The following is a 68,145-nucleotide window of genomic DNA, read 5'->3' as shown; positions in this document are numbered from 1 at the left end:
TCGCCAGGTCTCCACGCCCTTGTGTGTTTCTTTTGCTTAACGATTGCCACCTGAGGTGGCCTCTGTTGCCCATCCTCATCAGTTTCAGAAGGTAGATTTCTCAGTGCTGCTTTTCCCCCAGGTCTCCACGCCCTTGTGTGTTTCTTTTGCTTAAAGTTTGCCACCTGAAGCCAGCCTCTCTTGCCCATCTTCCTCAGTTTCAGAGGGTAGATATTTCAGGGTTTCTTTTTCCCCAGGTCTCCACGCCTTTGGGTTTTGTTTTTGCTTAACGATTGCCACCTGAGGTAGCCTCTGTTGCCCATCTTCCTCAGTTTCAGAGGGTGGATTTCTCCGTGTTGCTTTTTCCCCAGGTCTCCATGCACTTGTGTGTTTCTTTTGCTTAACGATTGCCACCTGAGGTAGCCTCTGTTGCCCATCCTCGTCAGTTTCAGAGGGTAGATTTCTCAGTGCTGCTTTTTCCCCAGGTCTCCACGCCCTTGTGTGTTTCTTTTGCTTAAAGTCTGCCACCTGAAGCCAGCCTCTCTTGCCCATCTTCCTCAGTTTCAGAGGGTAGATATTTCAGGGTTGCTTTTTCCCCAGGTCTCCACGCCTTTGGGTTTTGTTTTTGCTTAACGATTGCCACCTGAGCTAGCCTCTGTTGCCCATCTTCCTCAGTTTCAGAGGGTGGATTTCTCCGTGTTGCTTTTTCCCCAGGTCTCCACGCCCTTGTGTGTTTCTTTTGCTTAACGATTGCCACCTGACCTAGCCTCTGTTGCCCATCCTCGTCAGTTTCAGAGGGTAGATTTCCCCGTGTTGCTTTTTCCCCAGGTCTCCACGCCCTTGTGTGTTTCTTTTGCTTAACGTTTGCCACCTGAAGCCAGCCTCTCTTGCCCATCTTCCTCAGTTTCAGAGGGTAGATATTTCAGGGTTGCTGTTTCCCCAGGTCTCCACGCCCTTTTGTGTTTCTTTTGCTTAACGATTGCCACCTGAAGCCAGCCTCTCTTGCCCATCTTCCTCAGTTTCAGAGGGTAGATATTTCAGGGTTGCTGTTTCCCCAGGTCTCCACGCCCTTGTGTGTTTCTTTTGCTTAAAGATTGCTACCTGAGCTAGCCTCTGTTGCCCATCTTCGTCCGTTTCAGAGGGTGGATTTCTCAGTGTTGCCTTTTCGCCAGCTCCCCACGCCCTTGTGTGTTTCTTTTGCTTAAAGATTGTCACTTGAGCTAGGCACTGTTGCCCTGCTTCCTCAGTTTCAGAGGGTACCTTTTTCAGGGTAGCTTTTTGACCTGGTCTCCTCGGCATTGTATTTTTCTATTTCACTTTTTTTGCATAAAGATTGCCACCTGAGCTAGCCTCTGTTGCCCATCTTCTGCGGTTTCAGAGGGTAGATTTCTCAGTGTTTCTTTTTCGCCAGCTCTCCACGCCCTTGCGTCTTTTTTTTTTTCTGATTAAAGGTTGCAACCTGAGCTAGCTTCTTTTGCCCATGTTCGTCATTTTCAGAGGGTTGATTTCTCCGTGTTGCTTTTTCGCCAGGTCTCCACGCCCTTGTGTGTTTCTTTTGCTTAACGATTGCCACCTGAGGTGGCCTCTGTTGCCCATCCTCATCAGTTTCAGAAGGTAGATTTCTCAGTGCTGCTTTTCCCCCAGGTCTCCACGCCCTTGTGTGTTTCTTTTGCTTAAAGTTTGCCACCTGAAGCCAGCCTCTCTTGCCCATCTTCCTCAGTTTCAGAGGGTAGATATTTCAGGGTTGCTTTTTCCCCAGGTCTCCACGCCTTTGGGTTTCGTTTTTGCTTAACGATTGCCACCTGAGGTAGCCTCTGTTGCCCATCTTCCTCAGTTTCAGAGGGTGGATTTCTCCGTGTTGCTTTTTCCACAGGTCTCCAAGCCCTTGTGTGTTTCTTTTGCTTAACGATTGCCACCTGACCTAGCCTCTGTTGCCCATCCTCGTCAGTTTCAGAGGGTAGATTTCCCCGTGTTGCTTTTTCCCCAGGTCTCCACGCCCTTGTGTGTTTCTTTTGCTTAACGTTTGCCACCTGAAGCCAGCCTCTCTTGCCCATCTTCCTCAGTTTCAGAGGGTAGATATTTCAGGGTTGGTGTTTCCCCAGGTCTCCACGCCCTTTTGTGTTTCTTTTGCTTAACGATTGCCACCTGAAGCCAGCCTCTCTTGCCCATCTTCCTCAGTTTCAGAGGGTGGATTTCTCCGTGTTGCTTTTTCCCCAGGTCTCCACGCCCTTGTGTGTTTCTTTTGCTTGAAGATTGCCACCTGAGCTAGCCTCTGTTGCCCATCTTCGTCCGTTTCAGAGGGTGGATTTCTCAGTGTTGCCTTTTCGCCAGCTCCCCACGCCCTTGTGTGTTTCTTTTGCTTAAAGATTGTCACCTGAGCTAGGCACTGTTGCCCTGCTTCCTCAGTTTCAGAGGGTACCTTTTGCAGGGTAGCTTTTTGAGCGGGTCTCCTCGCCATTGTATTTTTCTATTTCACTTTTTTTGCATAAAGATTGGCACCTGAGCTAGCCTCTGTTGCCCATCTTCTTCGGTTTCAGAGGGTAGATTTCTCAGTGTTTCTTTTTCGCCAGCTCTCCACGCCCTTGCGTCTTTTTTTTTTCTGCTTAAAGGTTGCAACCTGAGCTAGCTTCTTTTGCCCATGTTCGTCAGTTTCAGAGGGTGGATTTCTCCGTGTTGCTTTTTCCCCAGGTCTCCACGCCCTTGTGTGTTTCTTTTGCTTAAAGATTGCCACCTGAGCTAGCCTCTGTTGCCCATCTTCGTCCGTTTCAGAGGGTGGATTTCTCAGTGTTGCCTTTTCGCCAGCTCCCCACGCCCTTGTGTGTTTCTTTTGCTTAAAGATTGTCACCTGAGCTAGGCACTGTTGCCCTGCTTCCTCAGTTTCAGAGGGTACCTTTTTCAGGGTAGCTTTTTGACCTGGTCTCCTCGCCATTGTATTTTTCTATTTCACTTTTTTTGCATAAAGATTGGCACCTGAGCTAGCCTCTGTTGCCCATCTTCTTCGGTTTCAGAGGGTAGATTTCTCAGTGATTCTTTTTCGCCAGCTCTCCACGCCCTTGCGTCTTTTTTTTTTTTCTGCTTAAAGGTTGCAACCTGAGCTAGCTTCTTTTGCCCATGTTCCTCATTTTCAGAGGGTTGATTTCTCCGTGTTGCTTTTTCCCCAGGTCTCCACGCCCTTGTGTGTTTCTTTTGCTTAAAGTTTGCCACCTGAAGCCAGCCTCTCTTGCCCATCTTCCTCAGTTTCAGAGGGTAGATATTTCAGGGTTGCTTTTTCCCCAGGTCTCCACGCCTTTGGGTTTTGTTTTTGCTTAACGATTGCCACCTGAGGTAGCCTCTGTTGCCCATCTTCCTTAGTTTCAGAGGGTGGATTTCTCCGTGTTGCTTTTTCCCCAGGTCTCCACGCACTTGTGTGTTTCTTTTGCTTAACGATTGCCACCTGAGGTAGCCTCTGTTGCCCATCCTCGTCAGTTTCAGAGGGTAGATTTCTCAGTGCTGCTTTTTCCCCAGGTCTCCACGCCCTTGTGTGTTTGTTTTGCTTAAAGTTTGCCACATGAGCCAGCGTCTCTTGCCCATCTTCCACAGTTTCAGACGGTAGATATTTCAGGGTTGCTTTTTCCCCAGGTCTCCACGCCTTTGGGTTTCGTTTTTGCTTAAGGATTGCCACCTGAGGTAGCCTCTGTTGCCCATCTTCCTCAGTTTCAGAGGGTGGATTTCTCCGTGTTGCTTTTTCCACAGGTCTCCACGCCCTTGTGTGTTTCTTTTGCTTAACGATTGCCACCTGACCTAGCCTCTGTTGCCCATCCTCGTCAGTTTCAGAGGGTAGATTTCCCCGTGTTGCTTTTTCCCCAGGTCTCCACGCCCTTGTGTGTTTCTTTTGCTTAACGTTTGCCACCTGAAGCCAGCCTCTCTTGCCCATCTTCCTCAGTTTCAGAGGGTAGATATTTCAGGGTTGCTGTTTCCCCAGGTCTCCACGCCCTTTTGTGTTTCTTTTGCTTAACGATTGCCACCTGAAGCCAGCCTCTCTTGCCCATCTTCCTCAGTTTCAGAGGGTAGATATTTCAGGGTTGCTGTTTCCCCAGGTCTCCACGCCCTTGTGTGTTTCTTTTGCTTAAAGATTGCCACCTGAGCTAGCCTCTGTTGCCCATCTTCCTCAATTTCAGAGGGTTGATATTTCAGGGTTGCTTTTTCCAAAGGTCTCCACGCCCTTGTGTGTTTCCTTGCTTAACGATTTCCACCTGAGGTAGCATCTGTTGCCCATCCTCATCAGTTTCAGAAGGTAGATTTCTCAGTGCTGCTTTTCCCCCAGGTCTCCACGCCCTTGTGTGTTTGTTTTGCGTAAAGTTTGCCACCTGAGCCAGCCTCTCTTGCCCATCTTCCACAGTTTCAGACGGTAGATATTTCAGGGTTGCTTTTTCCCCAGGTCTCCACGCCTTTGGGTTTTGTTTTTGCTTAACGATTGCCACCTGAGCTAGCCTCTGTTGCCCATCTTCCTCAGTTTCAGAGGGTGGATTTCTCCGTGTTGCTTTTTCCCCAGGTCTCCACGCCCTTGTGTGTTTCTTTTGCTTAACGATTGCCACCTGACCTAGCCTCTGTTGCCCATCCTCGTCAGTTTCAGAGGGTAGATTTCCCCGTGTTGCTTTTTCCCCAGGTCTCCACGCCCTTGTGTGTTTCTTTTGCTTAACGTTTGCCACCTGAAGCCAGCCTCTCTTGCCCATCTTCCTCAGTTTCAGAGGGTAGATATTTCAGGGTTGCTGTTTCCCCAGGTCTCCACGCCCTTTTGTGTTTCTTTTGCTTAACGATTGCCACCTGAAGCCAGCCTCTCTTGCCCATCTTCCTCAGTTTCAGAGGGTAGATATTTCAGGGTTGCTGTTTCCCCAGGTCTCCACGCCCTTGTGTGTTTCTTTTGCTTAAAGATTGCTACCTGAGCTAGCCTCTGTTGCCCATCTTCGTCCGTTTCAGAGGGTGGATTTCTCAGTGTTGCCTTTTCGCCAGCTCCCCACGCCCTTGTGTGTTTCTTTTGCTTAAAGATTGTCACTTGAGCTAGGCACTGTTGCCCTGCTTCCTCAGTTTCAGAGGGTACCTTTTTCAGGGTAGCTTTTTGACCTGGTCTCCTCGGCATTGTATTTTTCTATTTCACTTTTTTTGCATAAAGATTGCCACCTGAGCTAGCCTCTGTTGCCCATCTTCTGCGGTTTCAGAGGGTAGATTTCTCAGTGTTTCTTTTTCGCCAGCTCTCCACGCCCTTGCGTCTTTTTTTTTTTCTGATTAAAGGTTGCAACCTGAGCTAGCTTCTTTTGCCCATGTTCGTCATTTTCAGAGGGTTGATTTCTCCGTGTTGCTTTTTCGCCAGGTCTCCACGCCCTTGTGTGTTTCTTTTGCTTAACGATTGCCACCTGAGGTGGCCTCTGTTGCCCATCCTCATCAGTTTCAGAAGGTAGATTTCTCAGTGCTGCTTTTCCCCCAGGTCTCCACGCCCTTGTGTGTTTCTTTTGCTTAAAGTTTGCCACCTGAAGCCAGCCTCTCTTGCCCATCTTCCTCAGTTTCAGAGGGTAGATATTTCAGGGTTGCTTTTTCCCCAGGTCTCCACGCCTTTGGGTTTCGTTTTTGCTTAACGATTGCCACCTGAGGTAGCCTCTGTTGCCCATCTTCCTCAGTTTCAGAGGGTGGATTTCTCCGTGTTGCTTTTTCCACAGGTCTCCAAGCCCTTGTGTGTTTCTTTTGCTTAACGATTGCCACCTGACCTAGCCTCTGTTGCCCATCCTCGTCAGTTTCAGAGGGTAGATTTCCCCGTGTTGCTTTTTCCCCAGGTCTCCACGCCCTTGTGTGTTTCTTTTGCTTAACGTTTGCCACCTGAAGCCAGCCTCTCTTGCCCATCTTCCTCAGTTTCAGAGGGTAGATATTTCAGGGTTGGTGTTTCCCCAGGTCTCCACGCCCTTTTGTGTTTCTTTTGCTTAACGATTGCCACCTGAAGCCAGCCTCTCTTGCCCATCTTCCTCAGTTTCAGAGGGTGGATTTCTCCGTGTTGCTTTTTCCCCAGGTCTCCACGCCCTTGTGTGTTTCTTTTGCTTGAAGATTGCCACCTGAGCTAGCCTCTGTTGCCCATCTTCGTCCGTTTCAGAGGGTGGATTTCTCAGTGTTGCCTTTTCGCCAGCTCCCCACGCCCTTGTGTGTTTCTTTTGCTTAAAGATTGTCACCTGAGCTAGGCACTGTTGCCCTGCTTCCTCAGTTTCAGAGGGTACCTTTTGCAGGGTAGCTTTTTGAGCGGGTCTCCTCGCCATTGTATTTTTCTATTTCACTTTTTTTGCATAAAGATTGGCACCTGAGCTAGCCTCTGTTGCCCATCTTCTTCGGTTTCAGAGGGTAGATTTCTCAGTGTTTCTTTTTCGCCAGCTCTCCACGCCCTTGCGTCTTTTTTTTTTCTGCTTAAAGGTTGCAACCTGAGCTAGCTTCTTTTGCCCATGTTCGTCAGTTTCAGAGGGTGGATTTCTCCGTGTTGCTTTTTCCCCAGGTCTCCACGCCCTTGTGTGTTTCTTTTGCTTAAAGATTGCCACCTGAGCTAGCCTCTGTTGCCCATCTTCGTCCGTTTCAGAGGGTGGATTTCTCAGTGTTGCCTTTTCGCCAGCTCCCCACGCCCTTGTGTGTTTCTTTTGCTTAAAGATTGTCACCTGAGCTAGGCACTGTTGCCCTGCTTCCTCAGTTTCAGAGGGTACCTTTTTCAGGGTAGCTTTTTGACCTGGTCTCCTCGCCATTGTATTTTTCTATTTCACTTTTTTTGCATAAAGATTGGCACCTGAGCTAGCCTCTGTTGCCCATCTTCTTCGGTTTCAGAGGGTAGATTTCTCAGTGATTCTTTTTCGCCAGCTCTCCACGCCCTTGCGTCTTTTTTTTTTTTCTGCTTAAAGGTTGCAACCTGAGCTAGCTTCTTTTGCCCATGTTCCTCATTTTCAGAGGGTTGATTTCTCCGTGTTGCTTTTTCCCCAGGTCTCCACGCCCTTGTGTGTTTCTTTTGCTTAAAGTTTGCCACCTGAAGCCAGCCTCTCTTGCCCATCTTCCTCAGTTTCAGAGGGTAGATATTTCAGGGTTGCTTTTTCCCCAGGTCTCCACGCCTTTGGGTTTTGTTTTTGCTTAACGATTGCCACCTGAGGTAGCCTCTGTTGCCCATCTTCCTTAGTTTCAGAGGGTGGATTTCTCCGTGTTGCTTTTTCCCCAGGTCTCCACGCACTTGTGTGTTTCTTTTGCTTAACGATTGCCACCTGAGGTAGCCTCTGTTGCCCATCCTCGTCAGTTTCAGAGGGTAGATTTCTCAGTGCTGCTTTTTCCCCAGGTCTCCACGCCCTTGTGTGTTTGTTTTGCTTAAAGTTTGCCACATGAGCCAGCGTCTCTTGCCCATCTTCCACAGTTTCAGACGGTAGATATTTCAGGGTTGCTTTTTCCCCAGGTCTCCACGCCTTTGGGTTTCGTTTTTGCTTAAGGATTGCCACCTGAGGTAGCCTCTGTTGCCCATCTTCCTCAGTTTCAGAGGGTGGATTTCTCCGTGTTGCTTTTTCCACAGGTCTCCACGCCCTTGTGTGTTTCTTTTGCTTAACGATTGCCACCTGACCTAGCCTCTGTTGCCCATCCTCGTCAGTTTCAGAGGGTAGATTTCCCCGTGTTGCTTTTTCCCCAGGTCTCCACGCCCTTGTGTGTTTCTTTTGCTTAACGTTTGCCACCTGAAGCCAGCCTCTCTTGCCCATCTTCCTCAGTTTCAGAGGGTAGATATTTCAGGGTTGCTGTTTCCCCAGGTCTCCACGCCCTTTTGTGTTTCTTTTGCTTAACGATTGCCACCTGAAGCCAGCCTCTCTTGCCCATCTTCCTCAGTTTCAGAGGGTAGATATTTCAGGGTTGCTGTTTCCCCAGGTCTCCACGCCCTTGTGTGTTTCTTTTGCTTAAAGATTGCCACCTGAGCTAGCCTCTGTTGCCCATCTTCCTCAATTTCAGAGGGTTGATATTTCAGGGTTGCTTTTTCCAAAGGTCTCCACGCCCTTGTGTGTTTCCTTGCTTAACGATTTCCACCTGAGGTAGCATCTGTTGCCCATCCTCATCAGTTTCAGAAGGTAGATTTCTCAGTGCTGCTTTTCCCCCAGGTCTCCACGCCCTTGTGTGTTTGTTTTGCGTAAAGTTTGCCACCTGAGCCAGCCTCTCTTGCCCATCTTCCACAGTTTCAGACGGTAGATATTTCAGGGTTGCTTTTTCCCCAGGTCTCCACGCCTTTGGGTTTTGTTTTTGCTTAAGGATTGCCACCTGAGGTAGCCTCTGTTGCCCATCTTCCTCAGTTTCAGAGGGTGGATATCTCCGTGTTGCTTTTTCCACAGGTCTCCAAGCCCTTGTGTGTTTCTTTTGCTTAACGATTGCCACCTGACCTAGCCTCTGTTGCCCATCCTCGTCAGTTTCAGAGGGTAGATTTCCCCGTGTTGCTTTTTCCCCAGGTCTCCACGCCCTTGTGTGTTTCTTTTGCTTAACGTTTGCCACCTGAAGCCAGCCTCTCTTGCCCATCTTCCTCAGTTTCAGAGGGTAGATATTTCAGGGTTGCTGTTTCCCCAGGTCTCCACGCCCTTTTGTGTTTCTTTTGCTTAACGATTGCCACCTGAAGCCAGCCTCTCTTGCCCATCTTCCTCAGTTTCAGAGGGTGGATTTCTCCGTGTTGCTTTTTCCCCAGGTCTCCACGCCCTTGTGTGTTTCTTTTGCTTGAAGATTGCCACCTGAGCTAGCCTCTGTTGCCCATCTTCGTCCGTTTCAGAGGGTGGATTTCTCAGTGTTGCCTTTTCGCCAGCTCCCCACGCCCTTGTGTGTTTCTTTTGCTTAAAGATTGTCACCTGAGCTAGGCACTGTTGCCCTGCTTCCTCAGTTTCAGAGGGTACCTTTTGCAGGGTAGCTTTTTGAGCGGGTCTCCTCGCCATTGTATTTTTCTATTTCACTTTTTTTGCATAAAGATTGGCACCTGAGCTAGCCTCTGTTGCCCATCTTCTTCGGTTTCAGAGGGTAGATTTCTCAGTGTTTCTTTTTCGCCAGCTCTCCACGCCCTTGCGTCTTTTTTTTTTCTGCTTAAAGGTTGCAACCTGAGCTAGCTTCTTTTGCCCATGTTCGTCAGTTTCAGAGGGTGGATTTCTCCGTGTTGCTTTTTCCCCAGGTCTCCACGCCCTTGTGTGTTTCTTTTGCTTAAAGATTGCCACCTGAGCTAGCCTCTGTTGCCCATCTTCGTCCGTTTCAGAGGGTGGATTTCTCAGTGTTGCCTTTTCGCCAGCTCCCCACGCCCTTGTGTGTTTCTTTTGCTTAAAGATTGTCACCTGAGCTAGGCACTGTTGCCCTGCTTCCTCAGTTTCAGAGGGTACCTTTTTCAGGGTAGCTTTTTGACCTGGTCTCCTCGCCATTGTATTTTTCTATTTCACTTTTTTTGCATAAAGATTGGCACCTGAGCTAGCCTCTGTTGCCCATCTTCTTCGGTTTCAGAGGGTAGATTTCTCAGTGATTCTTTTTCGCCAGCTCTCCACGCCCTTGCGTCTTTTTTTTTTTTCTGCTTAAAGGTTGCAACCTGAGCTAGCTTCTTTTGCCCATGTTCCTCATTTTCAGAGGGTTGATTTCTCCGTGTTGCTTTTTCCCCAGGTCTCCACGCCCTTGTGTGTTTCTTTTGCTTAAAGTTTGCCACCTGAAGCCAGCCTCTCTTGCCCATCTTCCTCAGTTTCAGAGGGTAGATATTTCAGGGTTGCTTTTTCCCCAGGTCTCCACGCCTTTGGGTTTTGTTTTTGCTTAACGATTGCCACCTGAGGTAGCCTCTGTTGCCCATCTTCCTTAGTTTCAGAGGGTGGATTTCTCCGTGTTGCTTTTTCCCCAGGTCTCCACGCACTTGTGTGTTTCTTTTGCTTAACGATTGCCACCTGAGGTAGCCTCTGTTGCCCATCCTCGTCAGTTTCAGAGGGTAGATTTCTCAGTGCTGCTTTTTCCCCAGGTCTCCACGCCCTTGTGTGTTTGTTTTGCTTAAAGTTTGCCACATGAGCCAGCGTCTCTTGCCCATCTTCCACAGTTTCAGACGGTAGATATTTCAGGGTTGCTTTTTCCCCAGGTCTCCACGCCTTTGGGTTTCGTTTTTGCTTAAGGATTGCCACCTGAGGTAGCCTCTGTTGCCCATCTTCCTCAGTTTCAGAGGGTGGATTTCTCCGTGTTGCTTTTTCCACAGGTCTCCACGCCCTTGTGTGTTTCTTTTGCTTAACGATTGCCACCTGACCTAGCCTCTGTTGCCCATCCTCGTCAGTTTCAGAGGGTAGATTTCCCCGTGTTGCTTTTTCCCCAGGTCTCCACGCCCTTGTGTGTTTCTTTTGCTTAACGTTTGCCACCTGAAGCCAGCCTCTCTTGCCCATCTTCCTCAGTTTCAGAGGGTAGATATTTCAGGGTTGCTGTTTCCCCAGGTCTCCACGCCCTTTTGTGTTTCTTTTGCTTAACGATTGCCACCTGAAGCCAGCCTCTCTTGCCCATCTTCCTCAGTTTCAGAGGGTAGATATTTCAGGGTTGCTGTTTCCCCAGGTCTCCACGCCCTTGTGTGTTTCTTTTGCTTAAAGATTGCCACCTGAGCTAGCCTCTGTTGCCCATCTTCCTCAATTTCAGAGGGTTGATATTTCAGGGTTGCTTTTTCCAAAGGTCTCCACGCCCTTGTGTGTTTCCTTGCTTAACGATTTCCACCTGAGGTAGCATCTGTTGCCCATCCTCATCAGTTTCAGAAGGTAGATTTCTCAGTGCTGCTTTTCCCCCAGGTCTCCACGCCCTTGTGTGTTTGTTTTGCGTAAAGTTTGCCACCTGAGCCAGCCTCTCTTGCCCATCTTCCACAGTTTCAGACGGTAGATATTTCAGGGTTGCTTTTTCCCCAGGTCTCCACGCCTTTGGGTTTTGTTTTTGCTTAAGGATTGCCACCTGAGGTAGCCTCTGTTGCCCATCTTCCTCAGTTTCAGAGGGTGGATATCTCCGTGTTGCTTTTTCCACAGGTCTCCAAGCCCTTGTGTGTTTCTTTTGCTTAACGATTGCCACCTGACCTAGCCTCTGTTGCCCATCCTCGTCAGTTTCAGAGGGTAGATTTCCCCGTGTTGCTTTTTCCCCAGGTCTCCACGCCCTTGTGTGTTTCTTTTGCTTAACGTTTGCCACCTGAAGCCAGCCTCTCTTGCCCATCTTCCTCAGTTTCAGAGGGTAGATATTTCAGGGTTGCTGTTTCCCCAGGTCTCCACGCCCTTTTGTGTTTCTTTTGCTTAACGATTGCCACCTGAAGCCAGCCTCTCTTGCCCATCTTCCTCAGTTTCAGAGGGTGGATTTCTCCGTGTTGCTTTTTCCCCAGGTCTCCACGCCCTTGTGTGTTTCTTTTGCTTGAAGATTGCCACCTGAGCTAGCCTCTGTTGCCCATCTTCGTCCGTTTCAGAGGGTGGATTTCTCAGTGTTGCCTTTTCGCCAGCTCCCCACGCCCTTGTGTGTTTCTTTTGCTTAAAGATTGTCACCTGAGCTAGGCACTGTTGCCCTGCTTCCTCAGTTTCAGAGGGTACCTTTTTCAGGGTAGCTTTTTGAGCGGGTCTCCTCGCCATTGTATTTTTCTATTTCACTATTTTTGCATAAAGATTGGCACCTGAGCTAGCCTCTGTTGCCCATCTTCTTCGGTTTCAGAGGGTAGATTTCTCAGTGTTTCTTTTTCGCCAGCTCTCCACGCCCTTGCGTCTTTTTTTTTTCTGCTTAAAGGTTGCAACCTGAGCTAGCTTCTTTTGCCCATGTTCGTCAGTTTCAGAGGGTGGATTTCTCCGTGTTGCTTTTTCCCCAGGTCTCCACGCCCTTGTGTGTTTCTTTTGCTTAAAGATTGCCACCTGAGCTAGCCTCTGTTGCCCATCTTCGTCCGTTTCAGAGGGTGGATTTCTCAGTGTTGCCTTTTCGCCAGCTCCCCACGCCCTTGTGTGTTTCTTTTGCTTAAAGATTGTCACCTGAGCTAGGCACTGTTGCCCTGCTTCCTCAGTTTCAGAGGGTACCTTTTTCAGGGTAGCTTTTTGACCTGGTCTCCTCGCCATTGTATTTTTCTATTTCACTTTTTTTGCATAAAGATTGGCACCTGAGCTAGCCTCTGTTGCCCATCTTCTTCGGTTTCAGAGGGTAGATTTCTCAGTGATTCTTTTTCGCCAGCTCTCCACGCCCTTGCGTCTTTTTTTTTTTTCTGCTTAAAGGTTGCAACCTGAGCTAGCTTCTTTTGCCCATGTTCCTCATTTTCAGAGGGTTGATTTCTCCGTGTTGCTTTTTCCCCAGGTCTCCACGCCCTTGTGTGTTTCTTTTGCTTAAAGTTTGCCACCTGAAGCCAGCCTCTCTTGCCCATCTTCCTCAGTTTCAGAGGGTAGATATTTCAGGGTTGCTTTTTCCCCAGGTCTCCACGCCTTTGGGTTTTGTTTTTGCTTAACGATTGCCACCTGAGGTAGCCTCTGTTGCCCATCTTCCTTAGTTTCAGAGGGTGGATTTCTCCGTGTTGCTTTTTCCCCAGGTCTCCACGCCCTTGTGTGTTTCTTTTGCTTAACGATTGCCACCTGAGGTAGCCTCTGTTGCCCATCCTCGTCAGTTTCAGAGGGTAGATTTCTCAGTGCTGCTTTTTCCCCAGGTCTCCACGCCCTTGTGTGTTTGTTTTGCTTAAAGTTTGCCACCTGAGCCAGCGTCTCTTGCCCATCTTCCACAGTTTCAGACGGTAGATATTTCAGGGTTGCTTTTTCCCCAGGTCTCCACGCCTTTGGGTTTCGTTTTTGCTTAAGGATTGCCACCTGAGGTAGCCTCTGTTGCCCATCTTCCTCAGTTTCAGAGGTTGGATTTCTCCGTGTTGCTTTTTCCACAGGTCTCCACGCCCTTGTGTGTTTCTTTTGCTTAACGATTGCCACCTGACCTAGCCTCTGTTGCCCATCCTCGTCAGTTTCAGAGGGTAGATTTCCCCGTGTTGCTTTTTCCCCAGGTCTCCACGCCCTTGTGTGTTTCTTTTGCTTAACGTTTGCCACCTGAAGCCAGCCTCTCTTGCCCATCTTCCTCAGTTTCAGAGGGTAGATATTTCAGGGTTGCTGTTTCCCCAGGTCTCCACGCCCTTGTGTGTTTCTTTTGCTTAAAGATTGCCACCTGAGCTAGCCTCTGTTGCCCATCTTCGTCCGTTTCAGAGGGTGGATTTCTCAGTGTTGCCTTTTCGCCAGCTCCCCACGCCCTTGTGTGTTTCTTTTGCTTAAAGATTGTCACCTGAGCTAGGCACTGTTGCCCTGCTTCCTCAGTTTCAGAGGGTACCTTTTTCAGGGTAGCTTTTTGACCGGGTCTCCTCGCCATTGTATTTTTCTATTTCACTTTTTTTGCATAAAGATTGGCACCTGAGCTAGCCTCTGTTGCCCATCTTCTGCGGTTTCAGAGGGTAGATTTCTCAGTGTTTCTTTTTCGCCAGCTCTCCACGCCCTTGCGTCTTTTTTTTTTTCTGATTAAAGGTTGCAACCTGAGCTAGCTTCTTTTGCCCATGTTCGTCATTTTCAGAGGGTTGATTTCTCCGTGTTGCTTTTTCGCCAGGTCTCCACGCCCTTGTGTGTTTCTTTTGCTTAACGATTGCCACCTGATGTGGCCTCTGTTGCCCATCCTCATCAGTTTCAGAAGGTAGATTTCTCAGTGCTGCTTTTCCCCCAGGTCTCCACGCCCTTGTGTGTTTCTTTTGCTTAAAGTTTGCCACCTGAAGCCAGCCTCTCTTGCCCATCTTCCTCAGTTTCAGAAGGTAGATATTTCAGGGTTGCTGTTTCCCCAGGTCTCCACGCACTTTTGTGTTTCTTTTGCTTAACGATTGCCACCTGAAGCCAGCCTCTCTTGCCCATCTTCCTCAGTTTCAGAGGGTAGATATTTCAGGGTTGCTTTTTCCCCAGGTCTCCACGCCTTTGGGTTTTGTTTTTGCTTAACGATTGCCACCTGAGGTAGCCTCTGTTGCCCATCTTCCTTAGTTTCAGAGGGTGGATTTCTCCGTGTTGCTTTTTCCCCAGGTCTCCACGCCCTTGTGTGTTTCTTTTGCTTAACGATTTCCACCTGAGGTAGCATCTGTTGCCCATCCTCATCAGTTTCAGAAGGTAGATTTCTCAGTGCTGCTTTTCCCCCAGGTCTCCACGCCCTTGTGTGTTTGTTTTGCTTAAAGTTTGCCACCTGAGCCAGCCTCTCTTGCCCATCTTCCACAGTTTCAGACGGTAGATATTCCAGGGTTGCTTTTTCCCCAGGTCTCCACGCCTTTGGGTTTCGTTTTTGCTTAAGGATTGCCACCTGAGGTAGCCTCTGTTGCCCATCTTCCTCAGTTTCAGAGGGTGGATTTCTCCGTGTTGCTTTTTCCACAGGTCTCCACGCCCTTGTGTGTTTCTTTTGCTTAACGATTGCCACCTGACCTAGCCTCTGTTGCCCATCCTCGTCAGTTTCAGAGGGTAGATTTCCCCGTGTTGCTTTTTCCCCAGGTCTCCACGCCCTTGTGTGTTTCTTTTGCTTAACGTTTGCCACCTGAAGCCAGCCTCTCTTGCCCATCTTCCTCAGTTTCAGAGGGTAGATATTTCAGGGTTGCTGTTTCCCCAGGTCTCCACGCCCTTTTGTGTTTCTTTTGCTTAACGATTGCCACCTGAAGCCAGCCTCTCTTGCCCATCTTCCTCAGTTTCAGAGGGTGGATATTTCAGGGTTGCTGTTTCCCCAGGTCTCCACGCCCTTGTGTGTTTCTTTTGCTTAAAGATTGCCACCTGAGCTAGCCTCTGTTGCCCATCTTCGTCCGTTTCAGAGGGTGGATTTCTCAGTGTTGCCTTTTCGCCAGCTCCCCACGCCCTTGTGTGTTTCTTTTGCTTAAAGATTGTCACCTGAGCTAGGCACTGTTGCCCTGCTTCCTCAGTTTCAGAGGGTACCTTTTTCAGGGTAGCTTTTTGACCTGGTCTCCTCGGCATTGTATTTTTCTATTTCACTTTTTTTGCATAAATATTGCCACCTGAGCTAGCCTCTGTTGCCCATCTTCTGCGGTTTCAGAGGGTAGATTTCTCAGTGTTTCTTTTTCGCCAGCTCTCCACGCCCTTGCGTCTTTTTTTTTTTCTGCTTAAAGGTTGCAACCTGAGCTAGCTTCTTTTGCCCATGTTCGTCATTTTCAGAGGGTTGATTTCTCCGTGTTGCTTTTTCGCCAGGTCTCCACGCCCTTGTGTGTTTCTTTTGCTTAACGATTGCCACCTGAGGTGGCCTCTGTTGCACATCCTCATCAGTTTCAGAAGGTAGATTTCTCCGTGTTGCTTTTTCCCCAGGTCTCCACGCCCTTGTGTGTTTCTTTTGCTTAAAGTTTGCCACCTGAAGCCAGCCTCTCTTGCCCATCTTCCTCAGTTTCAGAGGGTAGATATTTCAGGGTTGCTTTTTCCCCAGGTCTCCACGCCTTTGGGTTTTGTTTTTGCTTAACGATTGCCACCTGAGGTAGCCTCTGTTGCCCATCTTCCTTAGTTTCAGAGGGTGGATTTCTCCGTGTTGCTTTTTCCCCAGGTCTCCACGCCCTTGTGTGTTTCTTTTGCTTAACGATTGCCACCTGAGGTAGCCTCTGTTGCCCATCCTCATCAGTTTCAGAGGGTAGATTTCTCAGTGCTGCTTTTTCCCCAGGTCTCCACGCCCTTGTGTGTTTCTTTTGCTTAAAGTTTGCCACCTGAAGCCAGCCTCTCTTGCCCATCTTCCTCAGTTTCAGAGGGTAGATATTTCAGGGTTGCTTTTTCCCCAGGTCTCCACGCCTTTGGGTTTTGTTTTTGCTTAACGATTGCCACCTGAGCTAGCCTCTGTTGCCCATCTTCCTCAATTTCAGAGGGTTGATATTTCAGGGTTGCTTTTTCCAAAGGTCTCCACGCCCTTGTGTGTTTCTTTTGCTTAACGATTTCCACCTGAGGTAGCATCTGTTGCCCATCCTCATCAGTTTCAGAAGGTAGATTTCTCAGTGCTGCTTTTCCCCCAGGTCTCCACGCCCTTGTGTGTTTGTTTTGCTTAAAGTTTGCCACCTGAGCCAGCCTCTCTTGCCCATCTTCCACAGTTTCAGACGGTAGATATTTCAGGGTTGCTTTTTCCCCAGGTCTCCACGCCTTTGGGTTTTGTTTTTGCTTAAGGATTGCCACCTGAGGTAGCCTCTGTTGCCCATCTTCCTCAGTTTCAGAGGGTGGATTTCTCCGTGTTGCTTTTTCCACAGGTCTCCACGCCCTTGTGTGTTTCTTTTGCTTAACGATTGCCACCTGACCTAGCCTCTGTTGCCCATCCTCGTCAGTTTCAGAGGGTAGATTTCCCCGTGTTGCTTTTTCCCCAGGTCTCCACGCCCTTGTGTGTTTCTTTTGCTTAACGTTTGCCACCTGAAGCCAGCCTCTCTTGCCCATCTTCCTCAGTTTCAGAGGGTAGATATTTCAGGGTTGCTGTTTCCCCAGGTCTCCACGCCCTTTTGTGTTTCTTTTGCTTAACGATTGCCACCTGAAGCCAGCCTCTCTTGCCCATCTTCCTCAGTTTCAGAGGGTAGATATTTCAGGGTTGCTGTTTCCCCAGGTCTCCACGCCCTTGTGTGTTTCTTTTGCTTAAAGATTGCCACCTGAGCTAGCCTCTGTTGCCCATCTTCGTCCGTTTCAGAGGGTGGATTTCTCAGTGTTGCCTTTTCGCCAGCTCCCCACGCCCTTGTGTGTTTCTTTTGCTTAAAGATTGTCACCTGAGCTAGGCACTGTTGCCCTGCTTCCTCAGTTTCAGAGGGTACCTTTTTCAGGGTAGCTTTTTGACCTGGTCTCCTCGGCATTGTATTTTTCTATTTCACTTTTTTTGCATAAAGATTGCCACCTGAGCTAGCCTCTGTTGCCCATCTTCTGCGGTTTCAGAGGGTAGATTTCTCAGTGTTTCTTTTTCGCCAGCTCTCCACGCACTTGCGTCTTTTTTTTTTTCTGATTAAAGGTTGCAACCTGAGCTAGCTTCTTTTGCCCATGTTCGTCATTTTCAGAGGGTTGATTTCTCTGTGTTGCTTTTTCGCCAGGTCTCCACGCCCTTGTGTGTTTCTTTTGCTTAACGATTGCCACCTGATGTGGCCTCTGTTGCCCATCCTCATCAGTTTCAGAAGGTAGATTTCTCAGTGCTGCTTTTCCCCCAGGTCTCCACGCCCTTGTGTGTTTCTTTTGCTTAAAGTTTGCCACCTGAAGCCATCCTCTCTTGCCCATCTTCCTCAGTTTCAGAGGGTAGATATTTCAGGGTTGCTTTTTCCCCAGGTCTCCACGCCTTTGGGTTTTGTTTTTGCTTAACGATTGCCACCTGAGGTAGCCTCTGTTGCCCATCTTCCCCAGTTTCAGAGGGTGGATTTCTCCGTGTTGCTTTTTCCCCAGGTCTCCACGCCCTTGTGTGTTTCTTTTGCTTAACGATTGCCACCTGAGGTAGCCTCTGTTGCCCATCCTCGTCAGTTTCAGAGGGTAGATTTCTCAGTGCTGCTTTTTCCCCAGGTCTCCACGCCCTTGTGTGTTTCTTTTGCTTAAAGTTTGCCACCTGAAGCCAGCCTCTCTTGCCCATCTTCCTCAGTTTCAGAGGGTAGATATTTCAGGGTTGCTTTTTCCCCAGGTCTCCACGCCTTTGGGTTTTGTTTTTGCTTAACGATTGCCACCTGAGCTAGCCTCTGTTGCCCATCTTCCTCAATTTCAGAGGGTTGATATTTCAGGGTTGCTTTTTCCAAAGGTCTCCACGCCCTTGTGTGTTTCTTTTGCTTAAAGATTGTCACCTGAGCTAGGCACTGTTGCCCTGCTTCCTCAGTTTCAGAGGGTACCTTTTTCAGGGTAGCTTTTTGACCTGGTCTCCTCGGCATTGTATTTTTCTATTTCACTTTTTTTGCATAAATATTGCCACCTGAGCTAGCCTCTGTTGCCCATCTTCTGCGGTTTCAGAGGGTAGATTTCTCAGTGTTTCTTTTTCGCCAGCTCTCCACGCCCTTGCGTCTTTTTTTTTTTCTGATTAAAGGTTGCAACCTGAGCTAGCTTCTTTTGCCCATGTTCGTCATTTTCAGAGGGTTGATTTCTCCGTGTTGCTTTTTCGCCAGGTCTCCACGCCCTTGTGTGTTTCTTTTGCTTAACGATTGCCACCTGAGGTGGCCTCTGTTGCACATCCTCATCAGTTTCAGAAGGTAGATTTCTCCGTGTTGCTTTTTCCCCAGGTCTCCACGCCCTTGTGTGTTTCTTTTGCTTAAAGTTTGCCACCTGAAGCCAGCCTCTCTTGCCCATCTTCCTCAGTTTCAGAGGGTAGATATTTCAGGGTTGCTTTTTCCCCAGGTCTCCACGCCTTTGGGTTTTGTTTTTGCTTAACGATTGCCACCTGAGGTAGCCTCTGTTGCCCATCTTCCTTAGTTTCAGAGGGTGGATTTCTCCGTGTTGCTTTTTCCCCAGGTCTCCACGCCCTTGTGTGTTTCTTTTGCTTAACGATTGCCACCTGAGGTAGCCTCTGTTGCCCATCCTCATCAGTTTCAGAGGGTAGATTTCTCAGTGCTGCTTTTTCCCCAGGTCTCCACGCCCTTGTGTGTTTCTTTTGCTTAAAGTTTGCCACCTGAAGCCAGCCTCTCTTGCCCATCTTCCTCAGTTTCAGAGGGTAGATATTTCAGGGTTGCTTTTTCCCCAGGTCTCCACGCCTTTGGGTTTTGTTTTTGCTTAACGATTGCCACCTGAGCTAGCCTCTGTTGCCCATCTTCCTCAATTTCAGAGGGTTGATATTTCAGGGTTGCTTTTTCCAAAGGTCTCCACGCCCTTGTGTGTTTCTTTTGCTTAACGATTTCCACCTGAGGTAGCATCTGTTGCCCATCCTCATCAGTTTCAGAAGGTAGATTTCTCAGTGCTGCTTTTCCCCCAGGTCTCCACGCCCTTGTGTGTTTGTTTTGCTTAAAGTTTGCCACCTGAGCCAGCCTCTCTTGCCCATCTTCCACAGTTTCAGACGGTAGATATTTCAGGGTTGCTTTTTCCCCAGGTCTCCACGCCTTTGGGTTTTGTTTTTGCTTAAGGATTGCCACCTGAGGTAGCCTCTGTTGCCCATCTTCCTCAGTTTCAGAGGGTGGATTTCTCCGTGTTGCTTTTTCCACAGGTCTCCACGCCCTTGTGTGTTTCTTTTGCTTAACGATTGCCACCTGACCTAGCCTCTGTTGCCCATCCTCGTCAGTTTCAGAGGGTAGATTTCCCCGTGTTGCTTTTTCCCCAGGTCTCCACGCCCTTGTGTGTTTCTTTTGCTTAACGTTTGCCACCTGAAGCCAGCCTCTCTTGCCCATCTTCCTCAGTTTCAGAGGGTAGATATTTCAGGGTTGCTGTTTCCCCAGGTCTCCACGCCCTTTTGTGTTTCTTTTGCTTAACGATTGCCACCTGAAGCCAGCCTCTCTTGCCCATCTTCCTCAGTTTCAGAGGGTAGATATTTCAGGGTTGCTGTTTCCCCAGGTCTCCACGCCCTTGTGTGTTTCTTTTGCTTAAAGATTGCCACCTGAGCTAGCCTCTGTTGCCCATCTTCGTCCGTTTCAGAGGGTGGATTTCTCAGTGTTGCCTTTTCGCCAGCTCCCCACGCCCTTGTGTGTTTCTTTTGCTTAAAGATTGTCACCTGAGCTAGGCACTGTTGCCCTGCTTCCTCAGTTTCAGAGGGTACCTTTTTCAGGGTAGCTTTTTGACCTGGTCTCCTCGGCATTGTATTTTTCTATTTCACTTTTTTTGCATAAAGATTGCCACCTGAGCTAGCCTCTGTTGCCCATCTTCTGCGGTTTCAGAGGGTAGATTTCTCAGTGTTTCTTTTTCGCCAGCTCTCCACGCACTTGCGTCTTTTTTTTTTTCTGATTAAAGGTTGCAACCTGAGCTAGCTTCTTTTGCCCATGTTCGTCATTTTCAGAGGGTTGATTTCTCTGTGTTGCTTTTTCGCCAGGTCTCCACGCCCTTGTGTGTTTCTTTTGCTTAACGATTGCCACCTGATGTGGCCTCTGTTGCCCATCCTCATCAGTTTCAGAAGGTAGATTTCTCAGTGCTGCTTTTCCCCCAGGTCTCCACGCCCTTGTGTGTTTCTTTTGCTTAAAGTTTGCCACCTGAAGCCATCCTCTCTTGCCCATCTTCCTCAGTTTCAGAGGGTAGATATTTCAGGGTTGCTTTTTCCCCAGGTCTCCACGCCTTTGGGTTTTGTTTTTGCTTAACGATTGCCACCTGAGGTAGCCTCTGTTGCCCATCTTCCCCAGTTTCAGAGGGTGGATTTCTCCGTGTTGCTTTTTCCCCAGGTCTCCACGCCCTTGTGTGTTTCTTTTGCTTAACGATTGCCACCTGAGGTAGCCTCTGTTGCCCATCCTCGTCAGTTTCAGAGGGTAGATTTCTCAGTGCTGCTTTTTCCCCAGGTCTCCACGCCCTTGTGTGTTTCTTTTGCTTAAAGTTTGCCACCTGAAGCCAGCCTCTCTTGCCCATCTTCCTCAGTTTCAGAGGGTAGATATTTCAGGGTTGCTTTTTCCCCAGGTCTCCACGCCTTTGGGTTTTGTTTTTGCTTAACGATTGCCACCTGAGCTAGCCTCTGTTGCCCATCTTCCTCAATTTCAGAGGGTTGATATTTCAGGGTTGCTTTTTCCAAAGGTCTCCACGCCCTTGTGTGTTTCTTTTGCTTAACGATTTCCACCTGAGGTAGCATCTGTTGCCCATCCTCATCAGTTTCAGAAGGTAGATTTCTCAGTGCTGCTTTTCCCCCAGGTCTCCACGCCCTTGTGTGTTTGTTTTGCTTAAAGTTTGCCACCTTAGCCAGCCTCTCTTGCCCATCTTCCACAGTTTCAGACGGTAGATATTTCAGGGTTGCTTTTTCCCCAGGTCTCCACGCCTTTGGGTTTTGTTTTTGCTTAAGGATTGCCACCTGAGGTAGCCTCTGTTGCCCATCTTCCTCAGTTTCAGAGGGTGGATTTCTCCGTGTTGCTTTTTCCACAGGTCTCCAAGCCCTTGTGTGTTTCTTTTGCTTAACGATTGCCACCTGACCTAGCCTCTGTTGCCCATCCTCGTCAGTTTCAGAGGGTAGATTTCCCCGTGTTGCTTTTTCCCCAGGTCTCCACGCCCTTGTGTGTTTCTTTTGCTTAACGATTGCCACCTGAAGCCAGCCTCTCTTGCCCATCTTCCTCAGTTTCAGAGGGTAGATATTTCAGGGTTGCTGTTTCCCCAGGTCTCCACGCCCTTGTGTGTTTCTTTTGCTTAAAGATTGCCACCTGAGCTAGCCTCTGTTGCCCATCTTCGTCCGTTTCAGAGGGTGGATTTCTCAGTGTTGCCTTTTCGCCAGCTCCCCACGCCCTTGTGTGTTTCTTTTGCTTAAAGATTGTCACCTGAGCTAGGCACTGGTGCCCTGCTTCCTCAGTTTCAGAGGGTACCTTTTTCAGGGTAGCTTTTTGACCTGGTCTCCTCGGCATTGTATTTTTCTATTTCACTTTTTTTGCATAAAGATTGCCACCTGAGCTAGCCTCTGTTGCCCATCTTCTGCGGTTTCAGAGGGTAGATTTCTCAGTGTTTCTTTTTCGCCAGCTCTCCACGCCCTTGCGTCTTTTTTTTTTTCTGATTAAAGGTTGCAACCTGAGCTAGCTTCTTTTGCCCATGTTCGTCATTTTCAGAGGGTTGATTTCTCCGTGTTGCTTTTTCGCCAGGTCTCCACGCCCTTGTGTGTTTCTTTTGCTTAACGATTGCCACCTGAGGTGGCCTCTGTTGCCCATCCTCATCAGTTTCAGAAGGTAGATTTCTCAGTGCTGCTTTTCCCCCAGGTCTCCACGCCCTTGTGGGTTTCTTTTGCTTAAAGTTTGCCACCTGAAGCCAGCCTCTCTTGCCCATCTTCCTCAGTTTCAGAGGGTAGATATTTCAGGGTTGCTTTTTCCCCAGGTCTCCAGGCCTTTGGGTTTTGTTTTTGCTTAACGATTGCCACCTGAGGTAGCCTCTGTTGCCCATCTTCCTCAGTTTCAGAGGGTGGATTTCTCCGTGTTGCTTTTTCCCCAGGTCTCCACGCCCTGTTGTGTTTCTTTTGCTTAACGATTGCCACCTGAGGTAGCCTCTGTTGCCCATCCTCGTCAGTTTCAGAGGGTAGATTTCTCAGTGCTGCTTTTTCCCCAGGTCTCCACGCCCTTGTGTGTTTCTTTTGCTTAAAGTTTGCCACCTGAAGCCAGCCTCTCTTGCCCATCTTCCTCAGTTTCACAGGGTAGATATTTCAGGGTTGCTTTTTCCCCAGGTCTCCACGCCTTTGGGTTTTGTTTTTGCTTAACGATTGCCACCTGAGCTAGCCTCTGTTGCCCATCTTCCTCAATTTCAGAGGGTTGATATTTCAGGGTTGCTTTTTCCACAGGTCTCCAAGCCCTTGTGTGTTTCTTTTGCTTAACGATTGCCACCTGACCTAGCCTCTGTTGCCCATCCTCGTCAGTTTCAGAGGGTAGATTTCCCCGTGTTGCTTTTTCCCCAGGTCTCCACGACCTTGTGTGTTTCTTTTGCTTAACGTTTGCCACCTGAAGCCAGCCTCTCTTGCCCATCTTCCTCAGTTTCAGAGGGTAGATATTTCAGGGTTGCTGTTTCCCCAGGTCTCCACGCCCTTGTGTGTTTCTTTTGCTTAACGATTGCCACCTGAAGCCAGCCTCTCTTGCCCATCTTCCTCAGTTTCAGAGGGTAGATATTTCAGGGTTGCTTTTTCCCCAGGTCTCCACGCCCTTGTGTGTTTCTTTTGCTTAAAGATTGCCACCTGAGCTAGCCTCTGTTGCCCATCTTCTTCGGTTTCAGAGGGTAGATTTCTCAGTGTTTCTTTTTCGCCAGCTCTCCACGCCCTTGCGTCTTTTTTTTTTCTGCTTAAAGGTTGCAACCTGAGCTAGCTTCTTTTGCCCATGTTCGTCAGTTTCAGAGGGTGGATTTCTCCGTGTTGCTTTTTCCCCAGGTCTCCACGCCCTTGTGTGTTTCTTTTGCTTAACGTTTGCCACCTGAAGCCAGCCTCTCTTGCCCATCTTCCTCAGTTTCAGAGGGTAGATATTTCAGGGTTGCTGTTTCCCCAGGTCTCCACGCCCTTTTGTGTTTCTTTTGCTTAACGATTACCACCTGAAGCCAGCCTCTCTTGCCCATCTTCCTCAGTTTCAGAGGGTAGATATTTCAGGGTTGCTTTTTCCCCAGGTCTCCACGCCTTTGGGTTTTGTTTTTGCTTAACGATTGCCACCTGAGGTAGCCTCTGTTGCCCATCTTCCTCAGTTTCAGAGGGTGGATTTCTCCGTGTTGCTTTTTCCCCAGGTCTCCACGCCCTTGTGTGTTTCTTTTGCTTAACGATTGCCACCTGAGGTAGCCTCTGTTGCCCATCCTCGTCAGTTTCAGAGGGTAGATTTCTCAGTGCTGCTTTTTCCCCAGGTCTCCACGCCCTTGTGTGTTTCTTTTGCTTAAAGTTTGCCACCTGAAGCCAGCCTCTCTTGCCCATCTTCCTCAGTTTCAGAGGGTAGATATTTCAGGGTTGCTTTTTCCCCAGGTCTCCACGCCTTTGGGTTTTGTTTTTGCTTAACGATTGCCACCTGAGCTAGCCTCTGTTGCCCATCTTCCTCAATTTCAGAGGGTTGATATTTCAGGGTTGCTTTTTCCACAGGTCTCCAAGCCCTTGTGTGTTTCTTTTGCTTAACGATTGCCACCTGACCTAGCCTCTGTTGCCCATCCTCGTCAGTTTCAGAGGGTAGATTTCCCCGTGTTGCTTTTTCCCCAGGTCTCCACGACCTTGTGTGTTTCTTTTGCTTAACGTTTGCCACCTGAAGCCAGCCTCTCTTGCCCATCTTCCTCAGTTTCAGAGGGTAGATATTTCAGGGTTGCTGTTTCCCCAGGTCTCCACGCCCTTTTGTGTTTCTTTTGCTTAACGATTGCCACCTGAAGCCAGCCTCTCTTGCCCATCTTCCTCAGTTTCAGAGGGTAGATATTTCAGGGTTGCTGTTTCCCCAGGTCTCCACGCCCTTGTGTGTTTCTTTTGCTTAAAGATTGCCACCTGAGCTAGCCTCTGTTGCCCATCTTCTTCGGTTTCAGAGGGTAGATTTCTCAGTGTTTCTTTTTCGCCAGCTCTCCACGCCCTTGCGTCTTTTTTTTTTCTGCTTAAAGGTTGCAACCTGAGCTAGCTTCTTTTGCCCATGTTCGTCAGTTTCAGAGGGTGGATTTCTCCGTGTTGCTTTTTCCCCAGGTCTCCACGCCCTTGTGTGTTTCTTTTGCTTAACGTTTGCCACCTGAAGCCAGCCTCTCTTGCCCATCTTCCTCAGTTTCAGAGGGTAGATATTTCAGGGTTGCTGTTTCCCCAGGTCTCCACGCCCTTTTGTGTTTCTTTTGCTTAACGATTGCCACCTGAAGCCAGCCTCTCTTGCCCATCTTCCTCAGTTTCAGAGGGTAGATATTTCAGGGTTGCTTTTTCCCCAGGTCTCCACGCCTTTGGGTTTTGTTTTTGCTTAACGATTGCCACCTGAGGTAGCCTCTGTTGCCCATCTTCCTCAGTTTCAGAGGGTGGATTTCTCCGTGTTGCTTTTTCCCCAGGTCTCCACGCCCTTGTGTGTTTCTTTTGCTTAACGATTGCCACCTGAGGTAGCCTCTGTTGCCCATCCTCGTCAGTTTCAGAGGGTAGATTTCTCAGTGCTGCTTTTTCCCCAGGTCTCCACGCCCTTGTGTGTTTCTTTTGCTTAAAGTTTGCCACCTGAAGCCAGCCTCTCTTGCCCATCTTCCTCAGTTTCAGAGGGTAGATATTTCAGGGTTGCTTTTTCCCCAGGTCTCCACGCCTTTGGGTTTTGTTTTTGCTTAAGGATTGCCACCTGACGTAGCCTCTGTTGCCCATCTTCCTCAGTTTCAGAGGGTGGATTTCTCCGTGTTGCTTTTTCCCCAGGTCTCCACGCCCTTGTGTGTTTCTTTTGCTTAACGTTTGCCACCTGAAGCCAGCCTCTCTTGCCCATCTTCCTCAGTTTCAGAGGGTAGATATTTCAGGGTTGCTGTTTCCCCAGGTCTCCACGCCCTTTTGTGTTTCTTTTGCTTAACGATTGCCACCTGAAGCCAGCCTCTCTTGCCCATCTTCCTCAGTTTCAGAGGGTAGATATTTCAGGGTTGCTGTTTCCCCAGGTCTCCACGCCCTTGTGTGTTTCTTTTGCTTAAAGATTGCCACCTGAGCTAGCCTCTGTTGCCCATCTTCGTCCGTTTCAGAGGGTGGATTTCTCAGTGTTGCCTTTTCGCCAGCTCCCCACGCCCTTGTGTGTTTCTTTTGCTTAAAGATTGTCACCTGAGCTAGGCACTGGTGCCCTGCTTCCTCAGTTTCAGAGGGTACCTTTTTCAGGGTAGCTTTTTGACCTGGTCTCCTCGGCATTGTATTTTTCTATTTCACTTTTTTTGCATAAAGATTGCCACCTGAGCTAGCCTCTGTTGCCCATCTTCTGCGGTTTCAGAGGGTAGATTTCTCAGTGTTTCTTTTTCGCCAGCTCTCCACGCCCTTGCGTCTTTTTTTTTTTCTGATTAAAGGTTGCAACCTGAGCTAGCTTCTTTTGCCCATGTTCGTCATTTTCAGAGGGTTGATTTCTCCGTGTTGCTTTTTCGCCAGGTCTCCACGCCCTTGTGTGTTTCTTTTGCTTAACGATTGCCACCTGAGGTGGCCTCTGTTGCCCATTCTCATCAGTTTCAGAAGGTAGATTTCTCAGTGCTGCTTTTCCCCCAGGTCTCCACGCCCTTGTGTGTTTCTTTTGCTTAAAGTTTGCCACCTGAAGCCAGCCTCTCTTGCCCATCTTCCTCAGTTTCAGAGGGTAGATATTTCAGGGTTGCTTTTTCCCCAGGTCTCCAGGCCTTTGGGTTTTGTTTTTGCTTAACGATTGCCACCTGAGGTAGCCTCTGTTGCCCATCTTCCTCAGTTTCAGAGGGTGGATTTCTCCGTGTTGCTTTTTCCCCAGGTCTCCACGCCCTTGTGTGTTTCTTTTGCTTAACGATTGCCACCTGAGGTAGCCTCTGTTGCCCATCCTCGTCAGTTTCAGAGGGTAGATTTCTCAGTGCTGCTTTTTCCCCAGGTCTCCACGCCCTTGTGTGTTTCTTTTGCTTAAAGTTTGCCACCTGAAGCCAGCCTCTCTTGCCCATCTTCCTCAGTTTCAGAGGGTAGATATTTCAGGGTTGCTTTTTCCCCAGGTCTCCACGCCTTTGGGTTTTGTTTTTGCTTAACGATTGCCACCTGAGCTAGCCTCTGTTGCCCATCTTCCTCAATTTCAGAGGGTTGATATTTCAGGGTTGCTTTTTCCACAGGTCTCCAAGCCCTTGTGTGTTTCTTTTGCTTAACGATTGCCACCTGACCTAGCCTCTGTTGCCCATCCTCGTCAGTTTCAGAGGGTAGATTTCCCCGTGTTGCTTTTTCCCCAGGTCTCCACGCCCTTGTGTGTTTCTTTTGCTTAACGTTTGCCACCTGAAGCCAGCCTCTCTTGCCCATCTTCCTCAGTTTCAGAGGGTAGATATTTCAGGGTTGCTGTTTCCCCAGGTCTCCACGCCCTTTTGTGTTTCTTTTGCTTAACGATTGCCACCTGAAGCCAGCCTCTCTTGCCCATCTTCCTCAGTTTCAGAGGGTAGATATTTCAGGGTTGCTGTTTCCCCAGGTCTCCACGCCCTTGTGTGTTTCTTTTGCTTAAAGATTGCCACCTGAGCTAGCCTCTGTTGCCCATCTTCGTCCGTTTCAGAGGGTGGATTTCTCAGTGTTGCCTTTTCGCCAGCTCCCCACGCCCTTGTGTGTTTCTTTTGCTTAAAGATTGTCACCTGAGCTAGGCACTGGTGCCCTGCTTCCTCAGTTTCAGAGGGTACCTTTTTCAGGGTAGCTTTTTGACCTGGTCTCCTCGGCATTGTATTTTTCTATTTCACTTTTTTTGCATAAAGATTGCCACCTGAGCTAGCCTCTGTTGCCCATCTTCTGCGGTTTCAGAGGGTAGATTTGTCAGTGTTTCTTTTTCGCCAGCTCTCCACGCCCTTGCGTCTTTTTTTTTTCTGATTAAAGGTTGCAACCTGAGCTAGCTTCTTTTGCCCATGTTCGTCATTTTCAGAGGGTTGATTTCTCCGTGTTGCTTTTTCGCCAGGTCTCCACGCCCTTGTGTGTTTCTTTTGCTTAACGATTGCCACCTGAGGTGGCCTCTGTTGCCCATCCTCATCAGTTTCAGAAGGTAGATTTCTCAGTGCTGCTTTTCCCCCAGGTATCCACGCCCTTTTGTGTTTCTTTTGCTTAAAGTTTGCCACCTGAAGCCAGCCTCTCTTGCCCATCTTCCTCAGTTTCAGAGGGTAGATATTTCAGGGTTGCTTTTTCCCCAGGTCTCCAGGCCTTTGGGTTTTGTTTTTGCTTAACGATTGCCACCTGAGGTAGCCTCTGTTGCCCATCTTCCTCAGTTTCAGAGGGTGGATTTCTCCGTGTTGCTTTTTCGCCAGGTCTCCACGCCCTGTTGTGTTTCTTTTGCTTAACGATTGCCACCTGAGGTAGCCTCTGTTGCCCATCCTCGTCAGTTTCAGAGGGTAGATTTCTCAGTGCTGCTTTTTCCCCAGGTCTCCACGCCCTTGTGTGTTTCTTTTGCTTAAAGTTTGCCACCTGAAGCCAGCCTCTCTTGCCCATCTTCCTCAGTTTCAGAGGGTAGATATTTCAGGGTTGCTTTTTCCCCAGGTCTCCACGCCTTTGGGTTTTGTTTTTGCTTAACGATTGCCACCTGAGCTAGCCTCTGTTGCCCATCTTCCTCAATTTCAGAGGGTTGATATTTCAGGGTTGCTTTTTCCACAGGTCTCCAAGCCCTTGTGTGTTTCTTTTGCTTAACGATTGCCACCTGACCTAGCCTCTGTTGCCCATCCTCGTCAGTTTCAGAGGGTAGATTTCCCCGTGTTGCTTTTTCCCCAGGTCTCCACGCCCTTGTGTGTTTCTTTTGCTTAACGTTTGCCACCTGAAGCCAGCCTCTCTTGCCCATCTTCCTCAGTTTCAGAGGGTAGATATTTCAGGGTTGCTGTTTCCCCAGGTCTCCACGCCCTTTTGTGTTTCTTTTGCTTAACGATTGCCACCTGAAGCCAGCCTCTCTTGCCCATCTTCCTCAGTTTCAGAGGGTGGATTTCTCCGTGTTGCTTTTTCCCCAGGTCTCCACGCCCTTGTGTGTTTCTTTTGCTTGAAGATTGCCACCTGAGCTAGCCTCTGTTGCCCATCTTCGTCCGTTTCAGAGGGTGGATTTCTCAGTGTTGCCTTTTCGCCAGCTCCCCACGCCCTTGTGTGTTTCTTTTGCTTAAAGATTGTCACCTGAGCTAGGCACTGTTGCCCTGCTTCCTCAGTTTCAGAGGGTACCTTTTTCAGGGTAGCTTTTTGACCGGGTCTCCTCGCCATTGTATTTTTCTATTTCACTTTTTTTGCATAAAGATTGGCACCTGAGCTAGCCTCTGTTGCCCATCTTCTTCGGTTTCAGAGGGTAGATTTCTCAGTGTTTCTTTTTCGCCAGCTCTCCACGCCCTTGCGTCTTTTTTTTTTCTGCTTAAAGGTTGCAACCTGAGCTAGCTTCTTTTGCCAATGTTCGTCAGTTTCAGAGGGTGGATTTCTCCGTGTTGCTTTTTCCCCAGGTCTCCACGCCCTTGTGTGTTTCTTTTGCTTAACGTTTGCCACCTGAAGCCAGCCTCTCTTGCCCATCTTCCTCAGTTTCAGACGGTAGATATTTCAGGGTTGCTGTTTCCCCAGGTCTCCACGCCCTTTTGTGTTTCTTTTGCTTAACGATTGCCACCTGAGCTAGCCTCTGTTGCCCATCTTCGTCCGTTTCAGAGTTTGGATTTCTCAGTGTTGCCTTTTCGCCAGCTCCCCACGCCCTTGTGTGTTTCTTTTGCTTAAAGATTGTCACCTGAGCTAGGCACTGTTGCCCTGCTTCCTCAGTTTCAGAGGGTACCTTTTTCAGGGTAGCTTTTTGACCGGGTCTCCTCGCCATTGTATTTTTCTATTTCACTTTTTTTGCATAAAGATTGGCACCTGAGCTAGCCTCTGTTGCCCATCTTCTTCGGTTTCAGAGGGTAGATTTCTCAGTGTTTCTTTTTCGCCAGCTCTCCACGCCCTTGCGTCTTTTTTTTTTCTGCTTAAAGGTTGCAACCTGAGCTAGCTTCTTTTGCCCATGTTCGTCAGTTTCAGAGGGTGGATTCCTCCGTGTTGCTTTTTCCCCAGGTCTCCACGCCCTTGTGTGTTTCTTTTGCTTAACGTTTGCCACCTGAAGCCAGCCTCTCTTGCCCATCTTCCTCAGTTTCAGAGGGTAGATATTTCAGGGTTGCTGTTTCCCCAGGTCTCCACGCCCTTTTGTGTTTCTTTTGCTTAACGATTGCCACCTGAAGCCAGCCTCTCTTGCCCATCTTCCTCAGTTTCAGAGGGTAGATATTTCAGGGTTGCTTTTTCCCCAGGTCTCCACGCCTTTGGGTTTTGTTTTTGCTTAACGATTGCCACCTGAGGTAGCCTCTGTTGCCCATCTTCCTCAGTTTCAGAGGGTGGATTTCTCCGTGTTGCTTTTTCCCCAGGTCTCCACGCCCTTGTGTGTTTCTTTTGCTTAACGATTGCCACCTGAGGTAGCCTCTGTTGCCCATCCTCTTCAGTTTCAGAGGGTAGATTTCTCAGTGCTGCTTTTTCCCCAGGTCTCCACGCCCTTGTGTGTTTCTTTTGCTTAAAGTTTGCCACCTGAAGCCAGCCTCTCTTGCCCATCTTCCTCAGTTTCAGAGGGTAGATATTTCAGGGTTGCTTTTTCCCCAGGTCTCCACGCCTTTGGGTTTTGTTTTTGCTTAACGATTGCCACCTGAGCTAGCCTCTGTTGCCCATCTTCCTCAATTTCAGAGGGTTGATATTTCAGGGTTGCTTTTTCCAAAGGTCTCCACGCCCTTGTGTGTTTCTTTTGCTTAACGATTTCCACCTGAGGTAGCATCTGTTGCCCATCCTCATCAGTTTCAGAAGGTAGATTTCTCAGTGCTGCTTTTCCCCCAGGTCTCCACGCCCTTGTGTGTTTGTTTTGCTTAAAGTTTGCCACCTGAGCCAGCCTCTCTTGCCCATCTTCCACAGTTTCAGACGGTAGATATTTCAGGGTTGCTTTTTCCCCAGGTCTCCACGCCTTTGGGTTTTGTTTTTGCTTAAGGATTGCCACCTGAGGTAGCCTCTGTTGCCCATCTTCCTCAGTTTCAGAGGGTGGATTTCTCCGTGTTGCTTTTTCCCCAGGTCTCCACGCCCTTGTGTGTTTCTTTTGCTTAACGTTTGCCACCTGAAGCCAGCCTCTCTTGCCCATCTTCCTCAGTTTCAGAGGGTAGATATTTCAGGGTTGCTGTTTCCCCAGGTCTCCACGCCCTTTTGTGTTTCTTTTGCTTAACGATTGCCACCTGAAGCCAGCCTCTCTTGCACATCTTCCTCAGTTTCAGAGGGTAGATATTTCAGGGTTGCTGTTTCCCCAGGTCTCCACGCCCTTGTGTGTTTCTTTTGCTTAAAGATTGCCACCTGAGCTAGCCTCTGTTGCCCATCTTCGTCCGTTTCAGAGGGTGGATTTCTCAGTGTTGCCTTTTCGCCAGCTCCCCACGCCCTTGTGTGTTTCTTTTGCTTAAAGATTGTCACCTGAGCTAGGCACTGGTGCCCTGCTTCCTCAGTTTCAGAGGGTACCTTTTTCAGGGTAGCTTTTTGACCTGGTCTCCTCGGCATTGTATTTTTCTATTTCACTTTTTTTGCATAAAGATTGCCACCTGAGCTAGCCTCTGTTGCCCATCTTCTGCGGTTTCAGAGGGTAGATTTCTCAGTGTTTCTTTTTCGCCAGCTCTCCACGCCCTTGCGTCTTTTTTTTTTTCTGATTAAAGGTTGCAACCTGAGCTAGCTTCTTTTGCCCATGTTCGTCATTTTCAGAGGGTTGATTTCTCCGTGTTGCTTTTTCGCCAGGTCTCCACGCCCTTGTGTGTTTCTTTTGCTTAACGATTGCCACCTGAGGTTTCCTCTGTTGCCCATCCTCATCAGTTTCAGAAGGTAGATTTCTCAGTGCTGCTTTTCCCCCAGGTCTCCACGCCCTTGTGTGTTTCTTTTGCTTAAAGTTTGCCACCTGAAGACAGCCTCTCTTGCCCATCTTCCTCAGTTTCAGAGGGTAGATATTTCAGGGTTGCTTTTTCCCCAGGTCTCCAGGCCTTTGGGTTTTGTTTTTGCTTAACGATTGCCACCTGAGGTAGCCTCTGTTGCCCATCTTCCTCAGTTTCAGAGGGTGGATTTCTCCGTGTTGCTTTTTCCCCAGGTCTCCACGCCCTTGTGTGTTTCTTTTGCTTAACGATTGCCACCTGAGGTAGCCTCTGTTGCCCATCCTCGTCAGTTTCAGAGGGTAGATTTCTCAGTGCTGCTTTTTCCCCAGGTCTCCACGCCCTTGTGTGTTTCTTTTGCTTAAAGTTTGCCACCTGAAGCCAGCCTCTCTTGCCCATCTTCCTCAGTTTCAGAGGGTAGATATTTCAGGGTTGCTTTTTCCCCAGGTCTCCACGCCTTTGGGTTTTGTTTTTGCTTAACGATTGCCACCTGAGCTAGCCTCTGTTGCCCATCTTCCTCAATTTCAGAGGGTTGATATTTCAGGGTTGCTTTTTCCACAGGTCTCCAAGCCCTTGTGTGTTTCTTTTGCTTAACGATTGCCACCTGACCTAGCCTCTGTTGCCCATCCTCGTCAGTTTCAGAGGGTAGATTTCCCCGTGTTGCTTTTTCCCCAGGTCTCCACGCCCTTGTGTGTTTCTTTTGCTTAACGTTTGCCACCTGAAGCCAGCCTCTCTTGCCCATCTTCCTCAGTTTCAGAGGGTAGATATTTCAGGGTTGCTGTTTCCCCAGGTCTCCACGCCCTTTTGTGTTTCTTTTGCTTAACGATTGCCACCTGAAGCCAGCCTCTCTTGCCCATCTTCCTCAGTTTCAGAGGGTAGATATTTCAGGGTTGCTTTTTCCCCAGGTCTCCACGCCCTTTTGTGTTTCTTTTGCTTAACGATTGCCACCTGAAGCCAGCCTCTCTTGCCCATCTTCCTCAGTTTCAGAGGGTGGATTTCTCCGTGTTGCTTTTTCCCCAGGTCTCCACGCCCTTGTGTGTTTCTTTCGTTTGAAGATTGCCACCTGAGCTAGCCTCTGTTGCCCATCTTCGTCCGTTTCAGAGGGTGGATTTCTCAGTGTTGCCTTTTCGCCAGCTCCCCACGCCCTTGTGTGTTTCTTTTGCTTAAAGATTGTCACCTGAGCTAGGCACTGTTGCCCTGCTTCCTCAGTTTCAGAGAGTACCTTTTTCAGGGTAGCTTTTTGACCGGGTCTCCTCGCCATTGTATTTTTCTATTTCACTTTTTTTGCATAAAGATTGGCACCTGAGCTAGCCTCTGTTGCCCATCTTCTTCGGTTTCAGAGGGTAGATTTCTCAGTGTTTCTTTTTCGCCAGCTCTCCACGCCCTTGCGTCTTTTTTTTTTCTGCTTAAAGGTTGCAACCTGAGCTAGCTTCTTTTGCCAATGTTCGTCATTTTCAGAGGGTGGATTTCTCCGTGTTGCTTTTTCCCCAGGTCTCCACGCCCTTGTGTGTTTCTTTTGCTTAACGTTTGCCACCTGAAGCCAGCCTCTCTTGCCCATCTTCCTCAGTTTCAGAGGGTAGATATTTCAGGGTTGCTGTTTCCCCAGGTCTCCACGCCCTTTTGTGTTTCTTTTGCTTAACGATTGCCACCTGAAGCCAGCCTCTCTTGCCCATCTTCCTCAGTTTCAGAGGGTGGATTTCTCCGTGTTGCTTTTTCCCCACTTCTCCACGCCCTTGTGTGTTTCTTTTGCTTGAAGATTGCCACCTGAGCTAGCCTCTGTTGCCCATCTTCGTCCGTTTCAGAGGGTGGATTTCTCAGTGTTGCCTTTTCGCCAGCTCCCCACGCCCTTGTGTGTTTCTTTTGCTTAAAGATTGTCACCTGAGCTAGGCACTGTTGCCCTGCTTCCTCAGTTTCAGAGGGTACCTTTTTCAGGGTAGCTTTTTGACCGGGTCTCCTCGCCATTGTATTTTTCTATTTCACTTTTTTTGCATAAAGATTGGCACCTGAGCTAGCCTCTGTTGCCCATCTTCTTCGGTTTCAGAGGGTAGATTTCTCAGTGTTTCTTTTTCGCCAGCTCTCCACGCCCTTGCGTCTTTTTTTTTTCTGCTTAAAGGTTGCAACCTGAGCTAGCTTCTTTTGCCCATGTTCGTCAGTTTCAGAGGGTGGATTTCTCCGTGTTGCTTTTTCCCCAGGTCTCCACGCCCTTGTGTGTTTCTTTTGCTTAAGGTTTGCCACCTGAAGCCAGCCTCTCTTGCCCATCTTCCTCAGTTTCAGAGGGTAGATATTTCAGGGTTGCTGTTTCCCCAGGTCTCCACGCCCTTTTGTGTTTCTTTTGCTTAACGATTGCCACCTGAAGCCAGCCTCTCTTGCCCATCTTCCTCAGTTTCAGAGGGTAGATATTTCAGGGTTGCTTTTTCCCCAGGTCTCCACGCCTTTGGGTTTTGTTTTTGCTTAATGATTGCCACCTGAGGTAGCCTCTGTTGCCCATCTTCCTCAGTTTCAGAGGGTGGATTTCTCCGTGTTGCTTTTTCCCCAGGTCTCCACGCCCTTGTGTGTTTCTTTTGCTTAACGATTGCCACCTGAGGTAGCCTCTGTTGCCCATCCTCGTCAGTTTCAGAGGGTAGATTTCTCAGTGCTGCTTTTTCCCCAGGTCTCCACGCCCTTGTGTGTTTCTTTTGCTTAAAGTTTGCCACCTGAAGCCAGCCTCTCTTGCCCATCTTCCTCAGTTTCAGAGGGTAGATATTTCACGGTTGCTTTTTCCCCAGGTCTCCACGCCTTTGGGTTTTGTTTTTGCTTAACGATTGCCACCTGAGCTAGCCTCTGTTGCCCATCTTCCTCAATTTCAGAGGGTTGATATTTCAGGGTTGCTTTTTCCAAAGGTCTCCACGCCCTTGTGTGTTTCTTTTGCTTAACGATTTCCACCTGAGGTAGCATCTGTTGCCCATCCTCATCAGTTTCAGAAGGTAGATTTCTCAGTGCTGCTTTTCCCCCAGGTCTCCACGCCCTTGTGTGTTTGTTTTGCTTAAAGTTTGCCACCTGAGCCAGCCTCTCTTGCCCATCTTCCACAGTTTCAGACGGTAGATATTTCAGGGTTGCTTTTTCCCCAGGTCTCCACGCCTTTGGGTTTTGTTTTTGCTTAAGGATTGCCACCTGAGGTAGCCTCTGTTGCCCATCTTCCTCAGTTTCAGAGGGTGGATTTCTCCGTGTTGCTTTTTCCACAGGTCTCCAAGCCCTTGTGTGTTTCTTTTGCTTAACGGTTGCCACCTGACCTAGCCTCTGTTGCCCATCCTCGTCAGTTTCAGAGGGTAGATTTCCCCGTGTTGCTTTTTCCCCAGGTCTCCACGCCCTTGTGTGTTTCTTTTGCTTAACGTTTGCCACCTGAAGCCAGCCTCTCTTGCCCATCTTCCTCAGTTTCAGAGGGTAGATATTTCAGGGTTGCTGTTTCCCCAGGTCTCCACGCCCTTTTGTGTTTCTTTTGCTTAACGATTGCCACCTGAAGCCAGCCTCTCTTGCCCATCTTCCTCAGTTTCAGAGGGTGGATTTCTCCGTGTTGCTTTTTCCCCAAGTCTCCACGCCCTTGTGTGTTTCTTTTGCTTGAAGATTGCCACCTGAGCTAGCCTCTGTTGCCCATCTTCGTCCGTTTTTGACGGTGGATTTCTCAGTGTTGCCTTTTCGCCAGCTCCCCACGCCCTTGTGTGTTTCTTTTGCTTAAAGATTGTCACCTGAGCTAGGCACTGTTGCCCTGCTTCCTCAGTTTCAGAGGGTACCTTTTTCAGGGTAGCTTTTTGACCGGGTCTCCTCGCCATTGTATTTTTCTATTTCACTTTTTTTGCATAAAGATTGGCACCTGAGCTAGCCTCTGTTGCCCATCTTCTTCGGTTTCAGAGGGTAGATTTCTCAGTGTTTCTTTTTCGCCAGCTCTCCACGCCCTTGCGTCTTTTTTTTTTCTGCTTAAAGGTTGCAACCTGAGCTAGCTTCTTTTGCCAATGTTCGTCATTTTCAGAGGGTGGATTTCTCCGTGTTGCTTTTTCGCCAGGTCTCCACGCCCTTGTGTGTTTCTTTTGCTTAACGATTGCCACCTGAGGTGGCCTCTGTTGCCCATCCTCATCAGTTTCAGAAGGTAGATTTCTCAGTGCTGCTTTTCCCCCAGGTCTCCACGCCCTTTTGTGTTTCTTTTGCTTAAAGTTTGCCACCTGAAGCCAGCCTCTCTTGCCCATCTTCCTCAGTTTCAGAGGGTAGATATTTCAGGGTTGCTTTTTCCCCAGGTCTCCACGCCTTTGGGTTTTGTTTTTGCTTAACGATTGCCACCTGAGGTAGCCTCTGTTGCCCATCTTCCTCAGCTTCAGAGGGTGGATTTCTCCGTGTTGCTTTTTCCCCAGGTCTCCACGCCCTTGTGTGTTTCTTTTGCTTAACGATTGCCACCTGAGGTAGCCTCTGTTGCCCATCCTCATCAGTTTCAGAGGGTAGATTTCTCAGTGCTGCTTTTTCCCCAGGTCTCCACGCCCTTGTGTGTTTCTTTTGCTTAAAGTTTGCCACCTGAAGCCAGCCTCTCTTGCCCATCTTCCTCAGTTTCAGAGGGTAGATATTTCAGGGTTGCTTTTTCCCCAGGTCTCCACGCCTTTGGGTTTTGTTTTTGCTTAACGATTGCCACCTGAGCTAGCCTCTGTTGCCCATCTTCCTCAATTTCAGAGGGTTGATATTTCAGGGTTGCTTTTTCCAAAGGTCTCCACGCCCTTGTGTGTTTCTTTTGCTTAACGATTTCCACCTGAGGTAGCATCTGTTGCCCATCCTCATCAGTTTCAGAAGGTAGATTTCTCAGTGCTGCTTTTCCCCCAGGTCTCCACGCCCTTGTGTGTTTGTTTTGCTTAAAGTTTGCCACCTGAGCCAGCCTCTCTTGCCCATCTTCCACAGTTTCAGACGGTAGATATTTCAGGGTTGCTTTTTCCCCAGGTCTCCACGCCTTTGGGTTTTGTTTTTGCTTAAGGATTGCCACCTGAGGTAGCCTCTGTTGCCCATCTTCCTCAGTTTCAGAGGGTGGATTTCTCCGTGTTGCTTTTTCCCCAGGTCTCCACGCCCTTGTGTGTTTCTTTTGCTTAACGTTTGCCACCTGAAGCCAGCCTCTCTTGCCCATCTTCCTCAGTTTCAGAGGGTAGATATTTCAGGGTTGCTGTTTCCCCAGGTCTCCACGCCCTTTTGTGTTTCTTTTGCTTAACGATTGCCACCTGAAGCCAGCCTCTCTTGCCCATCTTCCTCAGTTTCAGAGGGTAGATATTTCAGGGTTGCTGTTTCCCCAGGTCTCCACGCCCTTGTGTGTTTCTTTTGCTTAAAGATTGCCACCTGAGCTAGCCTCTGTTGCCCATCTTCGTCCGTTTCAGAGGGTGGATTTCTCAGTGTTGCCTTTTCGCCAGCTCCCCACGCCCTTGTGTGTTTCTTTTGCTTAAAGATTGTCACCTGAGCTAGGCACTGGTGCCCTGCTTCCTCAGTTTCAGAGGGTACCTTTTTCAGGGTAGCTTTTTGACCTGGTCTCCTCGGCATTGTATTTTTCTATTTCACTTTTTTTGCATAAAGATTGCCACCTGAGCTAGCCTCTGTTGCCCATCTTCTGCGGTTTCAGAGGGTAGATTTCTCAGTGTTTCTTTTTCGCCAGCTCTCCACGCCCTTGCGTCTTTTTTTTTTTCTGATTAAAGGTTGCAACCTGAGCTAGCTTCTTTTGCCCATGTTCGTCATTTTCAGAGGGTTGATTTCTCCGTGTTGCTTTTTCGCCAGGTCTCCACGCCCTTGTGTGTTTCTTTTGCTTAACGATTGCCACCTGAGGTTTCCTCTGTTGCCCATCCTCATCAGTTTCAGAAGGTAGATTTCTCAGTGCTGCTTTTCCCCCAGGTCTCCACGCCCTTGTGTGTTTCTTTTGCTTAAAGTTTGCCACCTGAAGCCAGCCTCTCTTGCCCATCTTCCTCAGTTTCAGAGGGTAGATATTTCAGGGTTGCTTTTTCCCCAGGTCTCCAGGCCTTTGGGTTTTGTTTTTGCTTCACGATTGCCACCTGAGGTAGCCTCTGTTGCCCATCTTCCTCAGTTTCAGAGGGTGGATTTCTCCGTGTTGCTTTTTCCCCAGGTCTCCACGCCCTTGTGTGTTTCTTTTGCTTAACGATTGCCACCTGAGGTAGCCTCTGTTGCCCATCCTCGTCAGTTTCAGAGGGTAGATTTCTCAGTGCTGCTTTTTCCCCAGGTCTCCACGCCCTTGTGTGTTTCTTTTGCTTAAAGTTTGCCACCTGAAGCCAGCCTCTCTTGCCCATCTTCCTCAGTTTCAGAGGGTAGATATTTCAGGGTTGCTTTTTCCCCAGGTCTCCACGCCTTTGGGTTTTGTTTTTGCTTAACGATTGCCACCTGAGCTAGCCTCTGTTGCCCATCTTCCTCAATTTCAGAGGGTTGATATTTCAGGGTTGCTTTTTCCACAGGTCTCCAAGCCCTTGTGTGTTTCTTTTGCTTAACGATTGCCACCTGACCTAGCCTCTGTTGCCCATCCTCGTCAGTTTCAGAGGGTAGATTTCCCCGTGTTGCTTTTTCCCCAGGTCTCCACGCCCTTGTGTGTTTCTTTTGCTTAACGTTTGCCACCTGAAGCCAGCCTCTCTTGCCCATCTTCCTCAGTTTCAGAGGGTAGATATTTCAGGGTTGCTGTTTCCCCAGGTCTCCACGCCCTTTTGTGTTTCTTTTGCTTAACGATTGCCACCTGAAGCCAGCCTCTCTTGCCCATCTTCCTCAGTTTCAGAGGGTGGATTTCTCCGTGTTGCTTTTTCCCCACTTCTCCACGCCCTTGTGTGTTTCTTTTGCTTGAAGATTGCCACCTGAGCTAGCCTCTGTTGCCCATCTTCGTCCGTTTCAGAGGGTGGATTTCTCAGTGTTGCCTTTTCGCCAGCTCCCCACGCCCTTGTGTGTTTCTTTTGCTTAAAGATTGTCACCTGAGCTAGGCACTGTTGCCCTGCTTCCTCAGTTTCAGAGGGTACCTTTTTCAGGGTAGCTTTTTGACCGGGTCTCCTCGCCATTGTATTTTTCTATTTCACTTTTTTTGCATAAAGATTGGCACCTGAGCTAGCCTCTGTTGCCCATCTTCTTCGGTTTCAGAGGGTAGATTTCTCAGTGTTTCTTTTTCGCCAGCTCTCCACGCCCTTGCGTCTTTTTTTTTTCTGCTTAAAGGTTGCAACCTGAGCTAGCTTCTTTTGCCCATGTTCGTCAGTTTCAGAGGGTGGATTTCTCCGTGTTGCTTTTTCCCCAGGTCTCCACGCCCTTGTGTGTTTCTTTTGCTTAACGTTTGCCACCTGAAGCCAGCCTCTCTTGCCCATCTTCCTCAGTTTCAGAGGGTAGATATTTCAGGGTTGCTGTTTCCCCAGGTCTCCACGCCCTTTTGTGTTTCTTTTGCTTAACGATTGCCACCTGAAGCCAGCCTCTCTTGCCCATCTTCCTCAGTTTCAGAGGGTGGATTTCTCCGTGTTGCTTTTTCCCCACTTCTCCACGCCCTTGTGTGTTTCTTTTGCTTGAAGATTGCCACCTGAGCTAGCCTCTGTTGCCCATCTTCGTCCGTTTCAGAGGGTGGATTTCTCAGTGTTGCCTTTTCGCCAGCTCCCCACGCCCTTGTGTGTTTCTTTTGCTTAAAGATTGTCACCTGAGCTAGGCACTGTTGCCCTGCTTCCTCAGTTTCAGAGGGTACCTTTTTCAGGGTAGCTTTTTGACCGGGTCTCCTCGCCATTGTATTTTTCTATTTCACTTTTTTTGCATAAAGATTGGCACCTGAGCTAGCCTCTGTTGCCCATCTTCTTCGGTTTCAGAGGGTAGATTTCTCAGTGTTTCTTTTTCGCCAGCTCTCCACGCCCTTGCGTCTTTTTTTTTTCTGCTTAAAGGTTGCAACCTGAGCTAGCTTCTTTTGCCCATGTTCGTCAGTTTCAGAGGGTGGATTTCTCCGTGTTGCTTTTTCCCCAGGTCTCCACGCCCTTGTGTGTTTCTTTTGCTTAAGGTTTGCCACCTGAAGCCAGCCTCTCTTGCCCATCTTCCTCAGTTTCAGAGGGTAGATATTTCAGGGTTGCTGTTTCCCCAGGTCTCCACGCCCTTTTGTGTTTCTTTTGCTTAACGATTGCCACCTGAAGCCAGCCTCTCTTGCCCATCTTCCTCAGTTTCAGAGGGTAGATATTTCAGGGTTGCTTTTTCCCCAGGTCTCCACGCCTTTGGGTTTTGTTTTTGCTTAATGATTGCCACCTGAGGTAGCCTCTGTTGCCCATCTTCCTCAGTTTCAGAGGGTGGATTTCTCCGTGTTGCTTTTTCCCCAGGTCTCCACGCCCTTGTGTGTTTCTTTTGCTTAACGATTGCCACCTGAGGTAGCCTCTGTTGCCCATCCTCGTCAGTTTCAGAGGGTAGATTTCTCAGTGCTGCTTTTTCCCCAGGTCTCCACGCCCTTGTGTGTTTCTTTTGCTTAAAGTTTGCCACCTGAAGCCAGCCTCTCTTGCCCATCTTCCTCAGTTTCAGAGGGTAGATATTTCACGGTTGCTTTTTCCCCAGGTCTCCACGCCTTTGGGTTTTGTTTTTGCTTAACGATTGCCACCTGAGCTAGCCTCTGTTGCCCATCTTCCTCAATTTCAGAGGGTTGATATTTCAGGGTTGCTTTTTCCAAAGGTCTCCACGCCCTTGTGTGTTTCTTTTGCTTAACGATTTCCACCTGAGGTAGCATCTGTTGCCCATCCTCATCAGTTTCAGAAGGTAGATTTCTCAGTGCTGCTTTTCCCCCAGGTCTCCACGCCCTTGTGTGTTTGTTTTGCTTAAAGTTTGCCACCTGAGCCAGCCTCTCTTGCCCATCTTCCACAGTTTCAGACGGTAGATATTTCAGGGTTGCTTTTTCCCCAGGTCTCCACGCCTTTGGGTTTTGTTTTTGCTTAAGGATTGCCACCTGAGGTAGCCTCTGTTGCCCATCTTCCTCAGTTTCAGAGGGTGGATTTCTCCGTGTTGCTTTTTCCACAGGTCTCCAAGCCCTTGTGTGTTTCTTTTGCTTAACGGTTGCCACCTGACCTAGCCTCTGTTGCCCATCCTCGTCAGTTTCAGAGGGTAGATTTCCCCGTGTTGCTTTTTCCCCAGGTCTCCACGCCCTTGTGTGTTTCTTTTGCTTAACGTTTGCCACCTGAAGCCAGCCTCTCTTGCCCATCTTCCTCAGTTTCAGAGGGTAGATATTTCAGGGTTGCTGTTTCCCCAGGTCTCCACGCCCTTTTGTGTTTCTTTTGCTTAACGATTGCCACCTGAAGCCAGCCTCTCTTGCCCATCTTCCTCAGTTTCAGAGGGTGGATTTCTCCGTGTTGCTTTTTCCCCAAGTCTCCACGCCCTTGTGTGTTTCTTTTGCTTGAAGATTGCCACCTGAGCTAGCCTCTGTTGCCCATCTTCGTCCGTTTTTGACGGTGGATTTCTCAGTGTTGCCTTTTCGCCAGCTCCCCACGCCCTTGTGTGTTTCTTTTGCTTAAAGATTGTCACCTGAGCTAGGCACTGTTGCCCTGCTTCCTCAGTTTCAGAGGGTACCTTTTTCAGGGTAGCTTTTTGACCGGGTCTCCTCGCCATTGTATTTTTCTATTTCACTTTTTTTGCATAAAGATTGGCACCTGAGCTAGCCTCTGTTGCCCATCTTCTTCGGTTTCAGAGGGTAGATTTCTCAGTGTTTCTTTTTCGCCAGCTCTCCACGCCCTTGCGTCTTTTTTTTTTCTGCTTAAAGGTTGCAACCTGAGCTAGCTTCTTTTGCCAATGTTCGTCATTTTCAGAGGGTGGATTTCTCCGTGTTGCTTTTTCGCCAGGTCTCCACGCCCTTGTGTGTTTCTTTTGCTTAACGATTGCCACCTGAGGTGGCCTCTGTTGCCCATCCTCATCAGTTTCAGAAGGTAGATTTCTCAGTGCTGCTTTTCCCCCAGGTCTCCACGCCCTTTTGTGTTTCTTTTGCTTAAAGTTTGCCACCTGAAGCCAGCCTCTCTTGCCCATCTTCCTCAGTTTCAGAGGGTAGATATTTCAGGGTTGCTTTTTCCCCAGGTCTCCACGCCTTTGGGTTTTGTTTTTGCTTAACGATTGCCACCTGAGGTAGCCTCTGTTGCCCATCTTCCTCAGCTTCAGAGGGTGGATTTCTCCGTGTTGCTTTTTCCCCAGGTCTCCACGCCCTTGTGTGTTTCTTTTGCTTAACGATTGCCACCTGAGGTAGCCTCTGTTGCCCATCCTCATCAGTTTCAGAGGGTAGATTTCTCAGTGCTGCTTTTTCCCCAGGTCTCCACGCCCTTGTGTGTTTCTTTTGCTTAAAGTTTGCCACCTGAAGCCAGCCTCTCTTGCCCATCTTCCTCAGTTTCAGAGGGTAGATATTTCAGGGTTGCTTTTTCCCCAGGTCTCCACGCCTTTGGGTTTTGTTTTTGCTTAAGGATTGCCACCTGAGCTAGCCTCTGTTGCCCATCTTCCTCAATTTCAGAGGGTTGATATTTCAGGGTTGCTTTTTCCAAAGGTCTCCACGCCCTTGTGTGTTTCTTTTGCTTAACGATTTCCACCTGAGGTAGCATCTGTTGCCCATCCTCATCAGTTTCAGAAGGTAGATTTCTCAGTGCTGCTTTTCCCCCAGGTCTCCACGCCCTTGTGTGTTTGTTTTGCTTAAAGTTTGCCACCTGAGCCAGCCTCTCTTGCCCATCTTCCACAGTTTCAGACGGTAGATATTTCAGGGTTGCTTTTTCCCCAGGTCTCCACGCCTTTGGGTTTTGTTTTTGCTTAAGGATTGCCACCTGAGGTAGCCTCTGTTGCCCATCTTCCTCAGTTTCAGAGGGTGGATTTCTCCGTGTTGCTTTTTCCCCAGGTCTCCACGCCCTTGTGTGTTTCTTTTGCTTAACGTTTGCCACCTGAAGCCAGCCTCTCTTGCCCATCTTCCTCAGTTTCAGAGGGTAGATATTTCAGGGTTGCTGTTTCCCCAGGTCTCCACGCCCTTTTGTGTTTCTTTTGCTTAACGATTGCCACCTGAAGCCAGCCTCTCTTGCCCATCTTCCTCAGTTTCAGAGGGTAGATATTTCAGGGTTGCTGTTTCCCCAGGTCTCCACGCCCTTGTGTGTTTCTTTTGCTTAAAGATTGCCACCTGAGCTAGCCTCTGTTGCCCATCTTCGTCCGTTTCAGAGGGTGGATTTCTCAGTGTTGCCTTTTCGCCAGCTCCCCACGCCCTTGTGTGTTTCTTTTGCTTAAAGATTGTCACCTGAGCTAGGCACTGGTGCCCTGCTTCCTCAGTTTCAGAGGGTACCTTTTTCAGGGTAGCTTTTTGACCTGGTCTCCTCGGCATTGTATTTTTCTATTTCACTTTTTTTGCATAAAGATTGCCACCTGAGCTAGCCTCTGTTGCCCATCTTCTGCGGTTTCAGAGGGTAGATTTCTCAGTGTTTCTTTTTCGCCAGCTCTCCACGCCCTTGCGTCTTTTTTTTTTTCTGATTAAAGGTTGCAACCTGAGCTAGCTTCTTTTGCCCATGTTCGTCATTTTCAGAGGGTTGATTTCTCCGTGTTGCTTTTTCGCCAGGTCTCCACGCCCTTGTGTGTTTCTTTTGCTTAACGATTGCCACCTGAGGTTTCCTCTGTTGCCCATCCTCATCAGTTTCAGAAGGTAGATTTCTCAGTGCTGCTTTTCCCCCAGGTCTCCACGCCCTTGTGTGTTTCTTTTGCTTAAAGTTTGCCACCTGAAGCCAGCCTCTCTTGCCCATCTTCCTCAGTTTCAGAGGGTAGATATTTCAGGGTTGCTTTTTCCCCAGGTCTCCAGGCCTTTGGGTTTTGTTTTTGCTTAACGATTGCCACCTGAGGTAGCCTCTGTTGCCCATCTTCCTCAGTTTCAGAGGGTGGATTTCTCCGTGTTGCTTTTTCCCCAGGTCTCCATGCCCTTGTGTGTTTCTTTTGCTTAACGATTGCCACCTGAGGTAGCCTCTGTTGCCCATCCTCGTCAGTTTCAGAGGGTAGATTTCTCAGTGCTGCTTTTTCCCCAGGTCTCCACGCCCTTGTGTGTTTCTTTTGCTTAAAGTTTGCCACCTGAAGCCAGCCTCTCTTGCCCATCTTCCTCAGTTTCAGAGGGTAGATATTTCAGGGTTGCTTTTTCCCCAGGTCTCCACGCCTTTGGGTTTTGTTTTTGCTTAACGATTGCCACCTGAGCTAGCCTCTGTTGCCCATCTTCCTCAATTTCAGAGGGTTGATATTTCAGGGTTGCTTTTTCCACAGGTCTCCAAGCCCTTGTGTGTTTCTTTTGCTTAACGATTGCCACCTGACCTAGCCTCTGTTGCCCATCCTCGTCAGTTTCAGAGGGTAGATTTCCCCGTGTTGCTTTTTCCCCAGGTCTCCACGCCCTTGTGTGTTTCTTTTGCTTAACGTTTGCCACCTGAAGCCAGCCTCTCTTGCCCATCTTCCTCAGTTTCAGAGGGTAGATATTTCAGGGTTGCTGTTTCCCCAGGTCTCCACGCCCTTTTGTGTTTCTTTTGCTTAACGATTGCCACCTGAAGCCAGCCTCTCTTGCCCATCTTCCTCAGTTTCAGAGGGTGGATTTCTCCGTGTTGCTTTTTCCCCACTTCTCCACGCCCTTGTGTGTTTCTTTTGCTTGAAGATTGCCACCTGAGCTAGCCTCTGTTGCCCATCTTCGTCCGTTTCAGAGGGTGGATTTCTCAGTGTTGCCTTTTCGCCAGCTCCCCACGCCCTTGTGTGTTTCTTTTGCTTAAAGATTGTCACCTGAGCTAGGCACTGTTGCCCTGCTTCCTCAGTTTCAGAGGGTACCTTTTTCAGGGTAGCTTTTTGACCGGGTCTCCTCGCCATTGTATTTTTCTATTTCACTTTTTTTGCATAAAGATTGGCACCTGAGCTAGCCTCTGTTGCCCATCTTCTTCGGTTTCAGAGGGTAGATTTCTCAGTGTTTCTTTTTCGCCAGCTCTCCACGCCCTTGCGTCTTTTTTTTTTCTGCTTAAAGGTTGCAACCTGAGCTAGCTTCTTTTGCCCATGTTCGTCAGTTTCAGAGGGTGGATTTCTCCGTGTTGCTTTTTCCCCAGGTCTCCACGCCCTTGTGTGTTTCTTTTGCTTAAGGTTTGCCACCTGAAGCCAGCCTCTCTTGCCCATCTTCCTCAGTTTCAGAGGGTAGATATTTCAGGGTTGCTGTTTCCCCAGGTCTCCACGCCCTTTTGTGTTTCTTTTGCTTAACGATTGCCACCTGAAGCCAGCCTCTCTTGCCCATCTTCCTCAGTTTCAGAGGGTAGATATTTCAGGGTTGCTTTTTCCCCAGGTCTCCACGCCTTTGGGTTTTGTTTTTGCTTAATGATTGCCACCTGAGGTAGCCTCTGTTGCCCATCTTCCTCAGTTTCAGAGGGTGGATTTCTCCGTGTTGCTTTTTCCCCAGGTCTCCACGCCCTTGTGTGTTTCTTTTGCTTAACGATTGCCACCTGAGGTAGCCTCTGTTGCCCATCCTCGTCAGTTTCAGAGGGTAGATTTCTCAGTGCTGCTTTTTCCCCAGGTCTCCACGCCCTTGTGTGTTTCTTTTGCTTAAAGTTTGCCACCTGAAGCCAGCCTCTCTTGCCCATCTTCCTCAGTTTCAGAGGGTAGATATTTCACGGTTGCTTTTTCCCCAGGTCTCCACGCCTTTGGGTTTTGTTTTTGCTTAACGATTGCCACCTGAGCTAGCCTCTGTTGCCCATCTTCCTCAATTTCAGAGGGTTGATATTTCAGGGTTGCTTTTTCCAAAGGTCTCCACGCCCTTGTGTGTTTCTTTTGCTTAACGATTTCCACCTGAGGTAGCATCTGTTGCCCATCCTCATCAGTTTCAGAAGGTAGATTTCTCAGTGCTGCTTTTCCCCCAGGTCTCCACGCCCTTGTGTGTTTGTTTTGCTTAAAGTTTGCCACCTGAGCCAGCCTCTCTTGCCCATCTTCCACAGTTTCAGACGGTAGATATTTCAGGGTTGCTTTTTCCCCAGGTCTCCACGCCTTTGGGTTTTGTTTTTGCTTAAGGATTGCCACCTGAGGTAGCCTCTGTTGCCCATCTTCCTCAGTTTCAGAGGGTGGATTTCTCCGTGTTGCTTTTTCCACAGGTCTCCAAGCCCTTGTGTGTTTCTTTTGCTTAACGGTTGCCACCTGACCTAGCCTCTGTTGCCCATCCTCGTCAGTTTCAGAGGGTAGATTTCCCCGTGTTGCTTTTTCCCCAGGTCTCCACGCCCTTGTGTGTTTCTTTTGCTTAACGTTTGCCACCTGAAGCCAGCCTCTCTTGCCCATCTTCCTCAGTTTCAGAGGGTAGATATTTCAGGGTTGCTGTTTCCCCAGGTCTCCACGCCCTTTTGTGTTTCTTTTGCTTAACGATTGCCACCTGAAGCCAGCCTCTCTTGCCCATCTTCCTCAGTTTCAGAGGGTGGATTTCTCCGTGTTGCTTTTTCCCCAAGTCTCCACGCCCTTGTGTGATTCTTTTGCTTGAAGATTGCCACCTGAGCTAGCCTCTGTTGCCCATCTTCGTCCGTTTTTGAGGGTGGATTTCTCAGTGTTGCCTTTTCGCCAGCTCCCCACGCCCTTGTGTGTTTCTTTTGCTTAAAGATTGTCACCTGAGCTAGGCACTGTTGCCCTGCTTCCTCAGTTTCAGAGGGTACCTTTTTCAGGGTAGCTTTTTGACCGGGTCTCCTCGCCATTGTATTTTTCTATTTCACTTTTTTTGCATAAAGATTGGCACCTGAGCTAGCCTCTGTTGCCCATCTTCTTCGGTTTCAGAGGGTAGATTTCTCAGTGTTTGTTTTTCGCCAGCTCTCCACGCCCTTGCGTCTTTTTTTTTTCTGCTTAAAGGTTGCAACCTGAGCTAGCTTCTTTTGCCAATGTTCGTCATTTTCAGAGGGTGGATTTCTCCGTGTTGCTTTTTCGCCAGGTCTCCACGCCCTTGTGTGTTTCTTTTGCTTAACGATTGCCACCTGAGGTGGCCTCTGTTGCCCATCCTCATCAGTTTCAGAAGGTAGATTTCTCAGTGCTGCTTTTCCCCCAGGTCTCCACGCCCTTTTGTGTTTCTTTTGCTTAAAGTTTGCCACCTGAAGCCAGCCTCTGTTGCCCATCTTCCTCAGTTTCAGAGGGTAGATATTTCAGGGTTGCTTTTTCCCCAGGTCTCCACGCCTTTGGGTTTTGTTTTTGCTTAACGATTGCCACCTGAGGTAGCCTCTGTTGCCCATCTTCCTCAGCTTCAGAGGGTGGATTTCTCCGTGTTGCTTTTTCCCCAGGTCTCCACGCCCTTGTGTGTTTCTTTTGCTTAACGATTGCCACCTGAGGTAGCCTCTGTTGCCCATCCTCATCAGTTTCAGAGGGTAGATTTCTCAGTGCTGCTTTTTCCCCAGGTCTCCACGCCCTTGTGTGTTTCTTTTGCTTAAAGTTTGCCACCTGAAGCCAGCCTCTCTTGCCCATCTTCCTCAGTTTCAGAGGGTAGATATTTCAGGGTTGCTTTTTCCCCAGGTCTCCACGCCTTTGGGTTTTGTTTTTGCTTAACGATTGCCACCTGAGCTAGCCTCTGTTGCCCATCTTCCTCAATTTCAGAGGGTTGATATTTCAGGGTTGCTTTTTCCAAAGGTCTCCACGCCCTTGTGTGTTTCTTTTGCTTAACGATTTCCACCTGAGGTAGCATCTGTTGCCCATCCTCATCAGTTTCAGAAGGTAGATTTCTCAGTGCTGCTTTTCCCCCAGGTCTCCACGCCCTTGTGTGTTTGTTTTGCTTAAAGTTTGCCACCTGAGCCAGCCTCTCTTGCCCATCTTCCACAGTTTCAGACGGTAGATATTTCAGGGTTGCTTTTTCCCCAGGTCTCCACGCCTTTGGGTTTTGTTTTTGCTTAAGGATTGCCACCTGAGGTAGCCTCTGTTGCCCATCTTCCTCAGTTTCAGAGGGTGGATTTCTCCGTGTTGCTTTTTCCCCAGGTCTCCACGCCCTTGTGTGTTTCTTTTGCTTAACGTTTGCCACCTGAAGCCAGCCTCTCTTGCCCATCTTCCTCAGTTTCAGAGGGTAGATATTTCAGGGTTGCTGTTTCCCCAGGTCTCCACGCCCTTTTGTGTTTCTTTTGCTTAACGATTGCCACCTGAAGCCAGCCTCTCTTGCCCATCTTCCTCAGTTTCAGAGGGTAGATATTTCAGGGTTGCTGTTTCCCCAGGTCTCCACGCCCTTGTGTGTTTCTTTCGCTTAAAGATTGCCACCTGAGCTAGCCTCTGTTGCCCATCTTCGTCCGTTTCAGAGGGTGGATTTCTCAGTGTTGCCTTTTCGCCAGCTCCCCACGCCCTTGTGTGTTTCTTTTGCTTAAAGATTGTCACCTGAGCTAGGCACTGGTGCCCTGCTTCCTCAGTTTCAGAGGGTACCTTTTTCAGGGTAGCTTTTTGACCTGGTCTCCTCGGCATTGTATTTTTCTATTTCACTTTTTTTGCATAAAGATTGCCACCTGAGCTAGCCTCTGTTGCCCATCTTCTGCGGTTTCAGAGGGTAGATTTCTCAGTGTTTCTTTTTCGCCAGCTCTCCACGCCCTTGCGTCTTTTTTTTTTTCTGATTAAAGGTTGCAACCTGAGCTAGCTTCTTTTGCCCATGTTCGTCATTTTCAGAGGGTTGATTTCTCCGTGTTGCTTTTTCGCCAGGTCTCCACGCCCTTGTGTGTTTCTTTTGCTTAACGATTGCCACCTGAGGTTTCCTCTGTTGCCCATCCTCATCAGTTTCAGAAGGTAGATTTCTCAGTGCTGCTTTTCCCCCAGGTCTCCACGCCCTTGTGTGTTTCTTTTGCTTAAAGTTTGCCACCTGAAGCCAGCCTCTCTTGCCCATCTTCCTCAGTTTCAGAGGGTAGATATTTCAGGGTTGCTTTTTCCCCAGGTCTCCAGGCCTTTGGGTTTTGTTTTTGCTTAACGATTGCCACCTGAGGTAGCCTCTGTTGCCCATCTTCCTCAGTTTCAGAGGGTGGATTTCTCCGTGTTGCTTTTTCCCCAGGTCTCCACGCCCTTGTGTGTTTCTTTTGCTTAACGATTGCCACCTGAGCTAGCCTCTGTTGCCCATCCTCGTCAGTTTCAGAGGGTAGATTTCTCAGTGCTGCTTTTTCCCCAGGTCTCCACGCCCTTGTGTGTTTCTTTTGCTTAAAGTTTGCCACCTGAAGCCAGCCTCTCTTGCCCATCTTCCTCAGTTTCAGAGGGTAGATATTTCAGGGTTGCTTTTTCCCCAGGTCTCCACGCCTTTGGGTTTTGTTTTTGCTTAACGATTGCCACCTGAGCTAGCCTCTGTTGCCCATCTTCCTCAATTTCAGAGGGTTGATATTTCAGGGTTGCTTTTTCCACAGGTCTCCAAGCCCTTGTGTGTTTCTTTTGCTTAACGATTGCCACCTGACCTAGCCTCTGTTGCCCATCCTCGTCAGTTTCAGAGGGTAGATTTCCCCGTGTTGCTTTTTCCCCAGGTCTCCACGCCCTTGTGTGTTTCTTTTGCTTAACGTTTGCCACCTGAAGCCAGCCTCTCTTGCCCATCTTCCTCAGTTTCAGAGGGTAGATATTTCAGGGTTGCTGTTTCCCCAGGTCTCCACGCCCTTTTGTGTTTCTTTTGCTTAACGATTGCCACCTGAAGCCAGCCTCTCTTGCCCATCTTCCTCAGTTTCAGAGGGTAGATATTTCAGGGTTGCTGTTTCCCCAGGTCTCCACGCCCTTTTGTGTTTCTTTTGCTTAACGATTGCCACCTGAAGCCAGCCTCTCTTGCCCATCTTCCTCAGTTTCAGAGGGTGGATTTCTCCGTGTTGCTTTTTCCCCAGGTCTCCACGCCCTTGTGTGTTTCTTTCGCTTGAAGATTGCCACCTGAGCTAGCCTCTGTTGCCCATCTTCGTCCGTTTCAGAGGGTGGATTTCTCAGTGTTGCCTTTTCGCCAGCTCCCCACGCCCTTGTGTGTTTCTTTTGCTTAAAGATTGTCACCTGAGCTAGGCACTGTTGCCCTGCTTCCTCAGTTTCAGAGAGTACCTTTTTCAGGGTAGCTTTTTGACCGGGTCTCCTCGCCATTGTATTTTTCTATTTCACTTTTTTTGCATAAAGATTGGCACCTGAGCTAGCCTCTGTTGCCCATCTTCTTCGGTTTCAGAGGGTAGATTTCTCAGTGTTTCTTTTTCGCCAGCTCTCCACGCCCTTGCGTCTTTTTTTTTTCTGCTTAAAGGTTGCAACCTGAGCTAGCTTCTTTTGCCAATGTTCGTCATTTTCAGAGGGTGGATTTCTCCGTGTTGCTTTTTCCCCAGGTCTCCACGCCCTTGTGTGTTTCTTTTGCTTAACGTTTGCCACCTGAAGCCAGCCTCTCTTGCCCATCTTCCTCAGTTTCAGAGGGTAGATATTTCAGGGTTGCTGTTTCCCCAGGTCTCCACGCCCTTTTGTGTTTCTTTTGCTTAACGATTGCCACCTGAAGCCAGCCTCTCTTGCCCATCTTCCTCAGTTTCAGAGGGTGGATTTCTCCGTGTTGCTTTTTCCCCAGGTCTCCACGCCCTTGTGTGTTTCTTTTGCTTGAAGATTGCCACCTGAGCTAGCCTCTGTTGCCCATCTTCGTCCGTTTCAGAGGGTGGATTTCTCAGTGTTGCCTTTTCGCCAGCTCCCCACGCCCTTGTGTGTTTCTTTTGCTTAAAGATTGTCACCTGAGCTAGGCACTGTTGCCCTGCTTCCTCAGTTTCAGAGGGTACCTTTTTCAGGGTAGCTTTTTGACCGGGTCTCCTCGCCATTGTATTTTTCTATTTCACTTTTTTTGCATAAAGATTGGCACCTGAGCTAGCCTCTGTTGCCCATCTTCTTCGGTTTCAGAGGGTAGATTTCTCAGTGTTTCTTTTTCGCCATCTCTCCACGCCCTTGCGTCTTTTTTTTTTTCTGCTTAAAGGTTGCAACCTGAGCTAGCTTCTTTTGTCCATGTTCGTCACTTTCAGAGGCTGGATTTCTGCGTGTTGCTTTTTCCCCAGGTCTCCACTCCCTTGTGTGTTTCTTTTGCTTAAAGTTTGCCACCTGAAGCCAGCCTCTCTTGCCCATCTTCCTCAGATTCAGAGGGTAGATATTTCAGGGTTGCTTTTTCCCCAGGTCTCCACGCCTTTGGGTTTTGTTTTTGCTTAACGATTGCCACCTGAGCTAGCCTCTCTTGCCCATCTTCCTGAGTTTCAGAGGGTCGATATCTCCGTGTTGCAGTTTCCCCATGTCTCCACGCCTTTGTGTGTTTCGTTTGCTTAAAGATTGCCACATGAGCTAGCCTCTGTTGCCCATCTTCCTCAATTTCAGAGGGTTGATATTTCAGGGTTGCTTTTTCCAAAGGTCTCCACGCCCTTGTGTGTTTCTTTTGCTTAACGATTTCCACCTGAGGTAGCATCTGTTGCCCATCCTCATCAGTTTCAGAAGGTAGATTTCTCAGTGCTGCTTTTCCCCCAGGTCTCCACGCCCTTGTGTGTTTGTTTTGCTTAAAGTTTGCCACCTGAGCCAGCCTCTCTTGCCCATCTTCCACAGTTTCAGACGGTAGATATTTCAGGGTTGCTTTTTCCCCAGGTCTCCACGCCTTTGGGTTTTGTTTTTGCTTAAGGATTGCCACCTGAGGTAGCCTCTGTTGCCCATCTTCCTCAGTTTCAGAGGGTGGATTTCTCCGTGTTGCTTTTTCCACAGGTCTCCAAGCCCTTGTGTGTTTCTTTTGCTTAACGGTTGCCACCTGACCTAGCCTCTGTTGCCCATCCTCGTCAGTTTCAGAGGGTAGATTTCCCCGTGTTGCTTTTTCCCCAGGTCTCCACGCCCTTGTGTGTTTCTTTTGCTTAACGTTTGCCACCTGAAGCCAGCCTCTCTTGCCCATCTTCCTCAGTTTCAGAGGGTAGATATTTCAGGGTTGCTGTTTCCCCAGGTCTCCACGCCCTTTTGTGTTTCTTTTGCTTAACGATTGCCACCTGAAGCCAGCCTCTCTTGCCCATCTTCCTCAGTTTCAGAGGGTGGATTTCTCCGTGTTGCTTTTTCCCCAAGTCTCCACGCCCTTGTGTGTTTCTTTTGCTTGAAGATTGCCACCTGAGCTAGCCTCTGTTGCCCATCTTCGTCCGTTTTTGAGGGTGGATTTCTCAGTGTTGCCTTTTCGCCAGCTCCCCACGCCCTTGTGTGTTTCTTTTGCTTAAAGATTGTCACCTGAGCTAGGCACTGTTGCCCTGCTTCCTCAGTTTCAGAGGGTACCTTTTTCAGGGTAGCTTTTTGACCGGGTCTCCTCGCCATTGTATTTTTCTATTTCACTTTTTTTGCATAAAGATTGGCACCTGAGCTAGCCTCTGTTGCCCATCTTCTTCGGTTTCAGAGGGTAGATTTCTCAGTGTTTCTTTTTCGCCAGCTCTCCACGCCCTTGCGTCTTTTTTTTTTCTGCTTAAAGGTTGCAACCTGAGCTAGCTTCTTTTGCCAATGTTCGTCATTTTCAGAGGGTGGATTTCTCCGTGTTGCTTTTTCGCCAGGTCTCCACGCCCTTGTGTGTTTCTTTTGCTTAACGATTGCCACCTGAGGTGGCCTCTGTTGCCCATCCTCATCAGTTTCAGAAGGTAGATTTCTCAGTGCTGCTTTTCCCCCAGGTCTCCACGCCCTTTTGTGTTTCTTTTGCTTAAAGTTTGCCACCTGAAGCCAGCCTCTCTTGCCCATCTTCCTCAGTTTCAGAGGGTAGATATTTCAGGGTTGCTTTTTCCCCAGGTCTCCACGCCTTTGGGTTTTGTTTTTGCTTAACGATTGCCACCTGAGGTAGCCTCTGTTGCCCATCTTCCTCAGCTTCAGAGGGTGGATTTCTCCGTGTTGCTTTTTCCCCAGGTCTCCACGCCCTTGTGTGTTTCTTTTGCTTAACGATTGCCACCTGAGGTAGCCTCTGTTGCCCATCCTCGTCAGTTTCAGAGGGTAGATTTCTCAGTGCTGCTTTTCCCCCAGGTCTCCACGCCCTTGTGTGTTTGTTTTGCTTAAAGTTTGCCACCTGAAGCCAGCCTCTCTTGCCCATCTTCCTCAGTTTCAGAGGGTAGATATTTCAGGGTTGCTTTTTCCCCAGGTCTCCACGCCTTTGGGTTTTGTTTTTGCTTAACGATTGCCACCTGAGCTAGCCTCTGTTGCCCATCTTCCTCAATTTCAGAGGGTTGATATTTCAGGGTTGCTTTTTCGAAAGGTCTCCACGCCCTTGTGTGTTTCTTTTGCTTAACGATTTCCACCTGAGGTAGCATCTGTTGCCCATCCTCATCAGTTTCAGAAGGTAGATTTCTCAGTGCTGCTTTTCCCCCAGGTCTCCACGCCCTTGTGTGTTTGTTTTGCTTAAAGTTTGCCACCTGAGCCAGCCTCTCTTGCCCATCTTCCACAGTTTCAGACGGTAGATATTTCAGGGTTGCTTTTTCCCCAGGTCTCCACGCCTTTGGGTTTTGTTTTTGCCTAAGGATTGCCACCTGAGGTAGCCTCTGTTGCCCATCTTCCTCAGTTTCAGAGGGTGGATTTCTCCGTGTTGCTTTTTCCACAGGTCTCCAAGCCCTTGTGTGTTTCTTTTGCTTAACGATTGCCACCTGACCTAGCCTCTGTTGCCCATCCTGGTCAGTTTCAGAGGGTAGATTTCCCCGTGTTGCTTTTTCCCCAGGTCTCCACGCCCTTGTGTGTTTCTTTTGCTTAACGTTTGCCACCTGAAGCCAGACTCTCTTGCCCATCTTCCTCAGTTTCAGAGGGTAGATATTTCAGGGTTGCTGTTTCCCCAGGTCTCCACGCCCTTTTGTGTTTCTTTTGCTTAACGATTGCCACCTGAAGCCAGCCTCTCTTGCCCATCTTCCTCAGTTTCAGAGGGTGGATTTCTCCGTGTTGATTTTTCCCCAGGTCTCCACGCCCTTGTGTGTTTCTTTTGCTTGAAGATTGCCACCTGAGCTAGCCTCTGTTGCCCATCTTCGTCCGTTTCAGAGGGTGGATTTCTCAGTGTTGCCTTTTCGCCAGCTCCCCACGCCCTTGTGTGTTTCTTTTGCTTAAAGATTGTCACCTGAGCTAGGCACTGTTGCCCTGCTTCCTCAGTTTCAGAGGGTACCTTTTTCAGGGTAGCTTTTTGACCGGGTCTCCTCGCCATTGTATTTTTCTGTTTCACTTTTTTTGCATAAAGTTTGGCACCTGAGCTAGCCTCTGTTGCCCATCTTCTTCGGTTTCAGAGGGTAGATTTCTCAGTGTTTCTTTTTCGCCAGCTCTCCACGCCCTTGCGTCTTTTTTTTTTCTGCTTAAAGGTTGCAACCTGAGCTAGCTTCTTTTGCCAATGTTCGTCATTTTCAGAGGGTGGATTTCTCCGTGTTGCTTTTTCCCCAGGTCTCCACGCCCTTGTGTGTTTCTTTTGCTTAACGTTTGCCACCTGAAGCCAGCCTCTCTTGCCCATCTTCCTCAGTTTCAGAGGGTAGATATTTCAGGGTTGCTGTTTCCCCAGGTCTCCACGCCCTTTTGTGTTTCTTTGGCTTAACGATTGCCACCTGAAGCCAGCCTCTCTTGCCCATCTTCCTCAGTTTCAGAGGGTGGATTTCTCCGTGTTGCTTTTTCCCCAGGTCTCCACGCCCTTGTGTGTTTCTTTTGCTTAACGATTGCCACCTGAGCTAGCCTCTGTTGCCCATCTTCGTCCGTTTCAGAGGGTGGATTTCTCAGTGTTGCCTTTTCGCCAGCTCCCCACGCCCTTGTGTGTTTCTTTTGCTTAAAGATTGTCACCTGAGCTAGGCACTGTTGCCCTGCTTCCTCAGTTTCAGAGGGTACCTTTTTCAGGGTAGCTTTTTGACCTGGTCTCCTCGCCATTGTATTTTTCTATTTCACTTTTTTTGCATAAAGATTGCCACCTGAGCTAGCCTCTGTTGCCCATCTTCTTCGGTTTCAGAGGGTAGATTTCTCAGTGTTTCTTTTTCACCAGCTCTCCACGCCCTTGCGTCTTTTTTTTTTTCTGATTAAAGGTTGCAACCTGAGCTAGCTTCTTTTGCCCATGTTCGTCATTTTCAGAGGCTTGATTTCTCCGTGTTGCTTTTTCCCCAGGTCTCCACGCCCTTGTGTGTTTCTTTTGCTTAAAGTTTGCCACCTGAAGCCAGCCTCTCTTGCCCATCTTCCTCAGTTTCAGAGGGTAGATATTTCAGGGTTGCTTTTTCCCCAGGTCTCCACGCCTTTGGGTTTTGTTTTTGCTTAACGATTGCCACCTGAGGTAGCCTCTGTTGCCCATCTTCCTTAGTTTCAGAGGGTGGATTTCTCCGTGTTGCTTTTTCCCCAGGTCTCCACGCCCTTGTGTGTTTCTTTTGCTTAACGATTGCCACCTGAGGTAGCCTCTGTTGCCCATCCTCGTCAGTTTCAGAGGGTAGATTTCTCAGTGCTGCTTTTTCCCCAGGTCTCCACGCCCTTGTGTGTTTCTTTTGCTTAGAGTTTGCCACCTGCAGCCAGCCTCTCTTGCCCATCTTCCTCAGTTTCAGAGGGTAGATATTTCAGGGTTGCTTTTTCCCCAGGTCTCCACGCCTTTGGTTTTTGTTTTTGCTTAACGATTGCCACCTGAGCTAGCCTCTGTTGCCCATCTTCCTCAATTTCAGAGGGTTGATATTTCAGGGTTGCTTTTTCCAAAGGTCTCCACGCCCTTGTGTGTTTCTTTTGCTTAACGATTTCCACCTGAGGTAGCATCTGTTGCCCATCCTCATCAATTTCAGAAGGTAGATTTCTCAGTGCTGCTTTTCCCCCAGGTCTCCACGCCCTTGTGTGTTTCTTTTGCTTAAAGTTTGCCACCTGCAGCCAGCCTCTCTTGCCCATCTTCCTCAGTTTCAGAGGGTAGATATTTCAGGGTTGCTTTTTCCCCAGGTCTCCACGCCTTTGGGTTTTGTTTTTGCTTAACGATTGCCACCTGAGGTAGCCTCTGTTGCCCATCTTCCTCAGTTTCAGAGGGTGGATTTCTCCGTGTTGCTTTTTCCCCAGGTCTCCACGCCCTTGTGTGTTTCTTTTGCTTAACGATTGCCACCTGAGGTAGCCTCTGTTGCCCATCCTCGTCAGTTTCAGAGGGTAGATTTCTCAGTGCTGCTTTTTCCCCAGGTCTCCACGCCCTTGTGTGTTTCTTTTGCTTAGAGTTTGCCACCTGAAGCCAGCCTCTCTTGCCCATCTTCCTCAGTTTCAGAGGGTAGATATTTCACGGTTGCTTTTTCCCCAGGTCTCCACGCCTTTGGGTTTTGTTTTTGCTTAACGATTGCCACCTGAGCTAGCCTCTGTTGCCCATCTTCCTCAATTTCAGAGGGTTGATATTTCAGGGTTGCTTTTTCCAAAGGTCTCCACGCCCTTGTGTGTTTCTTTTGCTTAACGATTTCCACCTGAGGTAGCATCTGTTGCCCATCCTCATCAGTTTCAGAAGGTAGATTTCTCAGTGCTGCTTTTCCCCCAGGTCTCCACGCCCTTGTGTGTTTGTTTTGCTTAAAGTTTGCCACCTGAGCCAGCCTCTCTTGCCCATCTTCCACAGTTTCAGACGGTAGATATTTCAGGGTTGCTTTTTCCCCAGGTCTCCACGCCTTTGGGTTTTGTTTTTGCTTAAGGATTGCCACCTGAGGTAGCCTCTGTTGCCCATCTTCCTCAGTTTCAGAGGGTGGATTTCTCCGTGTTGCTTTTTCCACAGGTCTCCAAGCCCTTGTGTGTTTCTTTTGCTTAACGGTTGCCACCTGACCTAGCCTCTGTTGCCCATCCTCGTCAGTTTCAGAGGGTAGATTTCCCCGTGTTGCTTTTTCCCCAGGTCTCCACGCCCTTGTGTGTTTCTTTTGCTTAACGTTTGCCACCTGAAGCCAGCCTCTCTTGCCCATCTTCCTCAGTTTCAGAGGGTAGATATTTCAGGGTTGCTGTTTCCCCAGGTCTCCACGCCCTTTTGTGTTTCTTTTGCTTAACGATTGCCACCTGAAGCCAGCCTCTCTTGCCCATCTTCCTCAGTTTCAGAGGGTGGATTTCTCCGTGTTGCTTTTTCCCCAAGTCTCCACGCCCTTGTGTGTTTCTTTTGCTTGAAGATTGCCACCTGAGCTAGCCTCTGTTGCCCATCTTCGTCCGTTTTTGAGGGTGGATTTCTCAGTGTTGCCTTTTCGCCAGCTCCCCACGCCCTTGTGTGTTTCTTTTGCTTAAAGATTGTCACCTGAGCTAGGCACTGTTGCCCTGCTTCCTCAGTTTCAGAGGGTACCTTTTTCAGGGTAGCTTTTTGACCGGGTCTCCTCGCCATTGTATTTTTCTATTTCACTTTTTTTGCATAAAGATTGGCACCTGAGCTAGCCTCTGTTGCCCATCTTCTTCGGTTTCAGAGGGTAGATTTCTCAGTGTTTCTTTTTCGCCAGCTCTCCACGCCCTTGCGTCTTTTTTTTTTCTGCTTAAAGGTTGCAACCTGAGCTAGCTTCTTTTGCCAATGTTCGTCATTTTCAGAGGGTGGATTTCTCCGTGTTGCTTTTTCGCCAGGTCTCCACGCCCTTGTGTGTTTCTTTTGCTTAACGATTGCCACCTGAGGTGGCCTCTGTTGCCCATCCTCATCAGTTTCAGAAGGTAGATTTCTCAGTGCTGCTTTTCCCCCAGGTCTCCACGCCCTTTTGTGTTTCTTTTGCTTAAAGTTTGCCACCTGAAGCCAGCCTCTCTTGCCCATCTTCCTCAGTTTCAGAGGGTAGATATTTCAGGGTTGCTTTTTCCCCAGGTCTCCACGCCTTTGGGTTTTGTTTTTGCTTAACGATTGCCACCTGAGGTAGCCTCTGTTGCCCATCTTCCTCAGCTTCAGAGGGTGGATTTCTCCGTGTTGCTTTTTCCCCAGGTCTCCACGCCCTTGTGTGTTTCTTTTGCTTAACGATTGCCACCTGAGGTAGCCTCTGTTGCCCATCCTCGTCAGTTTCAGAGGGTAGATTTCTCAGTGCTGCTTTTTCCCCAGGTCTCCACGCCCTTGTGTGTTTCTTTTGCTTAAAGTTTGCCACCTGCAGCCAGCCTCTCTTGCCCATCTTCCTCAGTTTCAGAGGGTAGATATTTCAGGGTTGCTTTTTCCCCAGGTCTCCACGCCTTTGGGTTTTGTTTTTGCTTAACGATTGCCACCTGAGCTAGCCTCTGTTGCCCATCTTCCTCAATTTCAGAGGGTTGATATTTCAGGGTTGCTTTTTCCAAAGGTCTCCACGCCCTTGTGTGTTTCTTTTGCTTAACGATTTCCACCTGAGGTAGCATCTGTTGCCCATCCTCATCAGTTTCAGAAGGTAGATTTCTCAGTGCTGCTTTTCCCCCAGGTCTCCACGCCCTTGTGTGTTTGTTTTGCTTAAAGTTTGCCACCTGAAGCCAGCCTCTCTTGCCCATCTTCCTCAGTTTCAGAGGGTAGATATTTCAGGGTTGCTTTTTCCCCAGGTCTCCACGCCTTTGGGTTTTGTTTTTGCTTAACGATTGCCACCTGAGCTAGCCTCTGTTGCCCATCTTCCTCAATTTCAGAGGGTTGATATTTCAGGGTTGCTTTTTCCAAAGGTCTCCACGCCCTTGTGTGTTTCTTTTGCTTAACGATTTCCACCTGAGGTAGCATCTGTTGCCCATCCTCATCAGTTTCAGAAGGTAGATTTCTCAGTGCTGCTTTTCCCCCAGGTCTCCACGCCCTTGTGTGTTTGTTTTGCTTAAAGTTTGCCACCTGAGCCAGCCTCTCTTGCCCATCTTCCACAGTTTCAGACGGTAGATATTTCAGGGTTGCTTTTTCCCCAGGTCTCCACGCCTTTGGGTTTTGTTTTTGCCTAAGGATTGCCACCTGAGGTAGCCTCTGTTGCCCATCTTCCTCAGTTTCAGAGGGTGGATTTCTCCGTGTTGCTTTTTCCACAGGTCTCCAGCCCTTGTGTGTTTCTTTTGCTTAACGATTGCCACCTGACCTAGCCTCTGTTGCCCATCCTGGTCAGTTTCAGAGGGTAGATTTCCCCGTGTTGCTTTTTCCCCAGGTCTCCACGCCCTTGTGTGTTTCTTTTGCTTAACGTTTGCCACCTGAAGCCAGACTCTCTTGCCCATCTTCCTCAGTTTCAGAGGGTAGATATTTCAGGGTTGCTGTTTCCCCAGGTCTCCACGCCCTTTTGTGTTTCTTTTGCTTAACGATTGCCACCTGAAGCCAGCCTCTCTTGCCCATCTTCCTCAGTTTCAGAGGGTGGATTTCTCCGTGTTGATTTTTCCCCAGGTCTCCACGCCCTTGTGTGTTTCTTTTGCTTGAAGATTGCCACCTGAGCTAGCCTCTGTTGCCCATCTTCGTCCGTTTCAGAGGGTGGATTTCTCAGTGTTGCCTTTTCGCCAGCTCCCCACGCCCTTGTGTGTTTCTTTTGCTTAAAGATTGTCACCTGAGCTAGGCACTGTTGCCCTGCTTCCTCAGTTTCAGAGGGTACCTTTTTCAGGGTAGCTTTTTGACCGGGTCTCCTCGCCATTGTATTTTTCTGTTTCACTTTTTTTGCATAAAGTTTGGCACCTGAGCTAGCCTCTGTTGCCCATCTTCTTCGGTTTCAGAGGGTAGATTTCTCAGTGTTTCTTTTTCGCCAGCTCTCCACGCCCTTGCGTCTTTTTTTTTTCTGCTTAAAGGTTGCAACCTGAGCTAGCTTCTTTTGCCAATGTTCGTCATTTTCAGAGGGTGGATTTCTCCGTGTTGCTTTTTCCCCAGGTCTCCACGCCCTTGTGTGTTTCTTTTGCTTAACGTTTGCCACCTGAAGCCAGCCTCTCTTGCCCATCTTCCTCAGTTTCAGAGGGTAGATATTTCAGGGTTGCTGTTTCCCCAGGTCTCCACGCCCTTTTGTGTTTCTTTGGCTTAACGATTGCCACCTGAAGCCAGCCTCTCTTGCCCATCTTCCTCAGTTTCAGAGGGTGGATTTCTCCGTGTTGCTTTTTCCCCAGGTCTCCACGCCCTTGTGTGTTTCTTTTGCTTAACGATTGCCACCTGAGCTAGCCTCTGTTGCCCATCTTCGTCCGTTTCAGAGGGTGGATTTCTCAGTGTTGCCTTTTCGCCAGCTCCCCACGCCCTTGTGTGTTTCTTTTGCTTAAAGATTGTCACCTGAGCTAGGCACTGTTGCCCTGCTTCCTCAGTTTCAGAGGGTACCTTTTTCAGGGTAGCTTTTTGACCTGGTCTCCTCGCCATTGTATTTTTCTATTTCACTTTTTTTGCATAAAGATTGCCACCTGAGCTAGCCTCTGTTGCCCATCTTCTTCGGTTTCAGAGGGTAGATTTCTCAGTGTTTCTTTTTCACCAGCTCTCCACGCCCTTGCGTCTTTTTTTTTTTCTGATTAAAGGTTGCAACCTGAGCTAGCTTCTTTTGCCCATGTTCGTCATTTTCAGAGGCTTGATTTCTCCGTGTTGCTTTTTCCCCAGGTCTCCACGCCCTTGTGTGTTTCTTTTGCTTAAAGTTTGCCACCTGAAGCCAGCCTCTCTTGCCCATCTTCCTCAGTTTCAGAGGGTAGATATTTCAGGGTTGCTTTTTCCCCAGGTCTCCACGCCTTTGGGTTTTGTTTTTGCTTAACGATTGCCACCTGAGGTAGCCTCTGTTGCCCATCTTCCTTAGTTTCAGAGGGTGGATTTCTCCGTGTTGCTTTTTCCCCAGGTCTCCACGCCCTTGTGTGTTTCTTTTGCTTAACGATTGCCACCTGAGGTAGCCTCTGTTGCCCATCCTCGTCAGTTTCAGAGGGTAGATTTCTCAGTGCTGCTTTTTCCCCAGGTCTCCACGCCCTTGTGTGTTTCTTTTGCTTAGAGTTTGCCACCTGCAGCCAGCCTCTCTTGCCCATCTTCCTCAGTTTCAGAGGGTAGATATTTCAGGGTTGCTTTTTCCCCAGGTCTCCACGCCTTTGGGTTTTGTTTTTGCTTAACGATTGCCACCTGAGCTAGCCTCTGTTGCCCATCTTCCTCAATTTCAGAGGGTTGATATTTCAGGGTTGCTTTTTCCAAAGGTCTCCACGCCCTTGTGTGTTTCTTTTGCTTAACGATTTCCACCTGAGGTAGCATCTGTTGCCCATCCTCATCAATTTCAGAAGGTAGATTTCTCAGTGCTGCTTTTCCCCCAGGTCTCCACGCCCTTGTGTGTTTGTTTTGCTTAAAGTTGCCACCTGAGCCAGCCTCTCTTGCCCATCTTCCACAGTTTCAGACGGTAGATATTTCAGGGTTGCTTTTTCCCCAGGTCTCCACGCCTTTGGGTTTTGTTTTTGCTTAAGGATTGCCACCTGAGGTAGCCTCTGTTGCCCATCTTCCTCAGTTTCAGAGGGTGGATTTCTCCGTGTTGCTTTTTCCACAGGTCTCCAAGCCCTTGTGTGTTTCTTTTGCTTAACGATTGCCACCTGACCTAGCCTCTCTTGCCCATCTTCCTCAGTTTCAGAGGGTAGATATTTCAGGGTTGCTGTTTCCCCAGGTCTCCACGCCCTTTTGTGTTTCTTTTGCTTAACGATTGCCACCTGAAGCCAGCCTCTCTTGCCCATCTTCCTCAGTTTCAGAGGGTAGATATTTCAGGGTTGCTTTTTCCCCAGGTCTCCACGCCTTTGGGTTTTGTTTTTGCTTAACGATTGCCACCTGAGGTAGCCTCTGTTGCCCATCTTCCTCAGTTTCAGAGGGTGGATTTCTCCGTGTTGCTTTTTCCCCAGGTCTCCAGGCCCTTGTGTGTTTCTTTTGCTTAACGATGGCCACCTGAGGTAGCCTCTGTTGCCCATCCTCATCAGTTTCAGAGGGTAGATTTCTCAGTGCTGCTTTTTCCCCAGGTCTCCACGCCCTTGTGTGTTTCTTTTGCTTAAAGTTTGCCACCTGAAGCCAGCCTCTCTTGCCCATCTTCCTCAGTTTCAGAGGGTAGATATTTCAGGGTTGCTTTTTCCCCAGGTCTCCACGCCTTTGGGTTTTGTTTTTGCTTAACGATTGCCACCTGAGGTAGCCTCTGTTGCCCATCTTCCTCAGTTTCAGAGGGTGGATTTCTCCGTGTTGCTTTTTCCCCAGGTCTCCACGCCCTTGTGTGTTTCTTTTGCTTAACGATTGCCACCTGAGGTAGCCTCTGTTGCCCATCTTCGTCCGTTTCAGAGGGTGGATTTCTCAGTGTTGCCTTTTCGCCAGCTCCCCACGCCCTTGTGTGTTTCTTTTGCTTAAAGATTGTCACCTGAGCTAGGCACTGGTGCCCTGCTTCCTCAGTTTCAGAGGGTACCTTTTTCAGGGTAGCTTTTTGACCTGGTCTCCTCGGCATTGTATTTTTCTATTTCACTTTTTTTGCATAAAGATTGCCACCTGAGCTAGCCTCTGTTGCCCATCTTCTGCGGTTTCAGAGGGTAGATTTCTCAGTGTTTCTTTTTCGCCAGCTCTCCACGCCCTTGCGTCTTTTTTTTTTTCTGATTAAAGGTTGCAACCTGAGCTAGCTTCTTTTGCCCATGTTCGTCATTTTCAGAGGGTTGATTTCTCCGTGTTGCTTTTTCGCCAGGTCTCCACGCCCTTGTGTGTTTCTTTTGCTTAACGATTGCCACCTGAGGTGGCCTCTGTTGCCCATCCTCATCAGTTTCAGAAGGTAGATTTCTCAGTGCTGCTTTTCCCCCAGGTCTCCACGCCCTTGTGTGTTTCTTTTGCTTAAAGTTTGCCACCTGAAGCCAGCCTCTCTTGCCCATCTTCCTCAGTTTCAGAGGGTAGATATTTCAGGGTTGCTTTTTCCCCAGGTCTCCAGGCCTTTGGGTTTTGTTTTTGCTTAACGATTGCCACCTGAGGTAGCCTCTGTTGCCCATCTTCCTCAGTTTCAGAGGGTGGATTTCTCCGTGTTGCTTTTTCCCCAGGTCTCCACGCCCTTGTGTGTTTCTTTTGCTTAACGATTGCCACCTGAGGTAGCCTCTGTTGCCCATCCTCGTCAGTTTCAGAGGGTAGATTTCTCAGTGCTGCTTTTTCCCCAGGTCTCCACGCGCTTGTGTGTTTCTTTTGCTTAAAGTTTGCCACCTGAAGCCAGCCTCTCTTGCCCATCTTCCTCAGTTTCAGAGGGTAGATATTTCAGGGTTGCTTTTTCCCCAGGTCTCCACGCCTTTGGGTTTTGTTTTTGCTTAACGATTGCCACCTGAGCTAGCCTCTGTTGCCCATCTTCCTCAATTTCAGAGGGTTGATATTTCAGGGTTGCTTTTTCCACAGGTCTCCAAGCCCTTGTGTGTTTCTTTTGCTTAACGATTGCCACCTGACCTAGCCTCTGTTGCCCATCCTCGTCAGTTTCAGAGGGTAGATTTCCCCGTGTTGCTTTTTCCCCAGGTCTCCACGCCCTTGTGTGTTTCTTTTGCTTAACGTTTGCCACCTGAAGCCAGCCTCTCTTGCCCATCTTCCTCAGTTTCAGAGGGTAGATATTTCAGGGTTGCTGTTTCCCCAGGTCTCCACGCCCTTTTGTGTTTCTTTTGCTTAACGATTGCCACCTGAAGCCAGCCTCTCTTGCCCATCTTCCTGAGTTTCAGAGGGTCGATATCTCCGTGTTGCAGTTTCCCCATGTCTCCACGCCTTTGTGTGTTTCGTTTGCTTAAAGATTGCCACATGAGCTAGCCTCTGTTGCCCATCTTCCTCAATTTCAGAGGGTTGATATTTCAGGGTTGCTTTTTCCAAAGGTCTCCACGCCCTTGTGTGTTTCTTTTGCTTAACGATTTCCACCTGAGGTAGCATCTGTTGCCCATCCTCATCAATTTCAGAAGGTAGATTTCTCAGTGCTGCTTTTCCCCCAGGTCTCCACGCCCTTGTGTGTTTGTTTTGCTTAAAGTTGCCACCTGAGCCAGCCTCTCTTGCCCATCTTCCACAGTTTCAGACGGTAGATATTTCAGGGTTGCTTTTTCCCCAGGTCTCCACGCCTTTGGGTTTTGTTTTTGCTTAAGGATTGCCACCTGAGGTAGCCTCTGTTGCCCATCTTCCTCAGTTTCAGAGGGTGGATTTCTCCGTGTTGCTTTTTCCACAGGTCTCCAAGCCCTTGTGTGTTTCTTTTGCTTAACGATTGCCACCTGACCTAGCCTCTCTTGCCCATCTTCCTCAGTTTCAGAGGGTAGATATTTCAGGGTTGCTGTTTCCCCAGGTCTCCACGCCCTTTTGTGTTTCTTTTGCTTAACGATTGCCACCTGAAGCCAGCCTCTCTTGCCCATCTTCCTCAGTTTCAGAGGGTAGATATTTCAGGGTTGCTTTTTCCCCAGGTCTCCACGCCTTTGGGTTTTGTTTTTGCTTAACGATTGCCACCTGAGGTAGCCTCTGTTGCCCATCTTCCTCAGTTTCAGAGGGTGGATTTCTCCGTGTTGCTTTTTCCCCAGGTCTCCACGCCCTTGTGTGTTTCTTTTGCTTAACGATTGCCACCTGAGGTAGCCTCTGTTGCCCATCCTCATCAGTTTCAGAGGGTAGATTTCTCAGTGCTGCTTTTTCCCCAGGTCTCCACGCCCTTGTGTGTTTCTTTTGCTTAAAGTTTGCCACCTGAAGCCAGCCTCTCTTGCCCATCTTCCTCAGTTTCAGAGGGTAGATATTTCAGGGTTGCTTTTTCCCCAGGTCTCCACGCCTTTGGGTTTTGTTTTTGCTTAACGATTGCCACCTGAGCTAGCCTCTGTTGCCCATCTTCCTCAATTTCAGAGGGTTGATATTTCAGGGTTGCTTTTTCCAAAGGTCTCCACGCCCTTGTGTGTTTCTTTTGCTTAACGATTTCCACCTGAGGTAGCATCTGTTGCCCATCCTCATCAGTTTCAGAAGGTAGATTTCTCAGTGCTGCTTTTCCCCCAGGTCTCCACGCCCTTGTGTGTTTGTTTTGCTTAAAGTTTGCCACCTGAGCCAGCCTCTCTTGCCCATCTTCCACAGTTTCAGACGGTAGATATTTCAGGGTTGCTTTTTCCCCAGGTCTCCACGCCTTTGGGTTTTGTTTTTGCTTAAGGATTGCCACCTGAGGTAGCCTCTGTTGCCCATCTTCCTCAGTTTCAGAGGGTGGATTTCTCCGTGTTGCTTTTTCCCCAGGTCTCCACGCCCTTGTGTGTTTCTTTTGCTTAACGTTTGCCACCTGAAGCCAGCCTCTCTTGCCCATCTTCCTCAGTTTCAGAGGGTAGATATTTCAGGGTTGCTGTTTCCCCAGGTCTCCACGCCCTTTTGTGTTTCTTTTGCTTAACGATTGCCACCTGAAGCCAGCCTCTCTTGCCCATCTTCCTCAGTTTCAGAGGGTAGATATTTCAGGGTTGCTGTTTCCCCAGGTCTCCACGCCCTTGTGTGTTTCTTTTGCTTAAAGATTGCCACCTGAGCTAGCCTCTGTTGCCCATCTTCGTCCGTTTCAGAGGGTGGATTTCTCAGTGTTGCCTTTTCGCCAGCTCCCCACGCCCTTGTGTGTTTCTTTTGCTTAAAGATTGTCACCTGAGCTAGGCACTGGTGCCCTGCTTCCTCAGTTTCAGAGGGTACCTTTTTCAGGGTAGCTTTTTGACCTGGTCTCCTCGGCATTGTATTTTTCTATTTCACTTTTTTTGCATAAAGATTGCCACCTGAGCTAGCCTCTGTTGCCCATCTTCTGCGGTTTCAGAGGGTAGATTTCTCAGTGTTTCTTTTTCGCCAGCTCTCCACGCCCTTGCGTCTTTTTTTTTTTCTGATTAAAGGTTGCAACCTGAGCTAGCTTCTTTTGCCCATGTTCGTCATTTTCAGAGGGTTGATTTCTCCGTGTTGCTTTTTCGCCAGGTCTCCACGCCCTTGTGTGTTTCTTTTGCTTAACGATTGCCACCTGAGGTGGCCTCTGTTGCCCATCCTCATCAGTTTCAGAAGGTAGATTTCTCAGTGCTGCTTTTCCCCCAGGTCTCCACGCCCTTGTGTGTTTCTTTTGCTTAAAGTTTGCCACCTGAAGCCAGCCTCTCTTGCCCATCTTCCTCAGTTTCAGAGGGTAGATATTTCAGGGTTGCTTTTTCCCCAGGTCTCCACGCCTTTGGGTTTTGTTTTTGCTTAACGATTGCCACCTGAGGTAGCCTCTGTTGCCCATCTTCCTCAGTTTCAGAGGGTGGATTTCTCCGTGTTGCTTTTTCCCCAGGTCTCCACGCCCTTGTGTGTTTCTTTTGCTTAACGATTGCCACCTGAGGTAGCCTCTGTTGCCCATCCTCGTCAGTTTCAGAGGGTAGATTTCTCAGTGCTGCTTTTTCCCCAGGTCTCCACGCCCTTGTGTGTTTCTTTTGCTTAAAGTTTGCCACCTGAAGCCAGCCTCTCTTGCCCATCTTCCTCAGTTTCAGAGGGTAGATATTTCAGGGTTGCTTTTTCCCCAGGTCTCCACGCCTTTGGGTTTTGTTTTTGCTTAACGATTGCCACCTGAGCTAGCCTCTGTTGCCCATCTTCCTCAATTTCAGAGGGTTGATATTTCAGGGTTGCTTTTTCCACAGGTCTCCAAGCCCTTGTGTGTTTCTTTTGCTTAACGATTGCCACCTGACCTAGCCTCTGTTGCCCATCCTCGTCAGTTTCAGAGGGTAGATTTCCCCGTGTTGCTTTTTCCCCAGGTCTCCACGCCCTTGTGTGTTTCTTTTGCTTAACGTTTGCCACCTGAAGCCAGCCTCTCTTGCCCATCTTCCTCAGTTTCAGAGGGTAGATATTTCAGGGTTGCTGTTTCCCCAGGTCTCCACGCCCTTTTGTGTTTCTTTTGCTTAACGATTGCCACCTGAAGCCAGCCTCTCTTGCCCATCTTCCTCAGTTTCAGAGGGTAGATATTTCAGGGTTGCTGTTTCCCCAGGTCTCCACGCCCTTGTGTGTTTCTTTTGCTTAAAGATTGCCACCTGAGCTAGCCTCTGTTGCCCATCTTCGTCCGTTTCAGAGGGTGGATTTCTCAGTGTTGCCTTTTCGCCAGCTCCCCACGCCCTTGTGTGTTTCTTTTGCTTAAAGATTGTCACCTGAGCTAGGCACTGGTGCCCTGCTTCCTCAGTTTCAGAGGGTACCTTTTTCAGGGTAGCTTTTTGACCTGGTCTCCTCGGCATTGTATTTTTCTATTTCACTTTTTTTGCATAAAGATTGCCACCTGAGCTAGCCTCTGTTGCCCATCTTCTGCGGTTTCAGAGGGTAGATTTCTCAGTGTTTCTTTTTCGCCAGCTCTCCACGCCCTTGCGTCTTTTTTTTTTTCTGATTAAAGGTTGCAACCTGAGCTAGCTTCTTTTGCCCATGTTCGTCATTTTCAGAGGGTTGATTTCTCCGTGTTGCTTTTTCGCCAGGTCTCCACGCCCTTGTGTGTTTCTTTTGCTTAACGATTGCCACCTGAGGTGGCCTCTGTTGCCCATCCTCATCAGTTTCAGAAGGTAGATTTCTCAGTGCTGCTTTTCCCCCAGGTCTCCACGCCCTTGTGTGTTTCTTTTGCTTAAAGTTTGCCACCTGAAGCCAGCCTCTCTTGCCCATCTTCCTCAGTTTCAGAGGGTAGATATTTCAGGGTTGCTTTTTCCCCAGGTCTCCAGGCCTTTGGGTTTTGTTTTTGCTTAACGATTGCCACCTGAGCTAGCCTCTGTTGCCCATCTTCCTCAATTTCAGAGGGTTGATATTTCAGGGTTGCTTTTTCCACAGGTCTCCAAGCCCTTGTGTGTTTCTTTTGCTTAACGATTGCCACCTGACCTAGCCTCTGTTGCCCATCCTCGTCAGTTTCAGAGGGTAGATTTCCCCGTGTTGCTTTTTCCCCAGGTCTCCACGCCCTTGTGTGTTTCTTTTGCTTAACGTTTGCCACCTGAAGCCAGCCTCTCTTGCCCATCTTCCTCAGTTTCAGAGGGTAGATATTTCAGGGTTGCTGTTTCCCCAGGTCTCCACGCCCTTTTGTGTTTCTTTTGCTTAACGATTGCCACCTGAAGCCAGCCTCTCTTGCCCATCTTCCTCAGTTTCAGAGGGTGGATTTCTCCGTGTTGCTTTTTCCCCAGGTCTCCACGCCCTTGTGTGTTTCTTTCGCTTGAAGATTGCCACCTGAGCTAGCCTCTGTTGCCCATCTTCGTCCGTTTCAGAGGGTGGATTTCTCAGTGTTGCCTTTTCGCCAGCTCCCCACGCCCTTGTGTGTTTCTTTTGCTTAAAGATTGTCACCTGAGCTAGGCACTGTTGCCCTGCTTCCTCAGTTTCAGAGAGTACCTTTTTCAGGGTAGCTTTTTGACCGGGTCTCCTCGCCATTGTATTTTTCTATTTCACTTTTTTTGCATAAAGATTGGCACCTGAGCTAGCCTCTGTTGCCCATCTTCTTCGGTTTCAGAGGGTAGATTTCTCAGTGTTTCTTTTTCGCCAGCTCTCCACGCCCTTGCGTCTTTTTTTTTTCTGCTTAAAGGTTGCAACCTGAGCTAGCTTCTTTTGCCAATGTTCGTCATTTTCAGAGGGTGGATTTCTCCGTGTTGCTTTTTCCCCAGGTCTCCACGCCCTTGTGTGTTTCTTTTGCTTAACGTTTGCCACCTGAAGCCAGCCTCTCTTGCCCATCTTCCTCAGTTTCAGAGGGTAGATATTTCAGGGTTGCTGTTTCCCCAGGTCTCCACGCCCTTTTGTGTTTCTTTGGCTTAACGATTGCCACCTGAAGCCAGCCTCTCTTGCCCATCTTCCTCAGTTTCAGAGGGTGGATTTCTCCGTGTTGCTTTTTCCCCAGGTCTCCACGCCCTTGTGTGTTTCTTTTGCTTAACGATTGCCACCTGAGCTAGCCTCTGTTGCCCATCTTCTTCCGTTTCAGAGGGTGGATTTCTCAGTGTTGCCTTTTCGCCAGCTCCCCACGCCCTTGTGTGTTTCTTTTGCTTAAAGATTGTCACCTGAGCTAGGCACTGTTGCCCTGCTTCCTCAGTTTCAGAGGGTACCTTTTTCAGGGTAGCTTTTTGACCTGGTCTCCTCGCCATTGTATTTTTCTATTTCACTTTTTTTGCATAAAGATTGCCACCTGAGCTAGCCTCTGTTGCCCATCTTCTTCGGTTTCAGAGGGTAGATTTCTCAGTGTTTCTTTTTCACCAGCTCTCCACGCCCTTGCGTCTTTTTTTTTTTCTGATTAAAGGTTGCAACCTGAGCTAGCTTCTTTTGCCCATGTTCGTCATTTTCAGAGGCTTGATTTCTCCGTGTTGCTTTTTCCCCAGGTCTCCACGCCCTTGTGTGTTTCTTTTGCTTAAAGTTTGCCACCTGAAGCCAGCCTCTCTTGCCCATCTTCCTCAGTTTCAGAGGGTAGATATTTCAGGGTTGCTTTTTCCCCAGGTCTCCACGCCTTTGGGTTTTGTTTTTGCTTAACGATTGCTACCTGAGGTAGTCTCTGTTGCCCATCTTCCTTAGTTTCAGAGGGTGGATTTCTCCGTGTTGCTTTTTCCCCAGGTCTCC

This window comes from Equus asinus, chromosome 27 (genome assembly GCF_041296235.1).
Source record: "Equus asinus isolate D_3611 breed Donkey chromosome 27, EquAss-T2T_v2, whole genome shotgun sequence".
Classification (NCBI taxonomy): Eukaryota; Metazoa; Chordata; class Mammalia; order Perissodactyla; family Equidae; genus Equus; species Equus asinus.
This window is presented reverse-complemented; position numbering follows the sequence as displayed.